Consider the following 72,089-nt stretch of genomic DNA (forward strand, 5'->3'; position numbering starts at 1 on the left):
ATGACCAAAATACTAAATTGGGCCCGGTTTGATCTTTACATGCGGCCCAATGATCTAGGGGAGGGCCCAATATTAATTATTATTCCTAACGTTATTAGAATTAATTATAGTCTTCTAGAATTTTCTAGAAGGTTCTCTTTAGTCCTAATAGAATTAGAATTAATAATTAGATTTTGATAAGTTTTATTTGAAATAAAATATTATTTTATGAAAAATACGATTTCAGTTTTCATACGGACTTTACAAATTGATTTTGATTGATAAGTGGACTTCGTGTTTGAAAGCGCGTAGGAATCCAGGCTGTCGCCAAACGACAGGATTGTCGCCGCGCGACAAGCCTTGTCGCTACGCGACAGACCCTGTCGCCTGGCGACAAGGTCGGTTTTGCGGTGACAGTGTGGAGTTTTATTCCTTATCAAATTCTACCTATTTCCGGACTGTTTTCTTATAAATAGGGTCCTGAACATCCACAATCATTCAAGGAATCAACAATCTACAATTCACAATCACCAATTCTCATCATCTTCAATCATCTCTCTCTTTCTCTGTCAAAATCTAGAAGCTTTCTCTCTCTATTCTTTTTCTAAACCTTCCCTTGTGAACGGTTTACAAGTTCCTAAAACTTGTTGGCGACTCTTTTGCTCTAGCTTCCTTCCCTTTGGACGCCACCATGCTTAAGTGTATGATCACAGTGGGGTTCAAGTTTGGGGTAATGCTTGAAATATTCCCTATAGTTTTTGGCGACTCCACTGGGGAGGATTTCTATTTTAATTCCTAAATTTATTTTGGCAATGATTTAGAATGAGTGGATGAGACTCGAAAAGTTCTAAGTATTTCATGTGCGTAATTTTGATTAGCATTATTGTCATATGCATAAAAAAGGTCCTCATTGGATAGACCATCCGAAATGAGTAAAAAACATAGGATTTTTACACGTAGGAAATTTGAGAAATATCTTTCACAACTAGAATTGAAATAATGCTGCGAAATCTGGAAAATTCTAAGAACGTAGATACCTGCTGAGGCATGTAGGAACTAGCGCCTAGAAAATAGGGCTTGTCGCCTGTAAAGTGCTTATGTCGCCTGGTGACAGTTCTGTCGCTTGGCGACAGGGGCACTTTTGCGGCGACAGTCCCTGTAGTCTGGCGCCAAGTTCTTCCAATACCGAGCCAGAACTCTGCCTTCTTGTTTTGACCATTTCTAGCACTGTTGGCTCGTTCTCTCTTTTCTGAAACCCATATATGTTCTACATATGGACATAACCCTCTGGGGGTTCACGCTCCATCTACCCAATTGAACGCTCCTGGCAACGACGGGTACATCCGAGTTTGTGAATCCACCAAACCGTGGAAGCAAGTTTTTAACTTGCGGGGTCCCATCCATACGCGCTAACCCTTCCAAAGGTAAGGCTTCCGCGCGATGCATTCGGACTCATAACCATGGACCCTCTTTGGCTAACCCATATCCTTGAACTTTAGAGAACTAGAGCCATGGTTAGGTTGCAAACTCATTGCATCATATTGTGACTATTTGAACTATTTGTGCATTCTTTGTTTGTGCATACCCTATATGTGTTAACCGTTTGTTTGACTTGTGTTTAAGTCTAAATAAACTAACCAAAGACTAAAGGACTTTGCTTAATTAATTAGTTAATTAATTTGGCTAATAAATATGTCTAAAATCGAGTCATATTTCCTTTGAGTCAACTCGGATTTTTATTCCCGTATACTACACAAACGTCAACTTGTTTTGGTCATAGCCAGAGTTCTAAGAAGAGTTACGAGTCGTATAACCTATGGATTTGTAGCCCCGAGTTTTATCTTTCATTTGCCGTTGGTTTCGTCCCAATCAGAGATCAAAAGTTATGACTAAAATACCACAGCCTGTCCAGTTTAATGCATATATGTGAGGTCTTAACTTAGTCTTTGCTTGAGTCTAGTCACATAGTCTAGCCACATGGTCATGACACGAGTCTTAACATGTCACCTACACTCACTAGTCTTAGCACACACTTTGTATATGTCACCATGACCATGTCTTAGGTTCATACATGAGTCGGTTTTTTCCGTCATTTTAGTTGGGGGTACATTCTATTCCTAATTTTTTTTCCTATCTCTCCATCTATATCATCTTTCCATTCTCTACATGCTTTCCCCATGTCACAATATTCATTCTTCCTACCTCCTTCCATCTATTGCATGTTGAATAGAGTTGAGTCAAATAATTAACAACGAATATCCCTTAATTCCCCTTTTCCACAGTACTTGGTCAAGGAGAGAAGGACGATTAATCAAAGACAACACCTTTATTCAAATTCAAACTTTTGATAAGCCAATCGGTCGAAAAAGGAAAGCTAAGAAGATAATGGCAAGTCAGGAAGAAGTCAACAAACTCAAGGGACAAGTGGCTAACTTTACTGAAATGTTGAAGAATCTGACTCTCCAAATCAATGACCCTGTGAGACAATAGCAAATGGAGCTCATCCAGGAAAATTTGAGCAAATTGTCCAATGAATATAGATTGCAGGGCATTAGCTCACAAGGGGTCTCGCTGGACAAGGATCTTCTTCCGCAGAATTTAAATGCCAATGACATCCCGAAATTCAAGGTAATGGATAACCCTTATTTTCATTTAAGAGCCTTTGAAACTGTAATGAATATTAAGGGAATAGGTAATAAAGCTTTTCATTCTGTGTTTTCTCTATCTTTAGAAACCGTTTGCCAACAATGGTACTTTTCTCTTGATAAGGAGAAAACCTCTACTTGGGATGCTATTGTAAATGCTTTCATTGATAGATATAAATGTAATATTCAAGTCGAAACTGATTATAGACAACTTGAGATGCTAAGACAAAAAGAGAATGAAGGCTTTACTTCTTTCTTTAATAAGTGGGGGGAAACTTCCGCTAACATGATCGAAGCCCCTACTGAAAAAGAATCCGTGAGGATGTTCATAAAAAATTTACAGGAAAAGTATTCAAAGCACTTAAAATATCAACACAACTTGAATACTTTCAAGGCCATCTACGACATAGGCATCAAGATCGAAGATGACCTTGCAAAGCAAAAAGCTGCTAACAATAGTAACCACAGTGGCTGGAAAGGAAAGAAGAACGACAATCTTTCTTCTTCCGAAAACACCCACTCTAGTAACAATGTTAGTACCTTTGATCTCTGTGAAGTCTTAGCCATGGATAACCTAGGATCTAAGAAACAACTAAGGAAAGACTTCACCCCCATTGGGATGAGCTATGATGCTGCTTTCGACCGACTCCATGCCAAGGGACTCATTACTCCCATTGGACCTATTCAAGATCCCGCACTTGAGAAGAGATTGCCTAGTTGGAACCCAGATTCACATTTCAAGTACCATCAAGGTAGGGGTCATACTGCTGAGAGTTGTTGGAAGCTAAAAGAGGCTATCCAACATTTGATCGATAATAACAAGCTTCCCATACCTCCAGCTAGCAAGAAGAGCGAGTGATGATAAAGCAAATGACACAAGACAAGAGGCGAGCTTCAACGACAAGATTTCATGACCTCTTTTTCTTTTTTCGTTTTTTCCTTTCCCCAATAAGTCTAGCATAGGCACTTTTTTCACTTTTTTTCTTTAGATTTACTTTGTAGATTTTTTTCTATCTCCCTTTCAATAAAGTGAGCATTTTATTTCTTGCATATGATCATTCCATTGCATTTCATTCAAAAAAAAAAAAAAAATTCCATGTCAAACTATGCACAAGATATACCAATGATTTGAGGCACCCCTTGTAGCCACATTATATCACCTTTCACCCTTCAAATATGCAATCCTTTTTTGACAAACCACTTTGAGCCTCGTCTAACGATATACCTTTATTTTTTCAACCCACATCTACCTAACCTTGGGATGGGATGGTGTGCAACTTATGCAGTTTCCAATTTCATAAAAAGCTTGAGAGAAACAATAAAAGTGTACAAAAGGGCAAGTGTTCCAATGTCATTGATATGAACACGTCTTTGATATGAACACGTCTCAGATTGCGTCTCTTATCGAGTGCTTGGTACCGTGCCTGAGAAACATGAATGCCAAGTGAGTGATAGACCGCATGATCGGGATTGCCCACGCTTATAAAAAAAGAGATTTGAATTTGAAAAAATGATAAAGCAAAAAGAGAGATCAAAATATAAAGAGTTAAAACACTGAAGCATAAAAGTAAGGTTGTACACCTTGGGGGCTCACCTAGGGTGTTGAGCCTTTATCCCCTTCTTCTTCAAACCTTTAGCCTAACCACGTTACAACCCTTAAAAGACATTTTTGAGGTATACACACTTGTGCGAGGTTCGGCTAGAGCTATGTTTGGCCTGAATCCTAACGGGTACGTAGGCAACCTCACATTGGGGTGTGGCCGTAATAAAAATGAATTCATATTTACATTCATAATTGATCATATCAAGGAATTTCCAATGCTCATCCCTATTCATTTAGAGCTAGACTCGGGGGCTTGATCCCTACATTATTAGCCTACCCAGCCTAAGAGTCACCATCATTTGACTCTTTTCAATATATTTTTCCACACACTTAGCTCTTGCGGCCTAACTTTAGTGTCACTTTCACACACTACACAGATACATGACCAAATAGTCTTTCCCTTAGGAACCATTTGTCATGAAATCTTAACACAACGCTAAAGCATGCCTTGTCATGTCAAAATCAAGATCAATCATCATTGCATCACAAAGTATGAAGTACTTAGCCTCCGCGCCTAAGCAACCTAAATACTTTCATTATCAAATCAATTAGGATAGTCTAAGATGTTACAATCCTTGTACTGTGAGAGAAAACATTAACGGATTAAGCTCACTCAACATGCACCTTCAAAAACTTTATTTCTTCCTTTTTTGTGTCTTGCTTTTTTGGGAGAAAGTCGGTACCCTCCACAAAAAATGACGGAAAGTTTTTGCTTTTTTGCATTTTTTTGAGTCGCACAATCACATTATAATGCACACACGAGTCATGTACGTTAAGTCATGTCACCTCGAATTGAGTCTAACGCATGTGTCAAAACACATTAAGTCACATAAGAGTCACACACGTGTCAAAACACATTGAGTCAACCTCAAGTCAGTCAATCACCTTAGGTCAACCGTAAGAAAAACACCAACAAAGTCTTTTGGCAATCTTTTGATTTTTACAGGATACAACCATTCAGCAAAGCTCCTGTTCGCAGCCAACCTAACGATCTCAACAAACATTCAAGTATCAAAGCTCTTTGTTCAGAGATGTGTGGACATATCATCAAAGCTCTTTGTTCAGAGACGCGTGGACATATCATCAAAGCTCTTTTGCTCAGAGACGCGTAGGCATCCTATCAAAGCTCTTTGTTCAGAGATGCGTGGACATTTCTTTTCAAGCTCCATTGTTCAGAGATGAGTGAACATTCCTCAAAAAGAAGCTTTCTTGTTCAAAGACGAGTGAACATTCCTAAAAAAGAAGCTCTTTTGTTCAAAAACGAGTGAACATCAACGGCGACAAAGCCTGTCTCTTGGCGACAAGAATAAATAGTAGCGACAAGCAGTTCCGGCTAGCGCTGGAGCGGCGACAGAGTATAGGGCTCCATAATATGGTTATGTGAACCTTGTGCAGCAATTTTGGGTTCCTTGGTACGCCAGTTAGCCCCTATAAGCAATTTGACATGATTAAGTAATAGGCTCGATTACAATCGCAATAGGTGATCGACCTGATAAAAGATCGTCTCACTTAGCTTAAAGCGCCTAAACATTGGCTCAAAGGCACCGACATAATGGTTCACAAGCAGCAGAAGCGCCGACGTCCTGGCATAGTGGAAGCAAAGTTCAAGCGAACTTTAAAGGATCAATAAACATTGGTCTTCGGTGATATTCTTCGGAATATTGTCACAAAAACTGAAGATGGCTACAAGCAGAGTTGTCTTCGATCGTGTTCCCTAGGATGTGGAAGATGGTCACAAAAAAACTAAAGATAGCTACAAGCAGAGTTATCTTCGATCGTGTTCCCTAGGATGTGGAAGATGGTCACAAAAAAAACCCGAAGATGGCTACAAGCAGAGTTGTCTTCGATCGTGTTCCCTAGGATGTGGAAGATGGTCACAAACAAAAAAATTGAAGATGGTTACAAGCAGAGTTATCTTCGATCGTGTTCCCTAGGATGTGGAAGGTGGTCACAAAAAAAACCGAAGATGGCTACGAGCAGAGTTGTCTTCGATCGTGTTCCCTAGGATGTGGAAGATGGTCACAAAAAACTAAAGATAGCTACAAGCAGAGTTATCTTCGATCGTGTTCCCTAGGATGTGGAAGATGGTCATAAAAAAAACTGAAGATGGCTACAAGCAGAGTTATCTTCGATCGTGTTCCTTAGGATGTGGAAGATGGTCACAAGCGGCGGAGAATGACTACAAGCAGAGTCGTTTTCGATGAAATAGGAGGCAGCTACAAGCAGAGTGGTCTTCAATAAATGCATAAATCGGTTACCTACAGAGACGTGTACTCGACGGTGCAAGATACGCGTTTCTTAACTCTTTTATCTGTTTAACTTACGCTAGTTTTCAGGTATCGGCATTACAAGAATGATTTAGGATCGCAAAACGTTCTGAATCATTCTTCGTCCCTATCGCTCCTTTGACTTTCGTTTTCGAAACTTGCGTTTCTCCAAACTCAGTCAAAGTGGGGGCTTCTGTAGACACCCAAATGTGTCTCCCCAAAACCAAACCCAGTGATGAATACCTTTTGCGTCGAATGATTATCGAACGAGGTGAAAGTGTGAAAGGTCAAGTGTTGCGGTTGGTTTTTATAAAAATTCTTTCTTTATGTTTTCGAAAAATAACTCTATTTTATGAAAATAGCCAATCCAGTTTAGTTTGGTCCACGACAAGGGTCCAATAATAGTGTAGTTGGATGGGGCTTGTAAAGAGCTTTCCAACGATATATTATAAGCCCAATTCCGATGAATAATGAGGAAGTTATAGCCAAAATACTAAATTGGGCCCGGTTTGATCTTTACATGCGGCCCAATGATATAGGGGAGGGCCCAATATTAATTATTATTCCTAACGTTATTAGAATTAATTATAGTCTTCTAGAATTCTCTATAAGGTTCTCTTTAGTCCTAATAGAATTAGAATTAATAATTAGATTTTGATAAGTTTTATTTGAAATAAAATATTATTTTATGAAAAATACGATTTCAGTTTTCATACGGACTTTACAAATTGACTTTGATTGATAAGTGGACTCCGTGTTTGAAAGCGCGTATGAATCCAGGCTGTCGCCACGCGACAGAGCTTGTCGCCAAACGACAGGATTGTCGCCGCGCGACAAGCCTTGTCACTACGCGACAGACCCTGTCGCCTGGCGATAAGGTTGGTTTTGTGGCGACAGTGTGGAGTTTTATTCCTTATCAAATTCTACCTATTTCCGGACTATTTTCTTATAAATAGGGTCCTGAACATCCACAATCATTCAAGGAATCAACAATCTACAATTCACAATCACCAATTCTCATCATCTTCAATCATCTCTCTCTTTCTCTCTCAAAAGCTAGAAGCTTTCTCTCTCTATTCTTTTTCTAAACCTTCCCTTGTGAACGGTTTACAAGTTCCTAAAACTTGTTGGCGACTCTTTTGCTCTAGCTTCCTTCCCTTTGGACGCCACCATGCTTAAGTGTATGATCACAGTCGGGTTCAAGTTTGGGGTAATGCTTGAAATATTCCCTACACTAGGCTTAGACCTGGAATGCCTCTTCAACCTCATGTGCTTCGAATGACAAGGCTTTTCAAGCACTTGGAGCTCATTGGGAAGCTAGTAGAGGATGAAAAGTGGCTCACATGATACTAAGCTCACTCCACTCAAGCTATGTTGCATTGAAATTGCATTTGACGACCAATCGAGATAAACTCTTATTGATGGAGATTGTTCATGAGCTTTGTAGAGCCGATTCTTGTAAGAGTACTAGGTTCTTTCTAAGGCCAAAGAAGAAGGAGTTTAAAGACAAGGCGGTGCTTCTATTGTAGTAGGTAAGGCCACTACAAAAGGGAATGCAATGAGTTCCTAGAAGATGAGGCGAAAGGAAAAGTAGCTCTCACCTCAGGTTTCTTCTTTATAAACCATCACTTGAATATGAGAAATTCATAAAGGTATTAGATGCCGTAAATGACTCACTATATGCTCCTATTTTAGGAACTAAGTGAGAAGAAGCTTCACAAGTGGATGTGCATTTACAAGCGGAAGAAGAAGACAATCTATCCATTAAACTTGTAATTCCATAGTTTGTCTTAAAATAGAAATTATTTCAGTTTTATTGTTGAACATATTTTGATCTTTTAGCGTCGGACGTTGGGTTTTAAGATCACAAGACTATAACTGTGATTGTTTTGAGTCTTGTTTATATGTTTTATGGCATGACACGCTTATCCAAATGTGCTTTATTTAGACAAACAATTTTATAATGTTAATGATACCACCAAAAGAAGACTAAGACCATTGGGTCGAATGAAACATACTTATGGCATTATTGTCTTGGCCACATTAACATCAAACGCATCAAGAAACTTCTATAGGAAGGTGTTCTTGACTCATTCGATTTACATTCGTTTGAAAATTGCGAAGGATGTTTATTAGGCAAGATGATAAATCAACCATTCTCCAAGTTGGGAGAAAGGGCAAGTGACTTATTAGGCCTAATACACAACGATGTATGTGGACCAATGAGCAAAACCACAAGGAACGACCATCGATATTTTATCACCTTCACAAACGACTATAGTAGAGATGGATATGTCTACCTTATGTCGCACAAATCTGAATCGTTTGAGAAATTCGAAGAATTTCAGAGTGAAGTTGAAAATCAGCTTAAAAAGAAAATCAAAGCCCTTTGTTTAGATCGAAGTGGTGAATACTTAAGCCATGAATTCGATGACCATTTGAAAGAAAAAGGTATACTTTCAAAATTGACACCTCCAGGAACTCTACAATGGAACGGAGTATCCGAAAGGAGAAATCGAACCTTGCTAGACATGTTACGATCAACAATGGGTCTTAGTGATCTTCTTATCTTTTTCAGGGGACACGAACTTCTACCCTCGGCACTAACATTGAATCGTGCTCCATCAAAAGCTGTAGAAAAGACTCCATATGAATTATGGACGAAGAAACCTCCCAGGTTGTCTTTTCTCAAGATTTGGGGTTGCGAAGCATATGTTAAGAAATTACTTTCTAACAAACTTCACCCCAAATCTAACAAGGTCTTCTTTATGGGCTACCCAAAAGAAACCAAAGGTTATTACTTCTACAACAAATCCGAGAACAAAGTGTTTGTTGCTCGTGATGATGTCTTTTTGGAGAAGGAACATCTTTCCGAAATGACAAGTGGGGGAAAAATCGAACTCGATGAAGTTCGAGAGGACGAGCAATAAAATCGAATTGACAATCAGAGTGCTCAAATAACATCTGTTGACGTTGGTCAAAATGTGCAAAGTTAAACCGATTATGCAAAAGCTCAGTCCATTACCCTACATAGGTCGCAGAGGCCAAGGTCTTAACCTGATAGGTATCTTGGTGTCGTATTAACCTAGAATCAGGACATCCTAGTAGTAGATGGAGACGAACCAACAACCCACAAGCAAGCAATGGCGAGCTCTGACTCTGCTAAATGGCAAGAAGCCATAAGATCTAAAATGGATTCCATGTTTGAAAATCAAGTATGGGACTTGGTTAACTTACCCGAAGGTTACACACATATCAATTGTAAGTGGATTTTCGAATTAAAAACCGACAAAGATGGAAATGTATTCATTTACAAAGCTAGACTGGTAGCAAAAGGTTACAGGAAAATTCACGGTGTTAATTATGATGAAACCTTTTATCCTGTCGCAATGCTTAAATCCGTTCAGATCATCCTAGCGATTGCTGCATGTTATAATTATGAAATATGGCAGATGGACGTCAAAACCGCCTTCCTCAATGGAATTTTGGAAGAAACTTTGTATATAACACAGCCTGAAGGTTTTGTCGACCAAAACAATGCTAGGAAGGTATGCAAGCTTAAAAAGTCCATTTATGGGCTAAAGCAAGCTAGCTGAAATTGGAATCTGCGATTCAATGAAGCCATCAGTAAGTTTGGTTTTATCAAGAATCCAGATGAGTCTTGTGTTTACAAGAAGGTCAGTGGGATTGACATCGCCTTCCTAGTCTTATATGTCGATGACATATTACTCATTGGAAATAGCATTCCGATGCTAGAGTCTGTAAAGGCCTGGGTTGGAAAATGTTTTTCAATGAATCACTTGGGAAAGGCACATTACATATTGGGCATCAAGATCTATAGGGATAGATCAAAGAGGATGATTGGATTGAGCCAAAGTACTTACATCGATATGGTACTAGCACGATCCAATATGCAGGAGGCCAAGAGAGGTTACCTACCCATGTCACATGGCATAACTCTAAGCAAGAATCAGTGTCCTAAGACACCCGATGAGCGAGAAAGGATGAATCAGATTCCATATGCTTTGATTATTGGATCGATCATGTATGCCATGATATGTACTAGGCCAGATGTATCGTATGCCTTGAGTGCTACGAGCCAATACCAATCAGACCTAGGAGAGGCGCATTGGACTGCGGCCAAGAATATCCTAAAGTACCAGAAAAGGAACAAGGATAAATTCCTGGTATATGGTGGCTCAGATGAATTAGTTGTTGAAGGTTACACCGACACAAGCTTCCAACATACAGAGACGATTTCAAATCGCAGTCAGGATATGTGATGTGTGGTAATCTAGGTTGTTGAAATCTAAAGCACCACCAATCAAACAATTAAGAAAGTCAAACTTATTCCTAGTATAGGACAAGTCCGAGTCGAACCACGAGGAATGAGGGGGGAAATGCTATAGCCTATGGTCAAGCTACTTCGAAGAATGAGAGGTGAATTGAGTAGTAACTAAGGTTTCAATCAACTAATCAAATCAAGAAAATCAATATGATAAACACTAGGGATTAAGGTTCCACATGCAAGCTCAATGATCATGCCAATCGATGAAGAACTCAATTGATTCAAACGTTGCAAAGGACAAACATTAATTGCAATTAATAGAATTCAAGAGCTAGCTCCTATAAGTCAAACTAGGGTTCACTATGAATGACTAACAAGGAAAATCACAATCAAATTCAACCAATTAAAGCAATTCTCAAATCAAGGGTTCATGTCATTGAAATTTGCTATGCAATCTAGAGTAATCATCTAGGTTGATCACTCCTAATCAAATTAATCACATCCACAACTATGTCAACCAATTTAATTGCAACAATTCAATCAACCAAGAATCATCAACTAGAAAAAATCATCAATCAAGCATGCTTCCCCTTCTCCCTAGCTAATAATCTACTCACAAAACATAATGGAATTGAAAAACAAAGAAAATTGAATCACAACTATCATCATTTCAAGCTTAATCAAAAAGAAAATCAAATTCTACAAATTCTCAAACCAAAGATCAACAATCAAATCAAACATTCAAGAATTAAAGGAAAGATCAAGAAAAAGTAAATTCAAAGAAAGAAATTCTCACTAATTTTCATTAATTGATGATGAAATCCAAGCTCAAAGATGTAATTTGAAGTACAAAACAAGTAATCTAAAGTTTCTCTCTTTACTTTCTCTCTCTACTAAATCTGGAAATAAGTCTCAAGTATAAGTGAAAACGTCATCCCCCTAAAAAAGGAAAAGTCAAGGGGTATATATAGTAAAACGAGCGTAGGGGCTCGGAGGGTGGCCGTACGCACGCACCACAGGCTCGTGCGCGTGCACGCATGGATCTACGTGCACGCACAGGGAGGCTTGCGCGCGCGCACCCCTGCTGTGGTGTTGCGGCATGCGCGGCTCCTCTTGCTTGCTCGTAGTCCCTTGCGTGAAGTCTTGCTCCTAGCGCTCTCGTGCATCCTTATCGACGGTGCTCTCGTGATGATGCCCGTGAGGAGGGCAGCCCTTGATCTTCACATTTTTGCGTGTTCATGATCTGGAATCGATGAGAGCGCAACCGTGAGAGCGCGACAAATAAAACTTTGAAACTCCACCTACAAAAATTCAAGTAAAAATAAGGAAGAAAGCAAAATGAATTGAAACTAAACTAAAGTAACAAATTAAGAATAAAAATCATGAAAAACTCATAAAAGTAAACGAAAAACCAAAATGAGTTATAAAGACGGAAAATAAAAGAAAACGAAAAATTATATGAAAATAAAGCAAGAAAATATAGAAAAAGGAACTAAAAGCTACACTATTGAGCGCCATAAATGATGCTCATCAATATGTATTTTGTCTAAAAAGAGGAGCGTTTAGTTGGAAGAGTGCCAAACAGAACACAACTGCAGATTCTACAACTAAAGCCGAATACTTGGCAGCTGCTGAAGCGGCTAAGGAGGCAGTTTGGATTTGTAAGTTCGTTGGTGAATTTGATGTTGTACCCTCCATTAAGGGTCCAATAGCCCTCTATTGTGTCAACAATGGAGCTGTTGCTCAGGCTAGAGAGCAAGGGAACATCAGAAGGTCAAACATGTCAAGTGGCGATTAAACATAATAAGAGAATGGAAGTCAGAGGGTGAAATCAGATTTTGTAAAGTTAGAACGGACGACAATGTAACCGATCCACTTATGAAACCTCTGCCTCAAGTGAAGCACAACAAGCACGTTGAGGCAATGGGAATCAAGCACGTTGGTGATTTGCTTTGATTTCCTTATTTAGTGTTTTATTTAATTTTGAACATTTTAACATAAAACACTACGATGAACCATTCAAATTTAGGAGTAATTTAATTACATGCAATTTTATTACTCCGTTTCTATTTAATTGTGGTTTAGGATTAAATATTGAGTCCATTCGATTATGAGAATATTCAAAATAGGGTATCAAGACCAGTCTTGGATAAAGAAACACCTATTAAGTGAACATTGAACATTACAATCGAAAATTATCCCTAATCAAGGTCATTTAAATGATGGACGATTAATGACCACTTGAGATTAGTGTGTAGTTTGATTTATATCACCGTTTCTTGTGTTAAAAGGACATGATTGTCATAAATCATTTGCACGAGTATTGTTTAGAAGTATACCAGATCGACCTATGAGAATACTTTAAGAGATTTAAAAATCGTCATAAGTACACCTCTCATTATTGCTATCGGAATCTCTTTCGTCGACCATGAGTATTGTGAGTTCCTTTGTTTGAGTACTAGTCCGCTTTGATGTTCGTCAAACGTCTGCCATACATGGGGATTATAACAACAACACTCGGGCGGCTAGGTCCTCTTAGTAAGAGAAGCTGACAATACAAGATTGGGAATGTCCTCCTATCAACCATAGGGAACATGTCTTTGTTGTTTATAAGGCCTCTCTTAGAGCGAGACTGTAAAAATGCATGGCCGTGCTCAGATGGATTTTAAGAAATCATCTGTTTATTGACAGTGGAACTCATATTTCGAGAAACATTTCTTGACGTAATAAGGATGACAAATAATCTTACCTTATAGTTCATGAAGAGACATTAAGCGACATAGGAATCAGGCTATACACAAAAGGCGCACTTGTTCGGAAGGACAAGTGGGAGATTGATAGGAATGGTGTTTTTCAAACAAGTGTATTATTCCGATAATACACTTGAGGCTGCACTTGTTCGGAAGGCTGCTTATTCCGATAATACACAAGGGTTCAGAAATATTAGAAAACTAATTATTCAGTGAGGTCAAGCGATCGGAATGCCTAGTTGGAGGCTGCTTCCGATCAGTAATATTAATGTATAATTAATATTACAGCTTAATCTTGACTGAATCCTTCGGGTCACACCCAAGCAACTAACGATCCAACACGACAAATTAATCCAGAAGGAATTAATGAGTCGCTCGAGTATTATGAACATTGACGTCAGAAATCGAGCTAGGAGCGTCGAGACCGAGCGTCGCAACTCGCAAGTCGAGTCGAATTAATAATAAAATGAAGAGACGGTAAAAATCAATTAAACAATTACCAAAATACCCCTAGCATCGGAATGCCCTGAGCAAACCGAGTTCTAGGGGCAGATGGTGCTAGCACGCCAATGCTAGCAACGAGCAGATTTTTACCTAAAGTAACTTAAAAGTAATTTGTTTTAAGTTTCTATAGTTTTGAGTGCATTATTTTTAAAAGTAGACAGAAATTTGCTAAAAGTAGATAGAAATTGCCTAAAAGTAAATTGATGTGCCTAAAAGTAGATGTGCAAACTAAAGATGTGCCTAAAAGTAGATGTGCCTAATCAATAAATTGATGTGACTTTTGTATTATGGCTTGTGTATAACATATCAAAAAAGATGAAAATCCTTGCTCATTACATTACCCTATACATAATCATTGGTCATCTCATTTTTGTTTTGAATTGCAGACAGATTAAAATGGCCAAAACTACAAAGAAAAAACCTCCAACACAACCAGATCCAACAAAGGAAATTCCTGCAGCAAAGAAGGTTGCTACAAGTAAAAAAGTTACTGCAGGCAAGAAATCTCCTGCAGCCAAAATAACTCCTGCAACCAAGAAAGCTCCTGCAAATTCAAAGCAATCTCCAATTAAAGGTATATAGTATTGAAATACAATAATTATTTGATAAAGTAAATAGAAACACTTATAAAGTAAATCATTTATCTGTATAAGTCTATGTTACAAATGTAAAGATGCATACTATTACATAATTGAATATAAAAGTAAATGGTTAGTTTAGTAAAGTAAATAAAAAAGCTTATAAAGTAAATATATATGTTTTAAAAGTTCTGTAACATGTCTGTACTTATAAACTGATTGTGCAAACTAAATGTATTAGGTGCTAAGCTTCAAAGGATTTAAAAAAGCAAATAGTGATAAAGAGAAGGATTGAAGAACTAGAAGCATCAAAAGGTTCATAAATTTATATAGTAAAGAATCTATTAATCTGTTATAAAGTAAACGAACACTGTTATAAAGTAAATACAAATTGTTATAAAGTAAATAGAAACTCTTATAAAGTAAACAGAAACTGTTATAAAGTAAACTGTTATAAAGTAAACTATTTACTATTATTTGTGTATGATGTCTATTGATAAGTTTAATAAAGTTAATAAAAATGCTTATAAAGTAAATATAAATGTTTTCAAAGTTAGTTAACATGTTTTAACAAATTATAGGAACAAAGAAAAGGATAAAATCTGAAGTGAAAGATAGCAATTATAAACCAGACGAAGATCAGAATGAGGATTCTGATGGATCATCAGAAGAAGACAAAAAAAAGGGAAAAGCTCATTTAAAGAAAAAAATGAAGCTTGACAATTCTGATCTTGATGTACATGAAGTTATTGATGTTAATGATGATGATAATGGTAATCTAGAAATCAAGAAAACACACTGCAGGCCCAATGCAGTTGTTGATTTGATCAAGGATTTTAGTGAGCAGCAAAAAATAGATGTCATAAGTATTGGTTTTGGAGGGCTGCTTGAACTAAAGTTAACAAAAATTACAACATAGATGCTTCCATGGCTTTGTCACCATTTCAATGAAATCAACTGCATGTTCAAGATTGACATGGTGAAGGAATTTTCAGTTAGTTCTTATGATGTTGAAGATATATTCTTGCTTCCACATGTAACTGAGAACAAGGTCAGTTTTCAGTTAAGGAAGCAACCTCTATCAAACTTGTTGATTCAAAAAGAATGGAAGAAGAAGCTAGGAATTCTAGAAGAAGATGAGATAATTGTGAATAATTTGGAGAACAAATTAAAGAATTTGAAGAAAGGAGGGGAGGATTTTAAAAGATTCTTTGTGATGTATGTTTGCAGCACATTCTTGGCCCCTGTTACAAACAAAGTGATTGATTACAAGATAATAAACTATGTAGACAATGTGAAATAGATACATAACCTAGATTGGTGTGGTTATGTGATGAATAACCTGTGCAAAGCAGTGGGGAGCTTTAAGAACAACAAAAACAAGGAATCAAGATCAGGAATAAGTGGATGTGTCCTGATTCTTCAACTTATCTACTTTCATCATCTGGCATTCAGAGGGCAGACTGAACCTACAACACTGCCATTGATCAAACATTGGTTAGATGAGAAACTGAAAGAAAGAATTGCAAATGAGGCAAAGGCATCTTTTGGTCAAGGAGAACTCCAAAAAGATGTCTATCCAGTTTGTAGAAGAAAAGGAAAGCAAGCATTCTTGGGAGATGTAATTGAGAATGCTTATAGAAACTTTGCTGATAGAGAGAGAAGATTGGTGTCATTCAACCTACCAGAAGGTGTCATGCCAGATAGTGAAATACATGATGCTGCAAAAGATGTGAGTAATTTTTTTATAAGTTACAATGATTTCTTGTATTTACTTTAAAATGAAATGTCTTTACTTTTATCTCATATTTGTTTACTTTTATTATATTGAATTACTCTGCTTCTAGTAGTAATAATATAAAGGAAATAATAAACATAAATTAAATAATGTAGACTTAAAGGTAAACAAATTAACTTAAAAAGTAAATAGTATTTGTGTTCAAAAATAATGTATTAATAAGTTGTTATTTATTTTGAAGGAAATTGAAGAAGAACTGCAGATTCAAAACTTTTTGCAATAATACATGCTAAGCGTATAGCTACCTTAGGAGAGAAGATGAAACAACAACAAATGAATGTGTCTACATCAAATTCTCAACAGGTTTCTGAAACACAAAGGCCAATGGAAGATCCTAAAGTACAAAGGGATATGGATGAAATAGTCAGGCTTTATGATGATTTAAGAGATATATCTAGTGTGATTCTGTCAACATGGGAGGAGCAACACAAAAATTCTGAAACAGATCCTAAACCTAATCAAGAAAATGCAGTTGATCCTAAACCTGTCAATTTGGATGATGGTGATGAAGATATGAAAATAGAGGATCTGGATGATGAAAAAAAAGAGGATGACAAAAAAGAGGAGGAGGAAGAAGAGGAGGAAGAGGAAGAAAAGGAGAAAAAGGAGGAGGAAGAAAAGGAGAAAAAGAAGGATGAGGAAGAAAAGGAACAAAAGGAGGAGGATGCTGATAAGGAGGAGGAAGAAAATAAGGAAAACAAGGAAGAAGACAATAAAGAGGAGGAACAAGTGAATGAACAAGAGAAGGAACAAAAGAAAAAGGAAGATGAGAAGCAGAAAGAGAACACTGAAAAGAAAGAAGAGAAGAATGAAGCGAAAGGAGAAAAGGATGTTGATAACCAGGAGTTGATGCTGATATTAGTAGTGTAGTACACTCAGTCACTGAGAGTATCCTAAATCAGCCAACACTTACAAAGAAAGCAATAAACAAAATAATTGAAAGTAAGTTGTTAACTTTAGTAAATATTTAATCAATCCATAATCAATAGTGGATGATTGTTTTGAAACTATATCTGTTATTCAGGTGATGCTGAAAAGCAACTTCAGGCAGAAACAACCATTGAACTTAAAGACATTCACCAGGAGATAGTTTCAAAAGTTAAAATCAATTTAGATTGTGGAGAAAAAGATGTTGAAATTAATTTTGTTTCAAAGACAATGAAAGGAAACAAATCAAGAATGCATAAAATGCCAGAGCTTTATCAAGTAGTGGCTGATTACTGCTTTGTGAAGTACAACCCATTCAAACAGTAAGTAATGTATTATTTAATTTCAAACATATTATATCTACTTTAGATGATATTTTGTTTACTTTAAATAATATTTTATTTACTATAAATATTTAATTTTGCACAGTGAAGAGATTGTGAAATTTGAAGGTCTTCTCATGATAACAAGAGATGACATAACATCCCTAGCTCCAACAGCCCCTGCTCAAATGATAAAATCTAATATAGTTCAATGTTGGTCATCCTTATAAATGATTCTCGATTGAAAGAAGATCCTTCATGCTTTTTCTTTGTCATTGACCACAATGTAAGAGTTAATTAAAATGTTAAGCTAAATCATAATTAAACATGTATGATCTCATTAAGTAATATGTTTTATGTGCTCATTAATACACAGAGACCTCTAGAGCTGTCTCTTATGTCACAAGATGCTTCCCAGCAAACAGATAAAACAACACATGTGAAGTCTCCTTCAGTACACTCACAAGAATTGAATCAGGCATGGTATGATTGGATGTGCCTATGTGATGCAAAGGAGAAAATTTTGACAGCTCAGTTGGTATGTCTTATTATTCATGTATATTAAACTACATTGTAGGCCATTATGATTTTGAATTTGTAGACTAATAACTGTAATTTTAATGATAGATTTTTGTTCCAATCTGTCTGAGTAAACACTATAGTTTGATAGTGGTTAACTTTATGAATCAGACCATTCAATACTTGGATAATAGGGAGTATGATGACAGGCAAAAGCCTTTCTACATAATTCTTGGATCTATTGTGGTAAGATTTTTTTGCTTTATAAAAAGTAAATTATTAAAGTAAATAAGACTACTATTAAAGTAAATGAATATGTATTAAAAGTATACATTATAATGTCTGTAAAAAAAATAAGATAAAATACAAAGTAAAAGATGTTCTGATTAAAGTAAATAATATTTTTATTAAAGTAAAAGAATATCTATTAAAAGTATACATTATATTACCTGTAAAAAAATAATATAAAATAAAAAGTTAAAGATGTTTTGATTAAAGTAAATCATATGTTTATTAAAGTAATTTATACTATAAATTTGAATAACTTATATATTGCTTTACAAATGTTATAGGTGGAGGAAATGTCAAACTTTCTGAAGAGAATTAGTCATGAAAAAGCTGATGAAAGACTAGAATATGAGTTTGATGAAGTTAACTTCAAGCGGAAGACACCAAGATATACTCTTGATTGTGGTGTTTTTGCAATGATCCATATGCTGTGTTTTTCTGGAGACACTTTTGATTCTGACCTTGATTTAGCAAGTAGGAGAAAGGTGTATCGTGCAGAAATATGTGCTACTCTTGCTTTGGCAGACATAAACACCAAAAGAAAACAACTTATGGTAAAAATTTCAAGGTTCAAGGTAGTTAGGAAACTAGAGAAGGAGAAAGGGGTGGAAGATATGATATGTGTTTCTGATTTCTTGAAGAAACACAAGGAAGTAATGGATAACATGAGTTTGACATGTCACCAAGTGATTGACTACTTAGCAATCAATGATGATGAAAACTTTCCAAACAAGAGGTATGTTTTATACTTGCTAAAAAACAAATACTCATATTGCATTATATATAAAATTGTTTGCCATAAGTATAACTTTAATTTTAATTCAACATTACAACGAAGTAGTTGGCTGGTTTATAGATTCAATTGAAATAGTAAGGCAAGATTGTAACGCTTTGCTCAATGAATGGAAAGTTTCAAGTAATATGATCACTGCTTGGTCAAACCACCTCAATAACATTGAAATGCAAAAAGACAGGTCTGAAAATGACTTGATCAGATTCTTCTTTGGATGTGAGTTCATGGTAAGTTTTTCCAATTTAATTTTATAATTTAAAATTATGCATTAAACAAATATTAGATATAATCTTTGGATTTTTTTTTTTTTTTTTTTTTTTTTTTGCAGGATGCTTTAACAATGTGTTTGAATGCTCATGGGAAAAAAGGAGTAACAAGTCTGCAAAAACTATGGATTGATTGGAACAATTCACAATCATTGGACTTGGATGTAGCTCAATGTGTAAGACAGAATTAATATTTAAAGTAGAACAATATATGTTTAAAGTAATAAAAAACAGGTTTAAAGTAAATATGTGTAAAACAAACCTATGTGCAGGTATTTATACCTTTGAAGATGGAAGATCATTATTTTCTTGCTGTGATAAACTTCAATGATGAAACAATTGATCATCTGGACAACACTTTGTACGAGACTAATGAAGAATATGAGCCTGTACAGAGTTTTATCTTAGAAACGGTAAAGAATCAATAGATTAAAAAAATGTCTTTAAATTCATTTTTCAATGTCTGATATTATATTAATATTCATTGCATTGCAGGTGATACAAGTACAAAAGTTGTTTAAAAAAAGAAAGCATCCATAAGCAAATGATATGCTGTCCTACAAGCTGAGAATAATTGAACTTCCATTCCAAAAAGAAAAAGAAGATAATTTCTCAGCAAGCTATCTACTGCTGCATATGAAGGTTTATGATGGTGCAAATGGGATAGGATTAGGAACAATAAAAGAGGTAAGTTACCATACTTATTTTTGAAGTCCTTGAACTTTATACTTATCTGGTAATTTATGTAAACTAAAGCTAATCTTTTATTTTTTTTTACAGGAATTTCCAAGACTGAATCACCATCACATAAGAACAGTGCTTGACCTACTTCTCAATGATAACAATCAAATGAAACAAACACTACTTACAAATGTTGAGAATTGGGAAGAGAAGAAAGCATCTGAACAATTGTAAATGATATCAGTAGATTTGAATATATCAGTAGTTTTAAGTAGTATGTTTGTATGAAGAATACATATTATATCTCTAAGTTGAATTACTGGGATTGTTCTGTGTCAAAAATGGTGGTAGATGTAAAAGTAGAAGAAATCAATCAAAAAGTAAATGAAAATAGTGTTAAAGTAAATAACACTATGTTTAAAGTAAAAGAAAAAAAGTTTTAAAAAAAAACCTTTCTGAAATATGGTGTTCGATTTTAAAGTAAACAAAAATACTGTTAAACTAATAGAAAATGGATCTAAAGTAGAGGTGGAGATGGGAAAAAGCATTAAAGTCAAAACAAGAAAAAAATTCAAGTAAAAAACATGTTATTCGATTATAAGTGAATGAAAATAGTGTTAAAGTAAATAACACTATGTTTAAAGTAAAAGAAAAAAAGTTTAAAAAAAAATCTTTCTGAAATATGGTTCTCGATTTTAAAGTAAAGAAAAATACTGTTAAAGTAATAGAAAATGGATCTAAAGTAGAGGTGGAAATGGTAAAAAGTATTCAAGTCAAAACAAGAAAAAAATTCAAGTCCAAAACATGTTATTCGATTATAAGTAAAGGGAATTAATTCGATTATAAGGGCGGGGCGGGGTGGATGTTAGCCTTTCGATCCCCATCCCCTTCCCCACGACGCCACGACGGGTGCAATATTTTAATTCACGTAATTCTTTTATTAAGTAGTATAAAAGTATATTATTTTTCTTTTAAAGATATATATATATGTGGGTATGAGTTGGGGATGGGGTGGGTACAAAGTGGAGCGGGTAGGATGGGGCAGGGATGGGGCGGGTACAACTTAAAATCCATCCATCCCCGCCCCACCACCGCAAAACCGAGACCCATCCCCACCAAACTGGGGATAGGTTGGGTCTCCTACTTGACCTGCCCCACATCCATGGGTGGAGGTGGTTGTGAAGGTGGTTGTGAGGTGGTAGTTAAATGCTTGGTCACACTAAAAAAATACAAATTTTTAAATTATTGTTTTCTGGAAGGTCATGCACCACACTATTTCAGTAAGAACGAGTTTGGTTTGGGTTAAGTAAGAATAGGTCGGGTCTATTCGAGTTAGGTCAACAGGAATTAATACCGTAACCTATGTTGATCAAATACGGATTGGGTCATGCTTGAGTTGGATTACAATCGGCCTTACATCTTATTAGGTTTGGTACAGGTTTAGGTGAGTTTAATAACTGGTCAAGTTACATTCAATTCAAGTCAATAATTAGTGAGTAGAGAATGAAGTCAATATAGAATTTTAGACGAATTTGGTTGAAGTCAATAATTTTACGGCTTATAATCAAGTCGAAGTCACCAAGTCAATAATCTATGGGTTACATTTAGGTCAGGTCATCTACACGTCAATTCATTTTCGAGATCAGGTCTCAAATACTCTTGTCAACTCGGGTTCCATGGAAAATGTGACAAGTATTTTAGAACAAAAAATGGAAATGGTAACAACTATTCTATGACAAAGGGAGTAATACAAGATATTATCTTTAATTTTGTAAATAAGGACATTATATATATCAAACAATTCATATGATATAAAATATCATAAAATTAAATGAATTATTTCATAAAGTTAATGTATAATAGCTAAAAGTAAATAAATTGAACTTAAGTTCTGTAATACAATTACTTAGAGTAAAGGTAAAAATATTACAATAATAAAAATAATAAAAAAAATTTGTTCATTAAATCTTGATCTTGATCTTCCAAAACATCTTCTAATTTCCAAGTATTATAATAACTGCACAAAAATAAACATCAGTTATTTGTGACAAATTAAAGTAAATAAATTAGATTGTAAAGTAAATAAATTACAACTTAAAGTAAATAGGAAAAGTGAAGAGGTAAAATACCAAATAAAAAAAGTACCAAGTATAATAATACCTACACAAAATAAAAAGTAAATGAAGTTACTGTTAAAGTAAATAAATAGAATTTTAAAGTAAATGGAACACATTTAAAAGTAAAATACCTGAAAAATTACTTGTTTGGATAGTTTCTACTATCATGGGAAACACCAGATTGACCACAAGCACTACAGGTTCTGCCCTTTTTGGATTTTTGTTCAGTAGCTATTTCTTTTACACTCTTCAACCGCTTTGAACTTCTGGCAGAACCTTTATTAAGACACTGATTTGGAGGCAAGATATTTACATCTACTTCATTTGACCCAACCAAAACCTAAATATCAGCATCTTTCACCTCTTTTGAACTAGGTGCATTTCCAGGATTATTCTTTGATATCATCTGCTCCTCAAATGAAGATAATGTCCTAATAAGCTCAGATAAATCATCCTCAGATTGGTCAGTTAAACTCACACAACTGAAAATCTTAGACCATACATCACTGACCAATTGCTTCTTCTTATCATACTTAGAAGCATCATCCAGAGCAACATTTATGACAGAAGCTTTCTTCAGAACATCTTTTCTCCAACGATTCAAGATATAAGGATCGGGAATTTCAAGTATACACTTGCCTTTCATAACAAACAGAATGTGTCTACATAAAACGCCTTGACTCTCAAACATTCTACAAGTATAACTTGACTCATATGTGGCCAAGTCAAAAGTTACATCAAAATTTTTCCTTTTCTCATGATTAAAAATAACAAAAAACTCCACACCATCTCCATACAGAGTACTACAACTTTCAACACCACATGAAAAACAGGGTCCCTGGCATTCTTCTTGAAAATCATAAAATATGGCACGAGTATAAACAACAACAGCGTGCTTTTCCAAGTGTAAATGTGTAACCAATTGAGGCTCAAGTTTATTAAGCCTGATCAACTCATCATGTTCATGCCTTTGAGCATCAATAGCAGTTTCATAATGGATAAAGAATTCAACACAGGTTACATGAGGGTTTGTAAAATTACAAAAGAAACTGTTTTCACCTTCAGACCTAGAAGAAGAACGCAGTAAACCACCCATAAATAAGTCCCTAAAATATGCAGGAATCCACAGATGTTTAATCTTGAACATGTATGCAAACCACTCATGATCGACAAGGTCAAACTCCTCCATAACACTATTCCAGCCATCGACAAATACATGAGGATCAATTTCTCTATGCCAAACTACTGCACTTAGCTTTTTCAGGAAATCAGTTTCATTACAAAAAGCAGTTCCAACCTTTTCAGGTACCTTCCTCATTATGTGCCACATATAGCCTATGTTTAGTCTCTTGGTAAAAACCTTTTCTATGGCAATACCCATTGCAGGATCTTGTTCAGTGATAATAAAAGAGGGTTCTCTTCCCATACACTTCAAAAAAGTTTGAAATAGCCACACAAAAGAATCTATGTCATCTTTAGATAATAAAGCAGCACAAAATGTAACACATCTCTTGTGATTATCAACACTAGTAAAAGGATAGAAAACCAATGAATATTTATTTGTATCATAGGTAGAATCAAAAGATAAAGAGTCCCCAAATAATTGATAATCTCTTCTACCAATAGTATCAGCCCAAAAGACACGGGTCAAATGCCTGCTTTCATCAACACAGTAATCAAAATAATAACCCCCTTACTGGTTTTCACTTTTTGTTCAAGGTTTTGAACAAACATCGCACCATCAGCATTAGAGATATAAACTTTCAAGTCCCTTGAAAAATTTTTGAAATCATTTTTACTGCCCTTGACATTTTGAAACCCACCACAAAGTTCTTTCATGATCCTATAAGACATAACAGTCCCTATATTTAACTTTGAGTTGTCAAAAATAAACTTCTTATGAGCAAAATTTAAACCAACTACATGTTTAGTAACCTGCCTAGTAATAGGTGTAGAAAAAGGACAAGAATGAGATTCATAAAAACAATAAACCATATACTTCCCACCAGTACAAAACCTAAATTTTATCTTAGCAGGACAACCAACTCTCTTCACAGTCTTTCTCTTTAAACAAGAACCTTCAACTTGTTTACCAGATTTCTTGTTATTTGTCACATACCCTTCTTTGCTACATAATAAATATTTAATTACAGTAACCCCTTTACCAGTAGGATCATCCTTATTCTTTTGTGATTTAGTAGTACTAGAATGGACTTTAAATCCACACTCATTAGCATATTTGTAATAAAAGGCAATACCATCTTGAAGAGTATCAAATATCATTACAACAAAAGGTTTGTTTTCCAAAGAACAACCCGGCATATACTCTTTATCACCTCCAGAATTATAATATATTTTAGGCTGAGTGGGTGTTTTGAAAATTCTTACATTGTTATCTTTAGTAGTGACAGAAAAAGAACAATGCTCTACACTTTCAGACATGTTCCTGAAAAGTAAATGAATCGATAGAAAAAGTAAACAAACAATAAATAAAATTAAATAAACTATAACTAAAAGTAAAATTTTTTTTTTAAAAATATACTAATAAAAATTATTAGAGATATACTAAAAAGTAAATGAGTCAGAGCAGAAAGTAAAAAAAAGAAAATTTAAAAAACTTGAAGAAACTAAAAAACATGAAGTTATAAGGATTAAGTAAAACTAATAATAAGAAGTTAATGACTGAATGCAAAATGTAAATTTAAAACAACAACAAATTATACTACTTGATTAATAAAAGCAAGCAATATAGCAACTATATGAAAAAAACATCTACATTGAATTCCGTAAGTGTAAAACCATAAAATAGAAATTAAAAACCAAAATCATAAAAATAAAACAAAAAATCAAACACTAAATTGTATAGAATAATTCAAAGAACAATTAATAAGAAAAAATTGATAAAAATTACGATAAAAAACCCTAAATAGGAAAACTCGTAATAAGATAAACGATGAAATCAAAATAAACAACAAAAATACAAATATAATTAGAAAATTACCTCAATGAATGAAAAAAAATCAAAGAATACGATGTAATTGAAGATCAAAATCGAAAAATCTGGGCAAAAAAATTCGCAAAATCGAAGAACAGATGGCGCGGCGGAGAAAGCAATGTTAGAGAGAGAAAATGAAGACGCGAAGAGAGAGAAAATGAAAGGAAGAGAGAGAGAAAGAAAGGAGGTCATTCAAGTGACAAAATTACCAAAATGTCATTATTGAAATGAAAAAGGCGGGTGAAGCAAGGGCCATTGGATTAAGAGTGATCAACGCTCTAGATTAGTTCCTAGTTCCTATTCTATGCTTAGGTTCTCACATGATCCCATTTCTATATATATATATATATATATATATATATATATATATATATATATATATATATATATATATATATATATATATATCACAATGTATAATATATAATGTATATATTATTTTAGTATATTACATTGTGATTATTACTTGTAACTATCGAAGATGAACCCGTAAGAGATGATTTTCTTCCATGACCAGATGTAATGGCCAGATCAAAAGCCTCGGGTCCATCTCTTTCATGAGGATGGAGGACAAATTGACCCCTTGCAAGTTTGATTCGCAGCACCCCGTCAAAGCAATAATACAGCTTGATTAACTCCCCATCTTCTAACCCATTGTCTCGGATGAATTCTTCCCACCGTTCTATAATGAAGTAAAATCCACTCCTCAGTAAACGGCAAACACAAGGACATGGAAGCTCACCAAGGTTTTTCTATCTCTATTAGCATTATAACGAAATATGAATCGTAGGATAGGCCTACACAACAACAATTTATGTCAAGTGTTAAAAAGCGATAAACATTTTATATGAACATTAATTAAAATGCAAAAGATACAATTATGTTCCACAAACAACTTACCATCTTCGAGATTAATGAAATTGATGCGCTCACGGAGATGCGATGAATGATATTAGAACAAGGAGTGAGGTGAAGCGGTTAACGGAGTGCGATGAAGGCGAAAGATGGAATGATAGAGATGAACATGAAAATTGGAATTAACTTCCTTCAACTTTGAAACTTGTTTTATAGGAGATAAGAAGGCTTATTTATAAACATAAAACTTGAATATTGGAGAAACCGTTTTGGTTAAAATTTATATTTTGTATTTTGAAACTTGGATATTGATTAAATAAGAGATTAATGTGTTTACATATAAATTATTACAAATTAATAGCCATTTATATTTTAAAAGTTGATTATTTAAAAAAAAAATAATAAAGTAAAAAATTCTCCTTTTTTTAATAACCTCTTGCCATGTATCAATAACTCAATGGGTATTGGACCATTACCATGTGTACAAAAACTTTGTGTGTACATGCTAGCGTTGAAGCAAATTTTGAACAACTCTAGTTCACATGTCGTGCCTGCAAAACACATTTGATTCAATTCACTAGTAATATAAGTCATTATTAATTAATGTAAATACATTATGGTCTAAAATTTAGAATATATAATCTATAACCTAACCAAATTAATAAACATAATCTGATAAAGTAGTGCATGCATTGATGTGAAAATTATTGGACAAAGGATTCAGTTACAAGTATCTTTGCAGACCTAAATGATCATATTAAGGTCGAAATACCTTTTTATCTATATATGGACTACTATTTGCACTTTTAATTTTTATCACCAGGGAAACTTAGAGCATGCTATATTCCTACAAGCTTACAAATTGTTCAAAAAACATTACTTCTACAAGTAATATAACTAATTACTCTTTATAAGCTACATAGCCTACATGTTTAGTTTGGATAATGTACATTTGATACACAACATCGTTGTTGGAACCTGACAACACCAAAATAGACATGCCAAACCCATCAATATTTCGAAGCATTAGCTTTTTAAATTATAGGTTGTTTGTTTGGTGAATTTGATTATCAAAGTTTCTAGAATTTATAGAGCCTACGGTATATACAATAGCAATGCATGGTCATAATTGTAAGTGACAATACATAACTGCAAGCCATGCACATCTGAGTATCTAACTTCCTTACGACAATACACTAAGTAATGACAGAATTTTACTAAATATATCAGAGATTGGACTAGCAAGACGAGACTACACATATATATACAGCACAAGGTTGTGGATGGGGGAAAGAGTGTCTAGGGCCAAAGTAGTAATGTGGCTAGATTATACTAGTATCGTCTAGTATGTTCTACCAAATTACTAGATTTAAAATGTGTTAAAAATACCAAAAGTAGATGCCATTTAGTCGCAAATAACTAAATAATGCAGGGATTGAAGAATGAACACTATTCAGGTATGATTGTACAATTATTAATTCCAAAATTTTCTATTACAAAAGGATTAGACCACATATATGTAAGGTCTCCAAAGACCTATAAGTATATACTCCACACTTGTACAAGACTTTTCCTAAGTTTCACACATTATTCTAATACTCAATCCGGATTTACTTATCATATAATTATTTAATAACATTAAGTTATTTAAAAATTTATTTCAATTATTAATTAATTTTAAAATGGTAATTTGACAGCTCATTATTGGGCAATGTAATTATTTTTGTCCTTTCGTGTAGTCTCAAGATGTGTTTTGGAATCCAAGACTATATGCATCTTGGTACAGATTATTGATAAGAGAGTTTTGCTGAAGACGTGCCCAAAGACTAATCTCAAGATTAGGGATAAACTTACCAAAATGAAGACTACTGATAAACTTACCCATATTATATTAATGTTGTCTTTTGTGGTATGTTTTGAACCAAACAAGAGTATATGTCTCCACGTAGTTTGAACATATCTTATTTTATTGAAATTTGATAAAAAAAAAAACAACGGAAAGAAAGTATCAAAGTCATGGCGTGAAGGTAGTGGTAAATTGGTAATGATAATGAAGAAGAATAAAAGCCCCATCATGACATCACTGCAAGGCTATATCAAAGATTTTGTATAGTAACCCTACATTATCAAATATATGGATGTGACCTATAAAGAGTAATGATGATAGTAGGTTTGCATGACATCATCGATATAAAGTGAATGGGGTTTTAGGGTTTAGTAATAGGGGTAGGTGTAGCATGCTTGGAACAAAACCCAATAAGAATCCCTTGGATATTATACTACATGGATTTTTTGCATAAATATTCATCCATTTTAATACTCATAAGTAGTCGAATTCATCAAGATTTGGGGTACGTAATATTAAGGAGTATGGATTAGAGATCATTTATTGTCTCAAAAATGTAATATACGATAATTTCAGGTATCGTTTAGAATTACATCAATCATGTCCAGTTTATCTGGTCGATTTATTTAATATGGAATGAGATATTGTAGGGCGTAATTGATATTCACCCTTTACTAATTGTTTAACATGACCAAACTTCATATATATACATATTATTGATATTTATATATTTATAATTTAACTCATGGGCAAACCGTCTAAATTGCCTTGTAATATACCTTTAGGCATGTATGAATTAAGACTAAGCCATGGTTATCAATTTTAAATGATCATTTAATAATTAAATATTGATATTCTGATAATAGTTTAATTAAAGTGCGTTCTGATCGTGTGTTGACTTAATATTACGTAGAGTTTTATGGATAATATTTAAGGTTAATCAATTCTAAATTTATACCCGATTTTTCCTTTTACCTTGAGTTGGTTGCATACTACTTATATTTTAGGAACTTACTCTCCCATGAGTGAACCACCTCCCAACTTGCTCTTCCTACAATTGCATTCCATTCCTTTCTCTACAATCTACTACACTGAATAATGTCTGATCTTCAACTCCCTAATCTATTTCTTCCAAGCTATTAGAAAGAAAACCATTTTTAAATAGGGAGATGATACTAAGGCGGAATTTCAAAAGTTGAAAGAACATTTACACTCCTAGCCAAGGCTTGTAAGCCCCTTTCCAAAGAAGACGCTTTACATGTATTTGGTCGCCTCTTAGTGTTGTTCTCCTTGATGTGAGAGACGTTAATCATCTCCTGGTCTATTTCATTAGCCACATTCTTTGAAATATTGAGGATCAGTACTCTACGGTTGAAAAGTTTGGCCTTGCACAATTCAAAGCGGTAAAATGTTGAAACCATACTTCTTGGCACATCCGATGGTAGTCTACACAAACTATCCACTAAAGCGGCCAATGACAAATTTAGAGTCTTCCGGTCGTATAATAAAATGGGCTATTAAAATACAAAGTCTTAAAATTACCTTTGAAACAAGGAAGGTAGTGAAGGGTCAGGCATTTGCTGATTTCATCGTGGATGACACATCCGGTAGAGCTGGATAACTTGGATCAGGTTTGGAAGGTATATGTAGATAAGAGCTCTATTATGAATGGCTATGGTGCTAAAATTATATGTCAATCTCCCGAGGGGGACAAATATGAATATACACTACCATTCAAGGTCTAGGCTTCAAATAATGAAGTTGAATATGAAGCCCTACTAGCCAACATCCGCATGTGTGAGGCGGCAAGGGCAATGAAAATTAACGCATATTCTGATTGTCAGTTGGTTGTAAGCTAATACCATAGTGAGTATGAGGCCACCCATCCAGCTATAATTAAATGTTGGGTTTCGTGATGTTGATGAGGGTCATTTCTGGCACTCATTTAGTCTCTTTTAGGATTAATTTTAATCGCTTTTATAGCTCTTTTATCTCTTTTTCTTTAGTTTTATCTTCTATTTCTCTAATTTGTGTTTTCCATGGTTGTTTTCCCATTTTCTTGCATTTCTTAGTTTATTTTGCCTTTTCTCTTTTATTTGTTTGCTTTTCTTTGATTTCAGGAGAAAGGTGATGTCCAAGGATCTCAATGGCTTTTTCTCGGGATTTGTAAGGCTCAAGATGCAAGCCAGTCTCTCCCTTTGAAGCTCAAGTGTTAAAGGGTGCAAGGTCCAAGCCTTCTAGGTCGCGCTCTCAAGCTATTTGGGCATAAAAAATGATGTTGAACCCACCGTGGGAGCCCTTGGAATCTGCTACTCCCAATGTTCATCAAGTGGAGCGCACAGAGGTATTGATGGACGCACGAGAGGAGCTACCCTGCTCCCAGGCGCGGGCGCGCACGAGTCTGGCGCAGGCGCGCACGAGTCTGGCGCAGGCGTGCAGAGTAGGGACGCGACCGCGCATGTGCGAGGTGAGGTCGCGCAGCCCTACCTTCCCCGTTCCATACCCATTTCTTCGCGGCCGCGCATATTGAGGAGAGGTCGCGCCTATACGGGTTCTTTTTTGACGTCTAACTAACTTCTCATTTGTTAGATTTACTATATATGGATTTTTTTCCTTTTAGAGAGAGAAAGGTACTAGAATTTGATTAAAAATTGAATAGAATAGATTTTTAGAGAGAGAAGCTCAAGATTTTGGGAAACTTTTGTTCTAGATTTTAGAGAGAGAAACTTGGTAATTAATGATTGCTACATTTGATCTTCATTCTCTTCGATATTGATCAAAGTTTTGTAAGAATTCTTTTCTCTTTAATGCAATTTTAGTGTTTGATCTTTGATATATTGTTGAATTTCTAGTTGATTGTTTGATTTGATTGGTGATATTTTGATTACAATGTTGATGATGAAACTGATGATTTGTTTTGTTATGCTTTCCAATTCTACAATGTGTAGTGAGTAGATCCTTTTGTTGGGGATGTGGTGAAGCATGTATGAATGATAGACTATTGCTAATTTTGGGATTTTGATTGATTTAATATTGTGATTAATTTGGTCGATTGATTTTGTGCATGTGCTTGATTTGTTGAGGAGTAGCTATCCTTGATTATCAAGCTAGATTGCATTGTCATTTTCATTAATACGACACATTGATTTGGAAGCTACTTTTATCGTGAACTTTTCTCGTGATTTTCATTTGATATTCATTCGTACAGACCACTAGTTTAACCCTAGGAAATAGTTTTTCAAGTGATATTGATTGCAAATACCATTTTCCCTTGCATTATTAAATTGATCAACTTCCTGTCAAATTAGCATGTTTATCGTGAATGTATGTGGATCCTAATTCCCTAGTATCTTGATATTGATTTCAATTCTTAGTATTTGTTGTGTTGATTTGTTTTTGTATTAGACTAAATCGTTTGCCTAGACTTCGGAATAGCTTAACTTAAGATCATAGCATATACCTCAATTCCTTTGGGTTTTACTCGGACTTACCCCTATACTAGGGTTAGGTTTGGTTATAAATTTTGTTTGATCAGGGGAGTTTTAGAACTCAACGACCTAGAATCTTTCCTCCCATCAGATGTCCAACACCACACGGAAACAAAACCCAACCCCAAGACCCGCACATAAATAAATGCAACTAAAAAAGCATATTAATTAACGACATAAGTAATAACATAATTAATTAACTAATTTAAGAAGAAAAGACGATCATATCCTTGATGCTTGCTTCGCTCTTTCTTAGAGCTCGGACTTGAAAGCGTCGAGCCTCGCAAATGCACTAGCCTCCAATGTCTCACACCCTCGAGACTCGACCCGAACGACCCCTACCTTGAAGCTTAGTTAGGGCTAGACCAAGAAAGACCAGAGTATTACGAATTTAAAGGTTTTTCACCTATTAGGAGATGCCTTCTTAAGTTCAACTCAAGTGAGTAATCCCAACTCCTAAGGTTGGTATTTATATGCAAAGGTTCCCAAAAACTTCAATCATCTTTCCATGTGGGAGAAATGATAATGTTAGAATAGTAAGAAATTAATTTAATTCTAAATTAAATTAAATGTCATGAAACAATAATCAAATGACAAGTATCAAAATTCCAACATCAACTTGTGCATACTTGAAAAAATTACATCTTCCAATATGAAAACTAATTACATTTCATTCACAAGTTTAAAACTTTATGAATTTAATCAAATTCGATAAATGATTAAATCAAGGGCTGATGCGTGGCTTGCGCGCACGGCTACTCCAGCGAGCCCAGCCAAAGGGTCAGGTTGCGAGTTGGGCAGCCTTGGCACCTAAGGCTGGCAGCACCAGCTAGCATGCGCACATAGGCTGAGCCGAAAGGGGAAACCGGTTTGAGGATGCCTAGAGGAGCAAAGGAATATGGTCCCGTCCCCCTTCTGTGGTCCTCACCTACCCCTTGCTCACCATTTCACACTTGTTATTTGTTAATTTATTTTCTTTTTAATTTAATTTTTGAATTAAATTAAATTATAAAATGCCTTTTTTACCAACTCTCCTACATTGATGGGAGATTGGAATTTAAGGGTTCCTTTCCCTATAAACACCAATCATTTTGCATTAGGAAAGGGAACTTGAGTTGTGAACTTGAAAGGATCTCCATAAGCGAAAATACTTTTGCTCTAATACTCTTAGTACTTTTCGGCTAGCCCCGTCTAAGCATCGGGGTAGGGGCTATTCGAGTCGGTTCTCAAGGGTAAGAGCCGTCTGAGGCTTGCACGTGTGTGGAGCTTTAACCCTTTCAAGTAAGAGCTCGGATAGAGCGAAGCACGCGTCAAAGGTATTATCGTCTTTCCTCTTTCTCTTTCTTGGTTAGTTAATAAATTATGTGATTATTAATTAATATGCTTGTTTAGTTACTATAAGTTGTGTGCGGATTTTGGGGGGGGGGGGTTGTTCTGTGTGGTGTCGGACATCACGAAACCCAACAGCGGTATCGAGGCCGTGCTCATTTAATTAATGTAACTATTAATTACTTAAGGTGATTTAAATGGATTTAATTTTCTGGTGTTCCTTGCTAATTAGATTAGAAGCTTGTTTTAATTATTTTTATCCTCGTTTTACACTAATTTTTGCATCTGAACTCCGATTCTTACCCAAAAGTAGTGAATTTTGGGTGTAATCGACGTTCTAAATTGGTTTTTATCCTCTTTGAGAGTTGTCCAGAAGCCAAAATCCACCTTGAATTGTTATTTTCCAAGGGTTATTCGTTTTTGACAAAAAAATTTAAATCTTTATGTGTATGGTTACATCATTAATCTACTGCAATATTAAGCCCTTTTAAGCATGATTATAAAGTTATAATAGGTGCTTAATTTGGTTAGATCATTTTCACATAAACTTGTTACTTCGCATTCTAGCAAATTAATTGCTTTCAAGTGTGAATATTTATGGTGAATTTGTAATTTTGAAGCCCAAAAAATGTAAAATTTCCAATCCTTAATTGTTTATTTGGTTGAATCTTTACTTTCTAGATTCCATGTTGAACTATTTTGGATTTAATCATTTTACGAGTTGATTAAAGTCATAAAGTTTCAAACCTGTGATTGAAAATTAATTAATCGTCATATTGGAAGATGTGATTTTTCAAATATATACAAGTTAGTGTTGAAATTATTTTCATTGGATGATTGTTTTATTTTTCCAACCCCTTTTAATTTTTCAAAATATCATTATTAATTTATGTTTGGTTAAATTAATTGTGAGATTAGCCTTTCAATTTTGTAGCATCAAGTTGAACCAAAAATAATTTAAAGAATGGTTCTTTAATAAATTTGTGTTTGAGCACTAAAAAAAAATTTTGAATTTATTTAAGTTGTACTTGTTTTTGGGATTGTCCTTGGGCATAAAATCTCTCATAAAGGCATCGAGGTGGATAGGGAAAAGGTAGAGGTCATTGAGAACCTTCCTCCACCTACCAATGTGAGGGAAGTGAGATATTTTCTTGGCCATGCTGGGTTTTATCGACGTTTTATAAAAGATTTTTCTTTGATTGCCAAACCTCTCACATCCCTCTTGCAACACAATAAAGAATTTGTGTTTGATGATGATTGTCCAGAATCATTTTGTAGGTTGAAAGAAGCAGTTTGCACCACACCCATAGTCCAAGGACCGGATTAGTCTCTAACATTCGAATTCATGTGTGATGCAAGCGATGAGGCTATTAGATTGGTCCTTGGACAACGAAAAGGAAGGGAAACTTCATGTTATACATTACTTGTCCAAGACTCTCAACGATGCTCAATGCAATTATACCACTACCGAGAAGGAATTCTTGGCCGTCATCCATTCTTTTGACAAAATTTAGAACCCACCTCATTAGTTTTAGGACAATAGAGTACATCGACCACTTGGCTCTCAAGTATTTCATAAGAAAGAAGGAGGCCAAACCAAGGTTATTGAGATTGGTTTGGTCCTTCAAGATTTTGACTACGAAATAAGAGATAAAAAAGGGGCCGAGAACGTGGTGGCGGACCACCTTTCTAGGTTGGGCGGTGCAAGAATTCATGAAGACGGTTTGATGATAAAAGATGCTTATATGCTCTTGAGGTGAAGAAGGAACCATGGTATGTGGATATTGTGAACTATTTGGCTTGTAGTGCCACACCTCCGGACATCACTCCCCAACAACGTCGAAAGCTCAAGCACGAAGCCAAGAGATATATATTTGATGACCCTATTTTGTTGAAGAGAAGGGTTAATGGTTTACTGAGGAGATGCGTCCCTAACGACGAGGTTCAAAATGTCCTCCATGTGTGCCACTCTTCCCCTTGTGATGGGCATATAAGTACTCAAAAGACCGCCTCTAAAATGTTGCAATCTATGCTCTTTTGGCCTTCTTAATTTAAAGATTCTTGGCAATTTGTCAAGACTTGTGATAGGCGGCAAAGGACAGGGAACATATCTAGGAAGGACGAAATGACTCAAAATGCTATCGTTGAGCTCGAGGTTTTTGATGTATGGGCTATAGATTTCATGGGTCCCTTCATTTCTTCTCAAGGGAACAAGTACATCTTGGTAGCCGTAGATTATGTCTCTAAATGGGCGGAAATCGTGTCTTCTCCTACAAATGATTCCAAGGTGGTTGTCAATTTATTCAAGAAGGTGATCTTTCCAAGGTTTGGTGTCCCTAGGGCTATCATCAGTGATGGGGGTTGCATTTTAAGCATCACACCTAAACTAGACTTCTCTATAAGTATGGTGTATCTGAAAAGCAAGGGCTTGCTTACCACTCTCAAACGAGTGGTCAAGCGGAGATAACCAATAGGGAGTTCAAGGTCATCTTGGAGTAGACGGTGGCAAGAACAAGGAAAGATTGGTCCTCAAAGCTCATTAACTCTTTGTGGGCATATAGGACCGCTTTCAAGAGTCCAATAGGGACTAATCCCTATAAGCTTGTTTATGAAAAAAATTGTCATTTACCCGTAGAGATAGAGCACCGAACTCATTGGGCTATCAAGCAAATCAACTTTGATCTCCGTAGTGCGGGTGAGCAAAGACATTTAGAGATTTATGAGTTGGAAAAGTTGAGAATAAACGCCTATGATAATGCAAGCATGTACAATGCAAGGACCAAGGCTTGGCATGATGCCCAAATTATCAAGAAGGAATTTGTCATATGGCAAAAGGTTCTCTTATACAACTCTCGCTTGAAACTTTTCCCTGACAAGATTAGATCCAGATGGAGTGGGCCATTTGTCATTACAAAGGTGTTCCCTTATGGCGCTTAAAAGATCTCTAATAATGAGTACCCCCATTCAAGGTTAACGGTCAGTGCCTCAAGTCCTATTATGAATGACATTCCATTGATAAGCCACTCACGTATTCACTTCTCGATGTGCATTGTGCATATGATCCTCCTTGATTTAGCTCAAGGAGCGTCGAGCTAACGACGAAACCAAAAGCGCTTCCAGTAGGCAACCCTTGTTTCAAACACTTTTTCTACTTCTTTCCATCTCCTTGTATTATTTCGGTCTCATTTTTTTTATTTTGATTGATAGGTGGTTGGATTTTTTGGTCGAGAATTTTTCATTTTCAATGATAAGAGAAAAAAGGATTGAAATTAAAGAATTGAGAAATGTTAAAGACCTTGTGCGCGGGCGCGCATGCACGTGAGAACCCGCGCATAGGAATTTCTCAAGAAAAAAATCAAGGCAAGAGGTTTTGTACGTCCTGTGTGCGGGCGTACAGCCTGCCATGTGCGCTGGCGCACAGTCTGCCTGTGCGCGGGCGTGCAGCTCTTTGAGAACTCGCGCACAAGGGAGTGGAATTCCAGAATCGAGGCAAGAACTTTTGCGCGCCTTGTGTGCTGGCGCGGAGTTTCGTGCATGGGCGCACAGAATCCTTACACGGGCGCACAACGCTGGGATTCACGGGGCTTAAGTCTTTATTTTCGCCCGATTTTTTCTCATTTCACCAACCTAAAACTCGATTCTCCTTCTCTCTCCACACAAACTCAAACCCTAACTTCTCAAATTCTACTAATCTCATCCATAACTCACAATTTGTCTTAATCTTTCACCAAATCCATCACATTTCTTCACTCTTTTCACAAAATTCCTCACTTTCTCTCTCCAAAATACTCAATTTCGTGGTTGAAGTGGCTTGGTCAAAGGTGGGTGCTTGTGGGTGCTTGTGGATGTTTGTAGTTGAGTTCAAGCTTCTTTTTTGTGGTATAACTCTCAACTTTGTTACTTTGTTCTTCAATTTCACTAGATTATGCAAAGTTCTTGAGTTATTAAGCATGTTTTAGCTTAAGTATGGAATTTGTGTGATTTTGAATATTATTGTTTAGAATTGTTGGATTTTGTTGCATAATTGTGTGGTTTTGGAACATTGTTGTTGAAATTGATTGAATTTGATGCAATGTTCATGTAAAGTTGGTGTGGTTGTTGGAATGACTTGATATTAGTGACAAAATTGTGTAATTTTGGTCATTGTTGTTGGTATTGCTTGTTTAAGGTGCTATAATTGTGAGGTTTATTGTTGCTACTAACCTCATTTGTAGATTGATAAGTTGAATCTCAGTTTTGTTGTTTTTGAGGTTCAAACTTAGTTGGTTTGGAGGGTTGTGCTTCCTTCTATGGTCTTGGTTGTTTGTGGTGTTATCTGTGATATTTGTGTTTGATCAAAATGAGTGCTCAAAAAGGGAAATGGAAGAGTAGAAAAGAGCCTAGGTTGGTAATTGAAGAGCCTCAAGCTCAAGCTCAAACTCAAAAATCAAACAAAACCTCTTTCCCTTCCCGTCCTAAAATTTATCAACAAAAACAATACACCCTACCGAAAAGACCTAAGAAAATGCAAAATAAACCCTACAAGGCATTATTTTCAGCGTGCTATGGAGTCATTAGGGATAGATGAGGACCTTAGGTCTCTCATTGGAAACCTAGGGATGAGTGAGTTCATCAATCATCACTACCAAACATACAAAGAACTTATCTATGAATTCCTCGCTTCCTTCGAAAAAGAACCTTGTGGGCGTAATGATTTTCAAATCTCCTTCCAACTCTTCAATGATGGCCACACCATGGAACTTCGAGACTTCAACGCCTTGTTAGACTTACACCCCGATGCAGACCTTCTTGCTCCATCAACAAGGCTTTTCCCTGAGTACAACTTATTCAATTGGTGGAAAATAATTGTGGATATTCAAGAGTTCAGTACTTGGTACTAGGTGGCAAGCCAAATTATCAATCTAGTTCTCCGTATTCCTCACCGCCTTTTGGGATATGCGGTATTTAGCAAGCAAGATCTGAGCAAGCTCTCAAAGGAAGAGCTCTTTACCCTCTTGATCGCGACTAAGGAAGAGTTGAGAGGGTGGCTCAATATGGGTTATTGGTTTGTGCTATGTTATGAGGCGATCAAAATTGGCAACAAAACAGGTGAAATTGCTCTCGGTGGAATGTTAACAAGGATAGCCAAGAAGCTCGGGGTATGAGCGCTTCTTTCCTGCTTGGATTTAAGTTGGCAGCAAAAAGGATCTCTTCCTCGACATTGCCCAAATGAAGAGGTTGGGTTTCACTCTACCGACCGACGATGTTGTCAACTTCCATGATTGGTATGTCATACGCGACCGCTATTGCATCTTTTCAAACCCCAACCGAACTTCTTTAGGGTGGGATGCTAGGAATGTATGGAAGATTCCCCGCGATAATGGTGTGTTGCCTACTGCTTTGGGAGGAGCAAGGAACATGATAGTTGACAAGTAAGTAGAACAACAACAGCAACAACAATAATAGGTTCAATAGCAACATTAACAACAACAAAAACATCATCGACAACATCAACAAGGCAAGAGTAGCCTTGAGCAACAAATGATGGGCATGGAACTTGGCATTCAAAGCTTGCTTGAGAAACAACAAGGTATGTTTTTGCAAACTCAAACTCTTTATGGTGCGGCTGTGGAGAAAGGTGAGGTCCCCCCCGATCAATTATCCTTATTCGCCACCTCAGCAAGACCCGGTCCCTCAAAGGAGGGGATCACAACTTACTTGGCCCTATTGGCAAGGGCCATCTTCTCTTGGCGTCCCTCGGGTAGACTACCCGACGGAGACCAGGTACGATTATACTGCCCCGGACTGGTTTTCATATGATTTGATGGGGGATGAGAATGGCGATGGAGCCGGCCCTAGTGGCCACTTGCTCCCCCCTTCTTGATTGCCTTATTTTCCACTTTGCCCCCCTTTCCCATTGTTTTTATGTGTCTTTGTTTTAGAGTAGGGGGGGGAGGGGATGTAAGTTTCAAAGGGATGTTCTTGTGTAGTGTGGAGGAAGGTATAGTGGCATGCTAGTGTGGGGGGATTACACTAGGGGAGATGGAGATTGCATGGTTGGTTGGTTCGTTTGCGGTTTAGCCTATATTGATGTTGGTTGTTGTTATTTTTAATGATTTAGATGATAATTTTGATGATGATTTTTCATAATGATTTTGAGATTTTGGTGATGATTTTTCAATGATAATTTGACGAGTTTTGAGTGTTTGTGTAGACAATGATGCTCCTAAGGAGAAAATCCAAATTCCGGATAATCCAAGTTCCCTTGATCCAACTTTGTTGATAGCTTTTTGATTCTTCATTTTCTTTTTGTTTATAACTTTGATCTTTTTCATCGTTTACTAACTATTTCTTGTTTAGTTGTAGTTTCTTTCATTTTAGTTCACTCTCATTGTAGCTTGAAGTATGAAGACACAAGAGAAAGGCTAGGAGCAACTTAATCTCCGGAGACTTTGGTGAGATTGCTAGTTGTCATGTCTTCTAATCCAAGTGGCATTTGGTGAGACCTTACCTTGATTTCTTTCATTTTCTCTTGTGTGTATAGTGAATTTAGATTAGGATGGAGTTGATTGTTCGAGGTTGTATGCATTTTATTCCACGATAATCTGGTGATCGTTGGTATTGATGCCAAACGATCATTGTTTGTCGATTGGGAATTAATTATTTACTTGCCTCTTATTTCTTTACTCTTTCCTTTTGAAAAAACAATTAAAATTGAAAAAAGAAAAAAAAAGAGATCTTCGCTTTTTGTTCAAGACAAACCATGGAAGCTTTAATTGTTTCATTTTCACTTCAAGCATAATAAAAGTTTACTCGTGTGTTTGAATGTCTTGCTTCTTAAGTGCTATAAGTTTGCACGCTTCGGGATTGCCATTGCTTTACTCTAGGATAGGTTCATGCTAAGGTATTCGGTTTAGAACTCGTATGGCACATCGAACCCAAATGCACATGTTTATGGTAAGAAGGTGTTTCTCTCATTAGGGGATTTGAAGCCCTAGAGGTAGTTTTTGTAACCTGATGTGAGTTTCTGACACGGGTTAAACCTAGGTCGTTGATTTCTAGATTCCACGATCAAAACAAAATTTATAAAACCAAATCCATCCCTAAGTATAGGGGTAAGTTCGGGTCGAGCCCAAAGGAATGTGGTAAATGCTAAAGTCTCTAGTTAAGCTATTCCGAAACCTAGGTGAGGGTTGGTCTAGAAAACTAAACAACGCAAATTAAACGAATACAAGAATGATATAAAGGATGCTAGGGAATTAGGATCCACATGCACTCATGACAATCACACTAATTGGGAAGGAAATCGACCAAGCATACAATGTGAGGGAAAGCAACAAATGAAACAAAATCACTCAAAGAGCTATTTCCCAGGGTCAAGCTAGATGTCTCTACAAATGACTTCAAAGGATAATCGCAAAATAAGATCAATCGATAATAATAGCTTCCAAATCAATTTTTCGTATCAATGAAAACTATTATGTAATCTAGCTTGATATTTAAGGTTGATCACTCCTCAAGATATCAAACACATGCACAAATTTCACCAACTGACAGGGTAAAGTCGTATCACCTAATCAAAAGAAATACCTAAATCCTCTAACTAAAGTAGATAGGGAAGTAGGGTCGAATCCACAGGGAAACTGGTCTTTCTACTCCTAATTAATTAATATAGTCTAAATTATTAAAGTAACCAATTTGTTGTTTTTAATGTGAAACTATTCTACGGAGATTAAGTTTAGGGAGAAAATCAGATATAAGAAGGCCTAGGGTCACAGGTTCACCAATAATTAATATTTCGGGATAAGACATAACGATCGATCAATCAACATTGCACAAATAACATGATTAACAGGCTCTCGCAATTTATTAACCAACATAGATCTAACAGGCTCTCGCAATTTACTAGATCTAAGTCCCTATTGAAAATAGCCTTTAATATCGAATTAACAACTGCTCGATTCATCAATTCAATATTGCTAAACATTCACAATCAAATTACATCTGCTCGATTCATAATCTAATTGCAAAGAATTAAAACAATTCAATAAGAAATTATCATGCAAAGTCAATAATCAATAATAATAAATTACCCCTTCATATTAATTATGGATCCCCATAAACCCTAGAATTAAACTACTCGGACATAATCAAAACTAAACAAAGCATAATAATTAAACAAGACATAACAGAAAACGGAAAGAGTAAAATACTGAGATTAATTAAAGGAGAAATCGTACCAAGACGGCGGAATTACAAGAGTGTGAGGAGCAAGGAAAGAAAATAAAATCTAGAGAGAGAAAGTTAAGTAGAGAGAAGGGAGAGAAAAAAAAACTAAAACTAGAGTAATAATAATGATAAGAGAGAGATCCTAATCTTTCCTAATAGAATTACATTAATACTAAGCAAGAGTTAACGCTAAAACAAAACAAAACGGAAGGCTAATCGTCTCTGAGGAACGACACGGGCCCGGTCGGGCAAGGGCTCGCCCGACCGGGCCCGCCTTTTTCTCCCCAAAAGCTTTCTCGCGCCTGGCCGGGCGCGTGCACCGGGCGCATGTTGACTTGGCCCGCCCGACCGGGCGCGCCTCCGGGCGGAGAGAGTGGACTTGGGCGATGCTCATGGGCTTCGAAATCTCCAACTCTTGGGCCTCCGAACTTGGCCCAAGTCCTCAAATCTTCATAACCGAGCCCTTAATCACCGATTTGATCCCTCCAATCGGCCTTGGGCTATCGAAAGCGGTCGCGGTCTTCCAATACTTGTAGATGCTCCTCGAAAAACCCGGGAAATTGCTCCAAGTACGCAAATTCCTACAAAACTCAAGCAAAACTACCAAAGCACTGGAAAACACAAATTAGTAATAAAAGTGGCTCGTAGGAGCCAAAAACACTACTAATTACGACCAAGGGACGGGGATAAATATATATATAAAATGAACACATCACCAACCAATTTAATCACAATGATGATCAATCAAAATCCCCTAATTAGCCATGAATTATCACTCATACATGCTTCACCCTATCCCTAACAATTAATCTACTCACTACACATTGCAAATTTGAATAGCAAAACTAATCTAATCACAAATTTCATCATCAACATTGTATTCAAAATATGCTCAAACTTATCAAAAATCAAATCAAACAAACAACAAGTAATTCAATCAAATTCAAGAATCAACATGAAATTGCATTAAAAATTAAAGAATTCTTACAAAACTTTGATCAAAATCAAAGAGGAATGAAGATCAAAATGTAGCAATCATCAATTACCAAGTTTCTCTCTTTAAAATCTAAGAGCAAAATTTCCAAAATCTTGAACTTCTCTCTCTAAAATTCTAAGCAAAATCTCACCAAAAACTAACTCTAATTCTTCTCTCATGATTCTCCCTCTAGAAAATGAAAGAATTCTATATATAGTAAAACTAACAATGGAAGAATTAGTTGAACGCCCAAAAAGAACTAAAAATGGCGCGGCCTCTCATCCTATTGCACGACCGCTAAAAAATTGGTACGGCATAAGGGAAGAGGAGGTGCGCGGCCGCACCTCACACCTGCGCAGGCGCGCATAGGGCCTGCGCGCCCACTCCTCACTCGTGCCTGCCCGTGCCTTGGAGCAGGACACTTCCCTCTTGTGCGCCCGTTGATGCTCCCGTGCGCTCCACTTGATACATGTTGGGGGAGGCAGTCACTAGAGGCCTTCACGGTGGGTTCAACACCAACTTTGATGTCCACGCGGCATGAGAACGCGGCCTTGAAGACTTTGGCTTTTGCACTCCCTTACTTTTGAGCTTCAAAGGGAAGAACCGGGTTGCATCCTAAGCTTTGTATGCCCCGAGAGAACGCCAATGAGCTTCTCGAACATCACCATTCTCCTAAAAACAAAGAAAATAAAACAAGTAAAGGAGAAAAAGGCAAAATAAACTAAGAAATGCAATAAAATGAGAAAACAACTAAGGAAAACACAAACTAGAGGAAATACAAATAAAAGTAAAGAAAAAGAGATAAAAGAGATACAAAAGCAATGAAAAATCATCCGAAAAGAAGCTAAATGAGTGTCATAAATGACACTCATCAAACTCTCCCAAGCTAGACTTTTGCTCGTCGTCGAGCAAAAGAAAGCAAGAAGAAAGAGGATGAAAGACTTATTCAAACCAAGGAAAGGGAAGAAAGAGATAAGAATGTACACTAAGACTGATGAGTGTCATTTAAGGAACTCATTTAGCTTCTTTTAGGATGATTTTTCATTGTTTTTACATCTCTTTTATCTCCTTTTCTCTAGTTTTACTTGTATTTTCTCTATTTTGCATTTCTTTAGTTGCTTTCTTACTTTCTTGCTTTTCTTAGTCTATTTTGCATTTTCTTCTTTACTTGTTTGCTTTTCTTTGATTTTAGGAAGTTGGTGATGTTCGAGAAGCTCATTGGTGTTCTCTTGGGGTATTCAAGGCCAAAGATGCGTCTCGGTCTCCCACTTGAAGCTCAAAAGTAAAGGAGTGCAAGAGTCAAGTTTTTAAGGATGCGCCCTCATACTGCGTGGACATGAAGAGGCGGTATTGAACCCACAGTAATGGCTCTTAGGACTACCACTATCAACATGCATCATCCGGAGCTCACGGGGTCACTTTTGAGCGCACAAAAGGGAATGCCCTGCTCTCATGGCGCGACCGTGCGCGTAGGAGGAGCGGCCGCGCAGGTGCATGGCGCGACCGCGGCTCTTTCTCTTCCCTGTTTCCGTACCCATTTTTTTGCGGCCACGCTAAGGAGTGAGAGGCCGCGCCTTTTGAGGTCTCTTTTGGACGTCTAACTAACTTCTTCTAAGTTAGCTTTACTATATATAGATTTCCTTCATTTCTAGAGGGGGGATATAAAAGAAGTTTTAGACATAATTTTGATCTTAATTTTAGCTTAGTTGAGAGTTTCTCTCTCTAGTTTTAGTGTTAGTTTAGGAGTAGATTTAGAGAGAGAAAGTGAGAGATTTCAATGGTGATTTGAGAGATTGATGATACAAGGGTGACAATTGTGTTGAAGTTCTTCTCTACAATCAATGAGGATTTCTAACTCTATCTCATTTTATTGCTTTGTTTAATTTCATGTTTGTTTGGTTTGATTTTGATGTTTGATCTTGATTAGTGTAAATGCTCTTTATATTTTGTTGATTCTTGATTTCTTAATTGTTTGTTGATTAGATGATGATTCTTGAGTAGTTCTTTGGCTAAGAATTGGGTGAAACTTGTATGATTGATTGATTGTGATTAATTGGGGAATTGTGTTGATTGATTGTTGAGATTAAAGTGATTAATGTAAGTTTGCATGTGTGTAATTCGATTAGGCCTTGCGAATTATGCTAGATTGCATTGTGATTGCTAAAGACACGACCAATTGATTTAGGAATTGCAATTATCTATTGGTTTGGATTGTGATTCTCTTAGTTTGTTATTCGTAGAGACATCTAGCTTAACGATTAGGAGATAGCTCTTTGATTCCAATTGATACCCTATCATTAGTCTTCACAACCATCGATTGGCATGTTTGTCCTAAGTTGTTGCAATTGTCATGATTACTTGTTGATCCCCATTTCTAGTGTTTTATTTGTTTTATTCTTTGTTTGTTAGTTGTTAGTTTTACCTCTTTATCCTTGACTTCGACCTAGCTTTGGCATTTATTGAAAGCACTTGAGCATAACCGTTCCTTTGGGTTTGACCCTTGACTTACCTCTATACTTGTATTTAGGTTTGTTAAGTGTTTATAAATTTAGTTTGACTTAGGGAGGATTAGTCAATGACCTAGTTTTCCCCTCGTCAAAGACTCACTTTCGTAGGAATCACGGTTATTTTAAGCTACAACAAGCCCTTTAAACCCAAAGTCGCCAATGAGGACGAGTGAGGTCTCTTAAGGGTATCCTAAGAGTTTGACCCATAACTCTTGAGAGTAAAAATGAGGCAAAATCATTGAAAGAGAGTAAAATCAAAAATTCAAACAACTAGCTTTTGACATGGACTTTTACAAATGATCAAATGCAAGTGAATAAACAACTTTCTATACAATAAGGGTATGCATGTTCCAAGATATCCAAGGTTAATTGAAACATATGATATGCTAAGCATAGAGGACTAATGAGGCACAATTCACCTTTGTCCCAAACAATCTTACCGCGTTCTCCCAACTAGCTTCAAATCCACCTTTAGTGAGCATCTCAATGATTCCTCGTAGAAACCGGAAAAGGAAGAGTTTTAAGGCTACCCGACATCTCGACTATTGCATACCGCTATATAGGCTTGACCTACATCTCCCTCCACTGACTTATGACTCAACAACAAAGGTCAAAAGGTCTTGAAAAGGGTTGTAATGTAAGGGCGAAAAGGGTGAAGGTAGGCTAAAATTTGAAATTTGGTGGTATACCTAAATTGTGAAGCAAAGATTGACCAAATCTCAACACCAAAACCAAGTAATCACAAAACAAAAACACCAATACCCCCAAGCTTATTCAAAGCCAAAATCACAATCATATATACAAAAAGCGTAAGATTATCATGGATGAACACATCTTTATAGACATGGATTCCATTTTGAATTTCATGGCCTTAAGCCACTTCTTGAGTTGGTACTTACCAAAGCTTGCTTGTAGGGTATGGCTTCCATTCATTCCAATAGGAAATTTTAGAATTTACCTTTTCTTAGAATTTTAATAAACTGTTTGTTTTGATCCTAAGCAACCTACAATAGGTATAAGCAACAATAAAATTATTCTCTTCAACTCTTTGAGGCCTTTCATTCAAATGGGACGATAGAAGCCTCGCTAGTTGAATTAGCTTGCTTCGACACATGATCTATCAATTAAGCTGATTTCATGCACCCTCATCTCTGATGTGGTGTTATCCACATCCATTTGTTGCTCGTCTCGAATCTCTTCGAGATCTAATTTTACTCCCACTTGGCTTTACAGGTAGAGATTTCTTTTTATAAAGACATTATCGCGAGCAACAAACACTTTGTTATCTACGCAATTGTAGGAATAATACCTCTTAGTTTCCACGGGGAAAACCCATGAAGAACTATTTATTTGATTTAGGGTGCATTATGTCATCTTTGTAAACATTTTACATTGATTTCATAACCCTTAATCCTGCTTAGAAAAGACAACTTTTGGAAGATTTCATATTCATAACTCTTATGACGTATTTTCAATTGCTTGGGTTGAATTTCTGTTTAATATAAACGCAATTGTTGTTCTAATGTATATCCTAAAATCGATATTTGTAAATCATTAAAATTAATCTAGGATCGAACCATGGCTAGAAAAGTTTGATTCCTTCTTTCAACACACATTTTAATTGTTGTATTCCTGGAATGTGAATTAATTCAACAATTCCCTTTAGATGATCATTAATTTTGTGTTAAATATTTATCACAACAATCATATTGTGGTGTTAAATTGTTCATCTCAAACTGATTTTACATTTCATTCTTAAACTCTTGAACTTTTCAATGATTCCAAGCTTTACTTCATTAAGTAATTATGGACATATTTACTTAAATCATTAGAAAAAGCAGTAAAATAGTTCAATCTCTTTGCCAACTTTGAACTTATTGGTCCACACACATCATATCTATGAGTTCCAAAAGGTCATTTTAGCTCTTTCACCCTTTCAACTAAAAGGAGACTTGGTTATTTCACCTTAAAAGCATGACTTTTAATTCTCAAGTGATTCATTATCAAATAAAAATAAGAGTTCATCCAATTGTAATCTTTGGATGTGCAAATGGTTTATGTGACCTAACCGTACTTTGTTGTAAGTAAGTTTGTCTTAAATCATCTAATTGTGCTTTTGTGATCTACTTATATCAATAACATAAAACAAAATTAACTCATATCTAGCATAAATGAAAACAATTTATCACCTTAGTCATGGATCAACACTTGTCCAAGCCAAGTAAAAATAATCAGTATCTCAACAAGAAAACCGAAATATTGTCTCATCAAAATTTGGAAATGTCTAAAATCATCATAAAATTCTGAAATTAAAAACTATGAAGCTATCTCTGGCCTCTCGAACACTTCTAGTGCACCTTCAAGCTTCACTTCCATGCTAGCCTCACTTCCATGCTAGCCTCACTCCCATGCTAGCCTCACTTCTTTGCAGCTTCTGCACAACATTAATAATGTTAAGCATTGCAACTTGGTATCTTATACCTAAGTGAAAGTTAAAATGATTATAACATAATACCTGAGGTTGATGCTCCATTCTTCTTGAGGAAGTCAAGATATTTGTGGCAATTGCGCTTCCAATGCCCCTTCTTCTTGCAGTAAAAGCATTCACTTTCATCTGCAGCTTTGGCCTTTGGAGTCGCCTTAGGCTTTTCAGGAGCCTTGGAAACTTTCTTTCCCTTGCCCTTAGCCTTTTGCCCCTTCTTCTTAAACCCCTTTCCCTTTTGAACCATAAGAACCTCTTTCTTAGGTTCCTTAGGGATTTTCTTTTTTGCACTAACCAACATAGCATGCAACTCATTCATAGACTTTTCAGCTTTAGACATTTTAAAAATCATAATAAATTGGTTGAAAGTTTCTGGAAGTGAGTAAAGAATGATGTCTGTTGCCAACTCATCATTGTATGGGTGCCCCAGTTTTTCCATATTTTGAATAAGGCCGATCATTTTGAAAACATGATCATGAACTGTGGTACCCTTCTCCATCTAACAATCCTGAATCTCTTGATGGAGCTCGTACCGTTCAGCTCTAGCCTGTTTCTTAAACAAAGCTTTGAGTTCTTATATGATAATATACGCCTCATGGTCCTCAAAACTCTTTTGAAGACTAGGATCCATAGTAATAATAAAGCAAGTGATAGGCACAGCCCTGTCAAGTGCTTCCTTGCGTTTACGGACTTCTGCCGCTGTAGCATCTTCTACCAAAGGTCCTGGCAATGGGGGGTCAATGACATCCTCTCTACCTTCTGATTTCAGAACAAGTCTAAGCATCCTTTCCCAATTGGAAAAGTTATCTCCTGTCAACCTATCCTTCTCAAGGAATAGTCGTAGATTGTAAATGTTGTTGTCATTGTTACGGCTACCCATCTATGTCAAGAATAAGGAAAAGTTTAATAATTATGTTTAATTAAAAATTAAAGTACCATGCATAAACGAATTATGTAGGTAACTTTAAAAGCACTTTATTCAATATTAAATGATCCCAAATGAATTTTAAGTGATTCCAAGACCCTTTATATGTGTAACAGTTGACCGGACTAAGGCCCTACCATCAAGCATTACATTTCAAGGTGAGTAAAACAACTCTTGTAATTCTTAGTTGAAAAATTAACCATCACATGTTTAATTATTACCCTTTGCTTCAAGGTTCTAAATTCTTTAGGTAACCTTGTTAAGCACAACCAATTAAATACGTAGAACGTGATCTACCCCAAATTACATAAGATAACAAGTGACACTCTGCTGAGGCCGACCCATCACTCATGATCGAAGGATTGTTAGGTATGTAATTGGAAAAGCAATCTCAATATTACTGGGCCCTAGATTTATTATGTTGTGATTATTTAGTGAACTCTAGCGCATCATCAATCAACATAAATAAAATCTGACATGCATAATCTACTAGTGCAATAAAACATGACATAGTATGGCCCTTTAATCGTAAGAAACTAGAAATGAATATGCTCCCACTTGAACTATCATGGATCTCCATCCACCTTGCTTCTTTGGGCCTTAATTCATGGGCTTCTTTAGACTAAACTATTTTAAATATAACTAATCTATTTACTTTAAATAAAAGTTACAAAAATACTTGACGGTTCGCAAACCGTATTTAGATTACAAAAATACATCACGATGTGCAAATCGTATTTAGAATCTTTGGGCCATACTAGTCTATATATAGCAACATAATATCATATATTATATAAAAATGTCATATAATAAATCACTCAACATGCTTGTCTAAACTACAACATTGAATGTTCATAATTAAGGCAACGCCATTTCCTAAAATATCTCATATTTTTTAAATCATAATTAGATAATATCGTATATTATTCATGACCAATTATACAATATCATATATTTTAATTTCGGCATGAGATAGAATCAAATCATATTTTAATCTAGAAAGATAAATCGTATTTAATGTTCCATGATTATCCTTACAAATTTAGGAGATTCTATCCTAATTATTAGTCAATCAAATAATTTTAAAATCAATTATATCCTAATTTAATTATGGGATAATCACTTATTTAATTCAATTATTATCCTTTTGGAATATGCTCAGAATACCGTAACAAATATTATCCAAAATTAAACACTTTAATTACAGAAAATCTCCAAATTTAACAACTTTAAATATGGATAATATCAAATAAATCAACTTTTGAAATATTTGATTTTATCCCAAAACAAAGATTTTTTTTCAAATCAACTAATTTTATCCCAAAATAAATCGAAATTTATCTTGAAATATTTTTAAAAAAACAAAATAATTTTTTTTTTGAAATCCGTGCGCCACCCACGCTGGCCACCGTGGTTGGCTAGCCGAAGCTAGCAAATGCTGCTAGGGCAGTAGTGTGGCAGCAGCACTGCCGTAGCTACAGGCCACCGTGCGCAGCCAGACAAGGCTAGCCACGGTGGTTGGCCACCTTATGGTAGCCACTACCGCATCTTGCAGCAACAACAATAACATCACAACCGTAGTAGTAGCCGTACAATGCTTGCACGCTTCTATCGACAACCACCGGACCTCCTGCCCTCTCTTTCCTCCCTCGCAGACTGCCACCTGGTCGGCAGCCACCATGGTTGCGACACCCAGCAGCGGCTTCCGACCTTAAATAATAGTTTTTTTTTTGTTTTTTTGATTTAATTTAATTAAAATAACTTTTAACAAAATTAAATTAAATTAGTCCAAAAATTAAAATTAAATCGCATTCAATTCTAAAGTTAAGGTTCATCATAAAATTAATCCCAATTTAATTCTAACTTTTAAAATTAAATTGATGATCGTACACAAAACATTTTATGCATAAATCAATCCGATTAAAATTATGAAATATGAATCAAATCGAATCAAATAAAAAATCTAGCACAAAATCATATTTTAGGGCTATGAATTTTCGAAAATCGGAAAGTTAGGGTTAGGGTTAGGGTGTTCGAATTTTCGAACAATTTAGGGCTAAAATTCGGTCCTCTTCATGGCTATTTGAGCATAATTAAATCACATATAATCAATTCTAAAAGTTTGATCACATTAATATAATAATCGAACCATAATTTAATTAATTTCTCCCTCTAAATTGATTATAAAATTAAGAACATGGACTTCAAATAATCATATTATTATCATCAAGCGTGTCCATGTAAGAGGCTAACTGATACCACTGTAGGAGTTTATAGGTACTGTATGCAGAATAACATTAATCACATTCATAAGCACCTATCCCAAGATCGCATGCATAACACACAAGACATATAATCATACCTTTGAAGCATGATCTCCACGAAGCAATTCGACTGGCAAATCAAGGAAAGGATAGAGCCCCAAGCGTTGCTCCTCTATTTAGTGCACACGACTCGAACGAGTCGTCCACCAATACTAGATTGGTCGAGTGAAGGGGAATACAACGATCACTACCTTTGATAGACAACCGACCACCGCACGAACCACTACTACCACAAACACACCACCGGCACCGAGGGGATGAGAGAGATGTAAGAGAGAGAGTATGAGAGGGGTTAGGTTTTGTGATTGCTAATAAGGGTTTGATCTTACTGATCATGAATTGTTATGCTCAAACCCTAAGTACCTAGTCTATATATAATCCCTATTATAATTAGACTAGGTTACGAAGCCCAAACTCCTCCATACTACTCCATATGGCCGGCCATACTAGAGGAGGAGGCCCATCATGGGCCTCGTCCTCTCGTGCTCGATCTAGGCCCTTTGTGTGACCTTATAGGATCCGTCCAATTGGGCTTTGGCCTATTTTACTAGTCCAAAGATCCTTAGTACCTCTAGCTATGATATAAAGACGACCCAAATGTATGAACTTAATTATCTCCATAATTTGATCCATTTATTTATCTAGTAATTGCACATGACGAAGTCATAAATCCTTCACTTTACCCTTTTCGCCCATACATTACAACCCTTTCCAAGACCTTTTGACCTTTTTGGTTGAGTCACAAGTCGGTGGAGGGAGATGTGAGTCGAGCCTATGAAGCAGTTTGCATAGTCAAGATGTCGAGTAGCCTTAGAATCTCTTCTTTTCCGGTTCCTTTGAGGAATCATTGAGATACCCACTAGAGGTGGATTTGAAACTAGTAGGGAGAACGCGGTAAGATTATTTGGGATGATGGTGAATTGTAACTTATTAGTTCTCTATGCTTAGCATATTTTATGTTTCAATCAACCTTGGATATCTTGGAACGTGCACTCCCTTTTTAGTTTAGAAATAATTGCATTCATTTGTGCTTGTTTATTTACAAAAGTCCATTCATGAACATTTATGTTCTTTTATTTTCTTTTGGTTTCTTTTTCATGCTTTGCCTTGTTTGTTTGGTTTGAGAGAGTTGTGGGTTAGCCTCTTAGGAAACCGTCACGAGACCTCACTCGTCCACATTGGCGACTTTAGGGTTTTAGGGGCTTATTATAGCTAAAAACAACCGTAATTCCTACGAAAGTGAGTTAGTGTATATTCTTGTCTCCTCTCTTCTTCTATTATTTGTTAGAATAAGCTCATCATTTTTCCCTTACTTGTTTATATTTTGCTTGAGGATGAGCAAAAGTTAAGCTTGGGGGTATATGATGTCTGCCATTTATGGCACTCATTTGATGAGTATTTAGATTTTTTTTTATCTTCTTTTCATAGCTTTCTTTCTTAATAAATGCTTAGTTTAATGCATTTTCTCCTTAGTTTCCCTTTTCTCTCTTATTTTGTGTATTTAAGGTTTTTCTAGTGTTTTCTCCTTTATTACTCCTCTTTTTGTGGTTTTAGGTATTATACGAGGTTCAGGTCTTGATATTGGTGGCCTGCTAAGTTGAAAGATGCATTTGGAGCAAGCTTATAGCATTGGGAAAGCTCAAGATGCAAGAAACTGGATGCTCTAAGTTCTAGCTCTTGCGCTCTCAAGTCGCGCTCTCATGAAATCACGGTGTTTAACCCATTGTCAAGTCCATTTGAATCTTCCATGCTTAGTGACTATCATGAAGACCTTGCGAGCGCTCAAAAAGAATCACTGGCGAGCACACGAAGAATCGAAGAAACCCGGAAGAGCGCGAGCGCGCAGCCCATACGCACGGCCGTGCAGAGCACCTGCACGGGCGCACAACCCTGCGCACAAGCGCTCTTCCCTGGTTTCGAGGTTCGCTCTTTTCGTTTCCGCGACCCCTCATAAATACCTATTTTAACCCGATTTTTGTAGAAAGTTTTTAGACATATTTTTTATTATAATTTTAGCTTAGTTGAGAGTTTTCTCTCTCTAGTTTATGGTTAGTTTAGGAGTAGATTGAGAGAGAGAAAGTGAGAGATTTCAATGGAGATTTGGGAGATTGATGATACAAGCGTGACAATTGTATTGAAGATCTTCTCTATTATCAATGAGCGTTTCTAACTCTATCTCATCTTATTGCTTTGTTTAGATTCGTGTTTGTTTGATTTGGTTTTGGTGATTGATCTTGATTAGTGTAGGGAATGAAAATAGAAATCCTCCCCACTGGAGTTGCCAAATAACTATAGGGATATTTCAAGCATCCTACACTTGAGCCCCATTGTGATCATACACTTAAGTATGGTAGCGTCCAAAGGGAAGTAAGCTGAAGCAAAAGAGTCGCCAACAAGTTTTAGGAACTTGTAAGCCGTTCACAGGGTGAAGGTTACACCCCTTCACGATCCATGAGATCGCTAACTCCATAGTGGTCTTGAACCATGACTGGATATTCGGGGATGAAGGTACAAATTCAACCTAAAAGAGATTGAACTTGCCCTAAAAATAGGCCTCTACTTTATTCTTCTCATATTCATGTGCGCGCGCTTTTTTACTAACATACAATCAATATATTAATCCTAAACCTGTTTAATCTATGTTGGTTGAATATTAATGCACAAACAAAACTATTATTGGCGATCACTTGAGTTAAAATCACATTAGCCTAAAAAAAATTATTCATTATCTTATTAAGCGTGATTTGAAGTACAAATTCCCTTTAAACCTGCAAGAGAGAGCGTGACCAAGCAATAATAATAATAATAATATATCAAGCAACATATAAATTATTATACAACAAATCATTATCACCATAAAAAATCTCAATAAAGCATAATAATATTAGCAAGATCCTAGGCATGATACTAATATGATTAATAATAAACCCTAGCATGTCACTAAGCAATAAAAATCAAATCTTTAGCCCTAGCATAATACTAACATGATAAAAGAAATAGGAAGCAACCTAATCATGATACTAGAAAGCAATAAAAGACATCCTAACATGCTACCAGGAATAAAAATAATCTAAGCATGCTTTATAAAGATATAGAGCAATAAAATTACTCACTTTGTTGCCTCGTATCTCTTTCTATCAAAACAATACACACGTTAGTAACTTCAGTAAAATATTAAACCAAACAATTAATTTAAATAATTAAAATAGGGATTTAGGACCAAATCCTCAGAAATTATCAACCTTTTACGTCTAAGGCGAAGGCAACTTCGAGCTTGGGTAGCGGCGTCTAGGACTCGTGAATGCGGTATTGTATTTTGAAAAAGGGAAGGCTTAGAAAGAGGGAGAAAGAACAAGCTTTAGCTTAAAGAGATAAAGAATTAGATGGTTGTTGGAAATTGTTGGTGATTGTTGATTGAAAACGGGGAAATAACACCCCTATTTATGGAGAAAACATCCGAAATGCTTGAAGAAGAGTCAGAATTTGACTCGAAATAAAATAGACTCTATCACGACGCGATAGAGCTACTGCGATGTGATAGGGCTATCGTTACACGACAGTCCCTATCGCGACGCGATGGCTCGATCAGGATAAAATGCCTGTACGGAGTCCTTTTCCCATTATAATTAGGTAATTAGACTCCGTAATTATCTTAATTAAAATAAGTTTTATCTTTTAAAACACTTGTTTTTTTTTCAAATTAAATTCTTCATCTTTTCTAAATAATATAAAAATATAATTATTAATCCTAACTCTATTAGAATTTAAAATAACCTTATAGATTAATTTAGAAAATTAAAGTAATTCCTAATAACTTTAGGAATGATAATTAATGGGCCCTCCACTTGATCATTGGGCCATATAAAATTATTTTGAGCCCAATTTAGCATTTTGGCCATAACTTCCTCATTATTCATCAGAATTGGGCTTATAATATATCGTTGGAAAACTCTTTTCAAGCCCTATCCAACTACACTATTATTGGACCCATATCATGTACCAAAATAAATTATACGGTGCATTCTCCATAATAAGGTACTAAAAGAAATATTTTTGAAAACAGAAAGAAGTATTTTTATTATAAAACAGGTGCATCACGAGACTCTTCCACATTTCACCTCCCTCGATAATCAAATGACGTGAAAGATATTCATCATTGGGTTTGGTTTTGGGGAGACATAATCAGGTGTCTATAGAAGCCCTCACTTTGACCGAGTTTGGAGAAACGTAAGTTTCGAAAACAAAAGTCAAAGTAGCGATAGGGACGAAGAATGATTCAGAACGTTCTGCGATCCTAAATCATTCTTGTGACGCCGATACCTGCAAATTAGCATTAGTTAAACAGATGAAAGAGTTAAGAAATGCGTATCTTGCACCGTCGAGTACACATCTCTAGGGTAACCGATTTTTCTGCATTTATCATGACCTTCCTCAAGCAAGGGGAATATCGCTGAAGACCGATCCGCTTGTAGCTGTCTTCAATTTTTGTTGTGACAGTCCTCCGCAAGCTAGGGAACACCATCGAAGATTGCTCCTCTTGTAGCGATCTTCTGTTTTTGATGCTTTACTTGAATGCATGCTTTGGAGGTGGTGACAATCCTCTTTTTCTTTAGGAACAATTGTCAACACAACTCTTGAATGATGAGCAACATTTCGGTTTAGGGAAAGTTGTCAATGTCGCGTAACAATCTGTCCTAGAAAATGTTGAAACGATAATCCGCATCTCGGTAAATTTGCTAAAATCCGATTTTGGGAAATGTTGTCAATACTGCATAACAATCCGTCATAAGAACCTTGCTACGATCGACAATCCACGTTTTAGAACATAACTCTTGAAAGCAATCCGCCTTGGAAATTTGCCAATGGTATGAGACAATCTTTTTAGGAGAATATTGCCACCATCGACAATCCGCGTCTTGGAACATTTGCAAAAAAGAGTTGACCGACAATCCATCTCGGGAAAATTTACTGAAATGAATGACAATCCACATTTGAATAACCTTTGCCGAAATATTAAGTTGAATAAAGACCTACGACAATCCTTTGGGAAATTTTGCCATAGAGAGCTTGGTGTATGACAATCTAATCTTGGAAAAATTTCCAAGGAGTTGATGACAATCCGAACTTTGAAAAAACTTGCCAAACGGAGAAGGAGCACGACAATCCACACTTGGAAACATTGCAGTTTGAGATGACAATCCAATCTTGGAAAAATTGTCGAAGATTTGATGAATGTATGATAATCCGAACTTAGAAAAACATGCCAAAATAGAGGAGTACGACAATCCACGCTTGGAAACATTGTCAAAGGTGACAATCTAATCTTGGAAAAATTATCGTTGAAGAAGATGCTCGACAATTCACTCTTGGAAACATTGTCAGTTTGAGATGACAATCCAATCTCGGAAAAATTGTCGTTTAAAGAAGATGTTGTTGGCCTTTTCTTGGCCCTGCAAAAGAGATCAAATTTTTCCAAAGGACCTTGACAGTTGATTTGTTTAAGGTTGACTTAAGGTTTGGTGTTACTTGACTCATTGTGTAAGACTTAACATTTTGCTTGACTCGATGTGTAACTCGACGTACTCAAATCGACTCGATGTGATAACCCGACATGACTCAAAGTGTACATGACTCGTGTTCATAGACTTAACTCGATGTGATGACACGATATGAATCAAAGTGTACATGACTCGTGTGCGCATTGTATTGTGATTGTGCTATGTAACTCAAAATGCATAAAAACAAAAAATATTCTGTCATTTTTGTGGAGGGTACCGACTTTCTCTCAAAAAAGAAAGACGTGAAAAGAAATAAGTGAAGTATTGGATTTCCTTAAAAGGAAAGAAGATGCGAAGAATTGAATCAAGTGATGATGCATGTTGAATGAGCTTAATCAAATATGTGTTAATGTTGTCTCTCATGATGCAAGGATTGTAGCATCCTAGGCTATCTCAATTGTTGACTCGATGATGAAAGTATTTGGATAACTTAGGTACGGAGGCTAAGTAGTTCATACTTTGTGATGCAATGATGATTGATTTTGATATGACAAGGCGTGCTTCAAAGTTATGTTAAGATTTCATGACAAAGGTTCCTAAGGGAAGGTTTATTATTTGGTCATGTATCTGTGATGTGTGTGAAAGTGACACTAAGTTAGGCCGCAAAGGCTAAGTGTGTGGAAATATATTTTGTGAAGAGCCAAATAATGGTGACTTTTGGGTTGGATACGCTAATGATGTAGGGATCAAGCCCTCAAGTCTAGCTCTAAGTGGATAGGGATGAGCATTGGAGATTCCTTGATATGATCATGCATGAATGTAAATATGTATGTAAATGCATTTTATTACGGCCGCACCCCAATGTGAGGTTGCCTACGTATCCGTTAGGAATCAGGCCGAACGTAGCTCTAGCCGAACCTCGCATAAGTGTGTGTATACCTCAAAGAGGTCTTTTGAAGGGTTGTAACGGGATTAGGCTAAAGGTTGAAGAAGAAAAGATAAAGGCTCAAGACCCTAGATAAGCCCCCAAGGTGAGAAACCTTGCTTTTGAACCTTTGTATTTGTATGCTTGAGGTTTCATACTATTAAACTTTTTTTCTTTTTGCTTTTGCATTTTTTATATTCGAATCTCTCTTGATAAGTGTTGGAAATCTCAATCATGCAGTCTATCACTCACTTGGCATTCATGTTTCTCAGGCACGGTATCAAGCACCCGATAAGAGACGCAATCTGAGACGTGTTCATATCAAAGACATGTTCGTATCAAAGACATTGGAGCACTTTCGCTTTTGCACACTTTTATTGCCTTTTTGCTTATTTGAATTTTTGAAATTTTGAGATCTAGGTAAAATCACTCAAGCTTTTGTATTTTTGAAAATTACACAAATTGCACACCATCCCATCCCATCCCAAGGTTAGGTAGATGTGGGTTGAAGAAAGAAAGGTCTATCATTTGACGAGGCTCAAAGTGGTGTATCAAGAACGGATTGCATTTTTGAAGGGTGAAAGGTGATATGATATGGCTATAAGGGGTGCCTCGAATCATTAGTATACGCTATGCTTAGTTCGGCGAATATTTTTTTTATTTTTTTTTATTTTTTTTTAATGCAATGCAATGATCATATGAAATAAAGAAATGCTCATTTTATTAAAGAAAAAAGAAAAACATATGGAATAAATCTAAGGAAAACAAAAGGTGTCTATGCTAGACTTATTGGGGAAGGGAAAATCAAAAAGAAGAAAAGAAGTCACTGTAAGGAGGGTATGCCCATCGTAGGGGATCCTTCTCCTTAAATGCCCATGGCCCTTTAAAAGACTAGGACTTTACACTTGTTAGGGTGTATTAGGATTTGAATTCCTGACTGTTTGGGGACCTTGAATTAGAATTGATCTTATCATCACGCTTTTTTATAAGAAACAAGTAGCAGTCGCCAATTAGTTTTAGGAAAACTCATAAACCTCGTTCATGCCTTTCTCCCAAATAGAGTTCAAGGGATATTTAGCACAAATCGTAAGTTTACCCATGCCCAAATTGGTTTATATGAACCAAAAATGAGTTCGGGAGCGAGGGTAACAAGATAATGTTCCCTTTAGGGGGGAATCGCTATCCTAGCCCTAGTACGGCCTCTACTAGCTCTTCCTATTTCACAATTTCATCACCAAACAATATATGCAACGTGATACCTAAAAACTAAGTTAGTTGATTTTATTTACACGCGTTAATCACGTAGGAATTACATTGTAAAATTCGTTATTCTTATTTAATCAATATTTGTGAAAGAACAATAAATAAACAAGATTCGCCTTGGCTTAAGTGATTAATCAACGATAAATTTATTCTATTCTTTGTTTAACGCAAGATACTATGTGGAATTAATTAATTAAAAGTTCGTTTAAAGTGATCAAACAACACTAATTAATTATTAAAAGTTATTTAAACAAGAAAATAAAGGTGATTGATCTAAGTGCTCGGGAATTTACCACTTCTCCGTGCTAGATCTTCGTTTAGAACACTTATGGAGTCCTTCTTGTTCAAGAACCTCCACCGTAGTAAGAAGTATTGAGGGGGTGAGTGTTTTGGACAAGAGGGTTTGATAGTACACAAGTTCACAAAGTTTCAGGTTAATTTTTTGTCTCTTTGAGCCTCATATTAAGCCTCTATTTATAGGGAATGGATGCGTTCAGGGTTTCGAACGTTCTGCCGCAGCAGGTGTCACGCGCATCTGAATGGGTTGCGTGCGACATCCCAGCGCAAGTAATTTAGATGCGCTGCTATGGGTAGCGTAACGGATCGTCTTGCACGCGTTATTATGGTAAGATTCAATTTTATATTTTTATGAAATTCTGAATCTTCCGGGAGCACATCACTAGCGGTTGCACTGGGTGTCACGCGCAACTGTTTAAGTTGCGCTCGCCAGACCAGCGCGACTCATTGAGATGCGTGCGAATTTCTCTGCAGCATCATTGATTTTTAACCTAGGCACCTCTAAATCCGTCATAATTAGTTTTTAACCTCGGGTTTAAGCCTAATTATGATCGGGCTTAGTTATTTTGGACCTTAATTCATTTTGTTTTGCATTAAGCTAGTCATTTTGCATTCTTGTGATTTAATCATTTGTCCATAAGCAATCTTCACGTTGACCCAACACAAAGATGGTTTTATTTATCGTCATAGCACTTCTTGTCGGGACAGGAGGCCAAAAGTAGATGTCTACAGTTAGCCCCCACTTTGATCGAGGCTAGAATAGACGAGGATCAAAGTAGTTAAGGAAATAAATCTGAGACTCATTCTGCGAAGTTCCCTAAGAATAGAGAATCTTTTAGTAATGTTAAGGATGTTGAAATGATCTTTTGTTCGCTAAGTGTTTGAGACAAGTAGCTATTAAGGCTAGAATAAGCATTTTCTAGTCTTAACACGCTAAAGAATCTAAATTGATCCTTTGAAAATGTAAAACACTTTTACAAGTAAAGGCTGCCATGGGTGATGTCAAGTCATGAGAAGAAATCGATTTAAAAAGGATTAAAGGGAATGATATCCTCTCAATTATAGCATCGTTGGTGTAAAGTCCCTCAATATGTCATTGAAACTTTAGCCTGATTTTAACAAGTTTAAAAAGATGATAAAAGGGGAGGTGTTTCGGCATTCGTAGCCTAACACGTGAATAAAGTCCTTGACACTCGCTTGTCAAAACGCAGTATTCGATGTCCAAAAGATAGATATACATGTCTCAGGACTGGAGACATATATCCAAATCCACTAAGAGAGAAGAAAATCTACAACTCTCTCAGCAGTTTTGTCCACAAGATGAAAATATATGTCTTAGGACTAGGGGCACGTGTCTAAATAGATGCGACATCGCACGTCGCTCTTTATACAGGGGTGGGACGGACACCCTAACTGTCCGGTAAGCTAATAAGCTCACTAACTACCATATTTGCTTCCAATAGAGAATGTGCCTTGTCCTTGATGGTTCGGCGCGCTAGTTGACTTGTTTGGCTAACTCCTAAAGAAATTCTACCTTTTAGCTAGGAGAGGTAGATCACGTTTCGCTGGGAAGAGGTGAAATTTTACGCAACACCTATGCCATACAATTTTACGCTGTATGATAACGCCATCCTTTTTGCTGTGATCGCTAAAAAGAAAGAAAAGAACGTGACATTTCTAAAGTAAGTACAGTAAAATGACAAACCTGTCTGTGGGAGCTTTTACGTAAACCACCACTACAAAACGTCTTAAGACACGCTCACGAAAAACGTCCAAAACGTATGCTTAGGGCAGGCACAAAGCACGGTGTGCATGCGAAATGATATAAAAACTATCAAAGAAGAAAAGAAACTACTGAATGCAAAGCAATTTTAAAAGATTTCGATAATTCACGCGTTATTACGCCTAACAACGTACAAAATTGTTGGGAAAAAAGTTCAAAACGGATCGAAATCTGGTACTGGTCTTTTAAGTGACTAGTGTCCGTGCGCAACTTAGTAGGTCGCGCTGGCCCGATGCGCGCAAGAAACTGGGTTGCGCTAGGATGCCACGCGAAACTTGATGAGTTGCGCGCAACATTTTAATTAGTAAAAAGAATTGGAGAAGCGAGACCTGTAGCTCACTTTCTTTTTCTCCTCTTTCTCTAATTTTTATCTCTTTCCACTTTTGGTTGTCGTTTGAAGCTAAGGAAAGTAAATCTTGCTCCATTTATTTTACCAGACTTTGAACTTGGTCAATAAAATGGAGAAAGCCGAATGAAGAATCCTAACTAGAAGTTGGGGTTTTTTATTGTTTTCATGAATTTGTTTGTTTGTTGTTGTGACATGTTTCAGCAATATATTGCAACAAATTTCATGTGAAGTGGTAAAGTATTGATCCTGTATGAGCATATACAAGCATATATGTGTTTTTCCATTTAATTTTGAATTTGTGTTTGAACTTTATTTCTCTCTTTTTTGCTCATATAGACTATACTTGTTAATTTTAATGTAAATTGAAGTGTTTAGAACAACAATTATGCATTAAAATTATAAATGAAATTTTGAACTTTGATAACAGTATGAAATTATTCTTGGGCTTATGTTTACTTTTTCATGCGTGAGTTGCAAAATTGGTTTTATCAATGATAAAAATAACCAATGGTTATTATTATTCACTGATAAAACTGTGATTTCAAGATTTGCACAAAACTAGTTAGTTTTGGAAATTCTTGAAGACATCATCGAACTAGAGTAGTTTAGCTACACTTCGGGCTTTTGAGCCCCCATTTTATGTTTTCGAATATTGTAGCCCCCAATGTTGGGTGACTTTGATGACTTTCTTGTTTTTTAATAATTAGACCCTTTCACGTTGCTTGAAATGTGTCCGGAAATCCCGTGTTTTGTTTGATTGTTACAACAACTAGGATCTTTAACACGTTTAAACGAGTGTGTTAAAAATCGTTTTCGACCGTTCATAGTTTTAACAAATGACATTTTCTAAGTCTAGTAACATTGGTCATTCGTCGGAACAAGTAAGAGGAAAAATGAAATGTTGTTCAATTTTTTCCTCTATTCTCCCTACTTTCGAATTCTTTCTTTTGAGTTCAAATTTTGTTACTGATTTGAAGCTCGAAAAAGTAGATGTTATCCTCGTGTGAAAAAATGGAGAAAAATGAAGATCTCTTTAATTAATTTAGAATTTAGGTTTCTCTTATCATGAAACTGTTTGTCTTATGTTAATGAAGTGTTTTGATACAATTTTCATGATGAATGATTGAGTACTAAACTTTCGTATGAGCAAGTATGTTGTATGCATTTGAATTCTATTTTGAAACTCATGATTTTGTTTCTTTTGCTCTATACTAGTTATACTCTCTAATCTTTAGAGTAAATTGAAGTATTGAAACAACAATTATGCACTAAGATTAGTTTTTGAAGTTGAACTTGAAAATAGCTCGAATATGTTATATGTTTGTAGTTTGTTTCTATGGCCAAGTCTAGTTGCGAACTTAGTTTTCGAACAAAATGACTATTAAACCATTGTTATGCGTTTGAAAATTGTAAGGCTCGAGATCTACGTGAACCATTTGTAGTTTAGGTGATTCTCGAAAGTAACTCGAATGGAATGAATATCTCATTTTGTTTATTGTGGATATTGTAGCCCCCATGTGTCGGGTTATGCGCATTCTTGCTATTTCATAAGTCTTGGAGCCCCCAATTTGGGGTAGTTCTAATGACTTGCTATTGTTTAGGCCATTCATTTAATCATGATATTGAGATGGACCTATGTATATATCCTATTTTTGTTTTGAGATATTTAAGACAATGACATGGCTTTTGCATTTTAGTTAAGGTCATGTTCAAGAAAGCAAGTTAGTTCTTTGCTTGTTTACAAACCAAAAACAATTGTGTTTAAGGTTTAGTAATCTTACCTAATGTCTAAATGTTTGTAAAGACCATTACGGTGATTTTATTCTCAAAGTTAATTTAGAACATCAAATATTTTCTTTGTTCTTATCAATATTTGATTTTGGTCTTGTAGGTGGTTCGTTTACCATCCCTAAGTCAATATTCGCAAGAGGACTAGGCGAGAACAAGTTCGAGTCAAGAAGAAGTCGAAACTTAGTTCATTTCTTTTGGAAATATTTATGTATATACATGTATATCCAAACGGTTATTGAGAATCTGAAAATTTATTTATTTGAAAAAAAGAAACAAAAATTCAGAAAAGAAATTTTGAATACTATTTTTTATTAGACACATGCTATTTCGAACTAGAATTCAAAATTTGAAAAGGGTCCAATAATTTAAACAAAAGTTTGTTTTGAAAAGCAACTTTTTCTAGTAGGCAAAATACATAATCATATTATTTTCAAAACTGGACCCAAAATGGAAAGAAAAGTCTAGCTCATAATTGAGTGTGACTTTTTTTTTATTCAAGATTGATGAAGGTAATTTGTAATTTGCAAATTATTTCAACAAAGATATGAAAATGTGAGCAAACTTTCGTATATCTAATTTTGTTTATGTTTTTCTTATAGTGTTTGTCATCATTGTCATATTTTGCTAATTGAAAGTGAAGTTCTTTCAATTAAATAAGCACCGTAATTTGAAAATGAATGTTTATCAAACTTAGGTTTGGTGGAGTGTTAGAATAATTTATAAAATCGTTCTAATCACTTTCCAAAATATGGTCTTATTTCAAAACGAAAGTTGAGGTGAGACCTATATTTTTGTAGCCCCCAAGTGTAACCTTAGGTGTCTTTTGCAATTCATGTATACACATGCTAGGGAATATTTCTCATTTTATTTGAAGCCCCAAGATTTGTATTTTTCATTTGTGGAATATTGCATATGTTCATCATGAATTGTTTGATCAAGTAACATAATTAATTATCTTAGTCAAAAAATAGGAAGTGGTATTCTTCCCTTTGTCATTTAAAGTTATTAAGATGGATCGTAATTAGCTTTACATGACATTCATTTTGCAGCATAAATAGCGTGTTCAAATCTGTAAATAGAGAGAAGTGGGAATGTCCATGCTTTATTAGCCCCCAGTTTGAGGCAAAGAGCGAAAATATTTTATACTATTTTTCAAGTATTTTAGTTGCCAAATGGGAGGGATCATCCCAACTTACCCCCCAAAAAATAAATAAACAAAAAAGACGGATTTGCATAAAAAGGAAAGGAAATCCAACTTTCCCATAGAAGAATAAAGAAAGAGAATTATACATGTTTTCGAAAAGCAAGGATTATTGACTTAATATTTGAATCATCGTGATGACTTGGCATTGAGGTATACGTGTGATAGCGATAACGATCATTTTTCATGTAGCGATCATGTTCAATCAATGTTCCTCGCTTAGAGAAGATGGAGATATCCCATGCAGGCGAACATATTAGTTGCTCATGATAAGTGAGAAGACCAATGCTCAAGAGTTGTAAAAGACATCTAAAGTTGACGTCGAGGCTGTCGATATATCAAATTAATTTATTGTATTAACTCTTTTTCTTTCTAGGCAATGTATTTAGAACTTGAATTACCTTGGTAATAAATAGCCCTATTATTAAAAGAAAATAATTTTTTTTTTATTTTTTTTTTATTTTTTTTTATTTTTATTTTTAGTGATAGTCATCTCATTTTTCTTGGAAAAAGATATGGAAAACATCGAATTTAGTTTGATTCAATTGCTTTACTAAAATGGTGTCATGAAGCCAATGGCTATCAAATCATCCAAATCATTTGATTTTTTTTTATATGACTTTGTAATCATAACTCAACACTTCATGCATTTTATATATGGGCATGACTACTCAATAGTAGGTCCATATATGCAAAGGCCTAAGGTTGGCCATATTTTGATAGAATGATGATTTTGGTACATGGTCAGGGTCTACCTCAAGGAGGGCCTTTCTAAGGTTGTAACGTGGCTAGGCACGGGGTTATGAAGAATGGACAGGCTCAAGTATACTCCCAAAATCCCTTACTTTTGGTGCTTCTCAAATTAAAACCTTTCTGCTTTGTGTGACAACTCCTACATTAGGTGCCTTTTCCTTGCCCTCTTTTTTTTTCTTTCTTTTTTTTTTTTACAAGTTTTGTTCTGGGTTTAGAACGATTTTTTCTTTCTTTTGCATTGGGTCTTTGGGTTTAGACTAACTTTGTGTCCCCCTCTTATGTTTCGTTCCAATTTCCTATTTGTATCTCTTTGCACCATTCCCATCCTAAGGTATGGAATAATGTAGGTTGAATAACTAAGGCTCAACTGACGAGGCTCAAAAGGGCTGCCAAAAAGATGGATTTTATCTAAGGTTAAGAACATGGGATTATCTTCGTGGAGTTTCAAGTTGCCTCCTATGTTGGTGAAATCATCATATCCTTTCTTTGTGGGCCAAAGATGGGCCTCTTTTCATTCGATAAATCTAGTAAGCCAAAACTCATCAAGATTCTTAAAGTGTTGAGTATGTATGCCTTTTTGATATTGCATGTTTGTATGTATACGTTTTATTTAATTTGAGAAGATAAAGAGATTGAAAAGAGAACAAGATAGACGTACTTGAAAATATATTTTTTATTCATTAATTAATGAGAGTACAAAATAAGTATATTCGACAGCATGAAGCTCTTAGTCTATAATAAAAAACAAAGGAAAGAAACAAAATATGACCTAGGGTGTTACATCTTGAATTGTTGACAACTTCTTGAGATTGCGTCTTCGAGCTTTGTCCGTTTCCAACATAGGTGAAATCCTCTCTAAAAATCTAGTCCATCTATATGATTCATGGTTTCATTTATCAAGTCCCTTTCAATTATTGTTCCCACAGTATAGACCTTTTGAAATGTGTCTAAACCAAGGTATTGTAAATGACACTTGTATGGTGGAGACATATTGTCTATGAACTTTGGGACAAGTTCATGATCCGGAGGTCTTTGTGAAAGAAGAGCAACCTTTGATCGCCACCTAGAAAAGAAGTCAATGAAGCCTTCTTCTTCCCCTTGCTTAAGCAATTCAAGATCGCGCAAGGTAGTTGTGAGCTTGATGTTATCTCCATATTGGGTTAAAAACGCTTTTACAACGTCACTCCAAGTGGAAGTTTGTTTTTCATCAAGGTTATAAAACCATGATCTAGCAGTTGGGTCCAATGAAAGAGGAAAAGTACATGCATTAGATTTTGCTCAACCCCTTTCAATGCCATAATTCCAATAAAGCTCATTAGGTGAGTCCTAGAATTGTCCGTAACCTTAAAGGTTGGTAAATCCGTAGTTAAGAACTTTTCTGGGAGAGTCTTGCCACTAGGTTGTGGTGCAAGCTCATAATTGAAGTACTTATTCCCTAAGCTAGCTCGAAGGACAAGTTTCTCCAAGGCCTCTAATCTTTCGGCTCTTGCTTTTTCTTGTAGAATGTTTTCTTTTTCTTTCTTTGCTTTTATTTTAGCCTTTTTTGCTTTTTTATGAGCCTTCATTTGGGCTTTTTCTTCTTGTAGGGCCTTTAGGTTTTGGAGTTCCTCTCTATGTTTCTCCAATGCTACTTTGTCACCCATGATTGGACTAGTATGCGAATGTGGAAGATGATCTAATAATGTGTATCACGAGAATTTGAGCGCGTTCACTTAAACCTTTTTTGCCAAGCATTTAAACAACGATCAAAAGTGAAAATGATTGTTTTTATTTCTTTTTTTTTAATCCTTGTAATACGAATTCACTTTGATCAAGTTTGTTGATGAAGAATGTCAAAAAAATTCATGAACAATCATTAATGGAATGTCATGATTTGTGTTGACTTCAAAAAGGTAATCATCTAAGGATTTTACTTGAAGTGAATAGTTTTCGAAAAAAGGGAGAAGAGAAAGAAAGGGAAATTTGGATTGACATGCTCATCAAATTTTTAGAAATATTAGTCAACCTTGGTACACTCCTGTTGATCACTTAGATTACAATACAATAGAGATCTTTATCGTTTTTTTTTATTATTATGATTCTCATATTGCTCTTCTTTAAAGGATAGTATATTACTATTTGCTTAAAAAGAATGATGGCCTCCGAATGTAAAATCCAAGAAATAATTAAATCATTTTCTCGGTTTTTATCATTCATTATCTTCTCTCTCTTTTTTTTCGAATAATAATTTTGTATCATACTCTTTCTTCTCTTTTTTTTCCTTTTTTTTAGAACGATTTTTTTTATTATTTTTTACGTTCTATTTCTCTCTTTTTTTTTTTTGGTGTGAGGCAATCATCCCAGGTAAGGTTCTCGGGATTTTCTTTTTAAACCATAGAAGAGATAAATAAATTATACTCTTAAATCAAGGTTGATTAATTACAGCTAAAAAAAACAATGAACACAAAAATAGGCACGTTTAAGAATGGTAATATTGATGACGTCCTATTAAGGGTTGCGAACTTCTAATGACGAACCTTATAAAGAGTAATGTCATTAGCTCGATTATAAAGTATGTAAAAGAATCATCATAATCGAAAATAGCATCGTGCGTAATTTTCCGTCTTGCCCTAAGGTGGAAAGCGCAACTTCGAGAGTAGCGCCTGCCACACGCGGGCTTTTTTTTTTTTTTTTTTGTCGAATCATAATGAATTCTTTTTAATATCTCTAGGTAAAAAGTTGGAATTAATTAGATTAGACACGAAGCATATAATAGGCACATATTCATGTAGTCACATAAGCACATAAAAGGGACCGTCAAAGCATACAATGCTATTCTAAGGTCAAGGCTTGGGTGTCCAAAGGTACCATATCTTAAGGGACGATGCACGAATCAATCACTCAACGTGTTGACCCATGACATAGCCTTCCCAACATTTTGTTGACGATATGGGTGGGATGATTGTTATTGATTTCGGGATAGAAGCCTAGTATTGGCAACCGCTAGTGAATGAGCCAATCCCCAATGGTTAAAGTGTGCTATGATTATGCAAGATGCAATGTTACTTGTTTGGCTTTTACTTTTGTGAAAAAGGAAGATATTATGCGTTCAAGTCTCGCTCTCTAACTAGAGATTATCCAAGTTATTTCTCGTTACAACCCATAGGTGACCTAATGTTGGAAACCTTGAACCATAACTAAGAACTAATCTTGTAACCTCTAAGTCCCCATTGGAGTCGCCACTGTTAGGAGGGTGTGCCCATCGTAGGGTATCCTTCTCCTTAAATGACCATGGCCCTTTAAAAGCCTAGGACTTTACACTTGTTAGGGTGTATTAGGATTTGAATTCCTGACTGTTTGGGGGACCTTGAATTAGAATTGATCTTATCATCAAGCTTTTTTATGAGAAACAAATAGGAGTCACCAATGAGATTTAGGAAAACTCATAAACCTTGTTCATGCCTTTCTCCCAAGTAGAGTTCAAGGGACATTTAGCACAAATCTTAAGTTTACCCATGCCCAAATTGGACTACATGAACCAAAAATGAGTTCGGGAACGAGTGTATCATGATAACGTTCCCTTTAGGGGGGAATCACTATCCTAGCCCTAGTACGGCCTCTACTAGCTCTTCCTTTTTCACAATTTCATCACCAAACAATATATGCAATGTGATATCTAAAAACTAAGTTAGTTGATTTTATTTACACGCGTTAGTCACGTAGGAATTATATTGCAAAAGTCATTATTCTTATTTAATCAATATTCGTGAAAGAACAATAAATAACAATATTCGTCTTGGCTTAAGTGATCAATCAACGATAAATTTATTCGATTCTATTCTTTGTTTAACGCAAGATTGATCACGGGTAGAGTAGGTTGTTGGTCTACAACCCTAATCAAATTAGAAATTTATAATACCTAAACTTACACTAAACTAGTTAGTGGCTAGTAAAGGGTCGAACCACGAAGACTAAGTGTATCAATCTATGCTAATTAGACTACTAGGATGATCGTGATATAGAGAGAGAGGTACAACTAAAACACTACTTAGAGAAACAACTGAAACTAGGGAAAGTGGAATCCAATTACATCAATGCATTCAACTACATTGCAATTAGATGAAAATGACCTCAATTAGGAACAATCAACACACTCAACTCACTCTCGCGCAATTAAGTATGCTAATTATCCTACTAAAATAATTCACTCTCGAGCAACTAGCTTAGCATAGGTATGGAAGAAATTAGACTCTCAAACAACTCACTTTCGCACAATTGATTGAAAGCACAATTAACAACATAGAATCAATTAGCTAGAAAGATTCTAATCCATGTAAGCATCATCCATACACAATAATCAAGAATCAATTGCATACGAATCACAATAAATCATTCAATTCATCAACATAATCTTCATCCAATCCCCTAGAATAAAATCTAAACTAACATGATAAAAAGAACATGAAAAGCAAGGTAAAACTAGACTTAAAGCTAAAATAAAAGTATTAAACTAATTAACAATTCTAATCAACAAGCAAATAAACAAAAATAAGAAATAAAGGAAAACAATAAAGATGTGAGAAAGTTAGGAAGACTCATTGAATATATGAGAAGAAAATCCACAATTTGCTTCTTCAACCTCTCAAAACTCCATGAAAAATCCAAGCTTTCTCTCTCTAAAACGACTCCTAAACTAGAGTGAGAGAGACTCCTAATCTAACCCTAAGAGAGAGAAAATAAAATAGGCTAAAACTAATCTAATACTAAGGTGAATAATTTGTTAAGAGAGTATTAAACCCCCAAAGGGTATTTATATTACAAGCTAATAAAAATAGAGATAATAAATAAAGAAAATAAAATAACAAATAAAAGAAAGAAAAATAAAATAAAAATAAAATAAAATAAAAAGAAAGAAAAGCAAAATAAAATCCCCCCCCCCCCCAAAAAAAAAAAAAACAATCAGACCCCCCCTCCCGAATTCCCTTCTCTTTCGTTTGGCTGCTCCGATCTTCATCATTCACCGTCATTAGATTCATCACCACCATCGCATTGTCACCGTTAATCGTTGTCAATCGTGGCCCTTAGATTAGTTGAATTAATCCCAACTGTTGAAGCTCATTAATTCCGTATAATTGGACCCGATAAAATGGAGCAGCCGCGGCTAGGCATCTCTTCGGTATCTACCGAAAATTGGACAACGCGGGAAAGCAGAGCCCCGCTCCCACGGCAGCATCAGCCGCGCCCGCGGTGGTGTGCGTTGCAGTTTGCGTGAGAACAGGGGATTATGTTTGGCGGTTTTGGGGCTCGAATTGGTACTGCGTGGTGGTGATTGCTGGTGATAGGTGGGCGGGTTTTGGGGCTTGAATTGGAGGCAAAACGGTGGCTGCGGAGCTGCTATGTGCGGTTGAAGGGAACTTGAGGCTTTGATGTAAGTGTTGTTTGGAGATTGTTGCGGGCTGTTATAATTGATGGTGGTGAGATGGTGGGTGACGGTGTGTAGTGGTGTTTGCAGATCTGTGAGTTACGGGGTGTGGTGGTTGAAATTGGTGAATGCGTGAGATGGAGGTCGCAGGTGGTTTTTGGTTTGAGAGTGGAGATGGTGAGCAAGTGGGTGTGGTGGAGGATAGGTGATTGTGGTGAAGGTTTAGGGGCAGCAGCTTTGGGGAAGCAAGCAAGGAGTTTGATGAACTTGATTAACTCGGGTCCTAAACTTCCAATGCGAACCATTTGACTTTGAAATTCGTGCTTTGACCCGAACACATATCTACACACACCAACAAAACCGAACACGAGGGTAGATCGACATATAAAATAAAAATAAAAATAAAGTAAAACAAAGTAAAATAAAATGCTAAACTAAAATAAAATAAGGATAAAATTAAAGTAAAATAAAATATTAAAACTAAAAGAATAATAAATCAAATGAAATTAAATAAAATAAAGAAAACAAACTTGAAAATAAAAGAAAATAAAAGGAGGAAAACGAGAAGAAAAATATTAACAAGAACTTAAACTAAGAACATTATAAATTAAGAATTATAAAATAAATTACGAAAATAAACTAAAAACTATTAAAAACTACTAAAATATACAAATTAAGAGACAAAAGACGAGAATAAGAAAATAATAGAAATAAAGGATTAAAACAAGGAAATTTATTGGAAAATAAGCCGGAAAACGACTTTAAAAACACCCCTAAAAGTGACGTAAAAATCACTTATCAAACTCCCCCAAGCTAAACTTTTGCTCGTCCTCGAGCAAATTAACACGAAACACGAGAGAAAGGGAGTGAATTATTCAAGCAAAGCTAAGACACTAAAGGAGACAAGAATGTACATTAACTCACTTTCGTAGGAATCACGGTCAATTTTAGCAACAAAAGACAAGCTCTTTAAACCTCTAGAACGCCCTAGAGGACGAGTGTGCTCTCGTGAGGGTTTCCTAAGAGCTTAACCCACAACTCTTGACAAAAAACCAAGGCAAGGCAATAATAAAAATAGAAAAATAAACATAAAAAGAAAAAGTAAAACACAAGTTTATATTTGGATAAGAGATAGGAGCAAGTACAAATGAATGCAAACCTTTCTAAATAGACAAATGTATGCACGTTCCAAGATGTCAATGGTTGATTGAAACATAACATATGCTAAGCATAGAGAACTAATGAGGACTCAATCCACCCTAGCCCCAACCAATCGGTTCGCGTTCTCTCCACTAGTTTCAAATCAACCCTTAAGTTAGGTTCTTATGATTCCTCAAAGGAACCGGAAAAAGATAAAGAAAATGAAAAACTTTGAGAAGTTAATCTCGACGTTTTAGCCACGCACACTTTCTCCAAAGGCTTGACAACTATCTCCCACCACCGATATTGAATCAACCCTCAAGGGTCTAAGGGTATTTTATTGGTTGTAACGTAAGGCTAGGGGTCAAGGCGGGGTAAAAATTTGAAAAATTTGGTGAAATTTCTTAAGTGAAGAAAAAGGGTGATCAAAACTCAAAAATAAACTCAAGAAGTCATAGAACCTCAAACAAAAAAAAAACAATAATGCCATCTCCCCCAAGCTTACTCAACACCAACACAAAATATATACAAAAACAAAGTAACGCTCCCCCCCCCCCCCCCCCAAAGCTTGAACGAAGCATTTTCCTCAATGCTTGAAATAGGGAAGATAACGAAACCAACTAAAATGTTTTTGTTGTTTTTGATTCTTTTCTAAATTTTTATGGATCTTTTTTTTTTATTTTTTTTTTATTTTTTAATATACTCTTATTTGATGTCCTTGCCTTTTTTTAACAATGGACGGCTTTTTCTTAAATGCATTTGCTGTATTAAACACAATATATACAATTTACTTTCTTGCTTGGTCCAAAAGAGCATATTGCTTTCTCATTTTCATTCAAACGATCACAACACAAAACAAACTCTCAAACCAAAATTCTTCACAAAACTAAATGGTTAGGGAAATGAAAGGTCATTAGGCTTGTAATGTGGCTCATAATCAAGAAAGGGAATAGGCTCAAAGGGGTAGCAAGATAGGCAAATGCAAAATATAAACAAAATATGTAACAAAACAAAAAGAAGATAAAGAAAATGACCAATGCCCTTATCCTCCCCTAAAGCGGCTCGGTCACGATCTTGGGAGCTAGAGGTCAAAACAAGGATTAAGACATGCATAGCTAAGGACCCTTAATTGCCGCTCAACAAGATGATGAAGGCTAGAACAAATGAAGCTCACAAGGGATATAAAGCAATTACCAACTAAAGGGCTTCAAATCCACTATAGAGAGCAACTCCATCTTACCACATTTCCGTGAACTAAGGCTTCATGGAACCCAAAAGTTCTTAAACCGGCTACCTTAGAATATAGTATCCTAGAGTCAACCAATGACACTCTCAAACCATACACACATTTGCCACTTAGGAAGAGAAACATTCAAGAATACAAGTCCCAAAATAGAATGTCCAAAACAAGAACTAACAAAATACAT

At 35.8% G+C, this 72,089-nt stretch overlaps 2 protein-coding genes across 2 annotated transcripts; one reads left to right on the plus strand and one right to left on the minus strand.

Moving 5' to 3' along the window:
• Positions 1 to 22,666: 22,666 nt before the first annotated feature.
• On the minus strand, positions 22,667 to 24,768 carry LOC145565202 (protein FAR1-RELATED SEQUENCE 5-like). The gene is made up of 2 exons (XM_081625276.1): positions 24,059 to 24,768; positions 22,667 to 23,981 (listed from the first exon to the last, which is right to left on the minus strand). Exons 1-2 carry the CDS (start codon positions 24,766 to 24,768, stop codon positions 22,667 to 22,669), a joined length of 2,025 nt encoding a protein of 674 aa, XP_081481402.1.
• A 10,196-nt stretch (positions 24,769 to 34,964) lies between these two features.
• On the plus strand, positions 34,965 to 35,776 carry LOC145565203 (uncharacterized). The gene is made up of 2 exons (XM_081625277.1): positions 34,965 to 35,164; positions 35,401 to 35,776. The coding sequence occupies exons 1-2, from the start codon at positions 34,965 to 34,967 to the stop codon at positions 35,774 to 35,776; spliced, it is 576 nt and encodes a 191-aa protein (XP_081481403.1).
• The last annotated feature ends 36,313 nt before the right edge of the window (positions 35,777 to 72,089 follow it).

Source organism: Chenopodium album, chromosome 10, assembly GCF_948465745.1.
Source record: "Chenopodium album chromosome 10, dcCheAlbu1.1, whole genome shotgun sequence".
Lineage (NCBI taxonomy): Eukaryota > Viridiplantae > Streptophyta > Magnoliopsida > Caryophyllales > Amaranthaceae > Chenopodium > Chenopodium album.

Coding starts and splice junctions, on each gene's coding strand:
- LOC145565202 (XM_081625276.1), bottom strand. CDS start 24,768: ATGTCTGAAAGTGTAGAGCATTGTTCTTTTTCTGTCACTACTAAAGAT. Junction 23,982..24,058: donor TCTAATGCTGATGGTGCGAT/GTTTGTTCAAAA, acceptor TGATGAAAGCAG/GCATTTGACCCGTGTCTTTT.
- LOC145565203 (XM_081625277.1), top strand. CDS start 34,965: ATGACTCAAAATGCTATCGTTGAGCTCGAGGTTTTTGATGTATGGGCT. Junction 35,165..35,400: donor AAGAAGGTGATCTTTCCAAG/GTTTGGTGTCCC, acceptor GTGGGCATATAG/GACCGCTTTCAAGAGTCCAA.